This window comes from Pinus tabuliformis, chromosome 8, assembly GCF_031772625.1.
Source record: "Pinus tabuliformis cultivar Carrire ecotype Pingquan chromosome 8, CPIR1, whole genome shotgun sequence".
NCBI lineage: Eukaryota > Viridiplantae > Streptophyta > Pinopsida > Pinales > Pinaceae > Pinus > Pinus tabuliformis.
Window position 1 is genome coordinate 1321401221 of NC_142294.1, and position 72089 is coordinate 1321473309.

The window sequence follows — 72089 nt, forward strand, 5'->3', positions numbered from 1 at the left end:
AAATTTAGGAATTGGGGAGGTTCAAGCTATGCTAACCAAGGAATTCAGCTGGCCAAAATCAGAAGCGCAGTCAATAATTGGGTTCAAAGAAATCACAATTCCACCAGTCAAGACTCCTTTGGAGTTGGATCAAAGGCTGAAAGGTATGATCGGTGAAGCCAACATGAATAGGACAGAGGGACAACACCTCGCATGGTTTGTAGCATCCCTAGCTCCGCATTTGAGGAATGGGTTGTCAAAGCAAAGAATAACAACTCAAGCCGAAGCATTAGAGACAGCGATGAGTCTACATGAAACCCCGATACAAGATCCTAGCCTAGGATTTCAGTAGATCCACGCACAGTTAAAAAACATATGCCTTGAGATGCAGAGCCTGAAACGAGATAGAACAGTTCACCCGGAGGTGCGCGAAGAAGTATGGTGCATAAAGTGCAAAGGTCAGGGCCATGACAAGGACCATTGCCTGGTGTTTGCGAATTACCTCGCGGGAGGAGGATTGATGCCATTGAGGCCAGAGGCACTAGCAGGACCTAGCACAGTGCCTGCATTATGGTGTGCAATTTTTTAAATAGGGGGGAAGCATGCCAGAGACAACTGCCACTTATTGCAGAAGTACACGTAGAATTCCCAGCAGTTGTTCTGTAATTTCTGTAGGTCAGTAGGGCATGATGAGCGCACCTGCAGAAGTTATGAGCTGATGATGGATAGGACTCCTACTTACAGAGTTCAGGCCAAAATGCGGCCGCTTGACCAAAACACCGGAGTGGCGTGTACCGGATTCCAGGGGTGTGGACGAGGCCGAGGGGGAGGAGGATTTGGGAGAGGGCACAGACAACTCATATGCTACAATTGTGGGGGGCTAGGACATTATGCCTGCGATTGTATGAATCCAACGTGTCCGTCGTGCTGGTATTGTATGTTGTTTGATCATGAAATGGAGGATTGTCCCACACTAATAGCAATTTTGCGCGATAAAGGAACACTCCAACCTACCTTGACTCACAGCCTGCAAATGATGAGATCTGAGCCACACAAAGAGGATCCCATTGTGAACATTGTACTTCGAAGTGGAATTAAAATAGGGGATGACAAAGGAAAGCAGCTTGAAGAGAGCCCTTGGGTCCACAAGGCTCCAACAAAAGAACCATAATTTGATTTGGAGAGCACTAAGGAAACCTTCATGGAAGCTAGGGAGAGCTTCGTTGATGCCTCCACTTCAGGAAGCAAGGACAGACCGGACCCAGAAATGGACCCCTCGATGCTCACAATGTTCCTGGAAACATGCATGAAGCTATTGCGTGACAGTAAGGTTGTAAAAGGACTATAGGAACTCATCAATTGATGTGCTGGGACTGCGCCAGGTGAATCGTGCGTAGTCAGAAAGGTTGGAAAACATGCAATGAGGATAGGAAGAGAAATGATATTGACCATGCAAATCAGAGAATACGAGATGGATCAAGTGATTCTAGACTTGGAATCAGATGCGAACATTCAGCCAACACAGACATGGGAGCACAAGGGGAAGCCTACACTGCAATGGTCTCCTATCTAGTTGCGAATGGTGAACCAACAGAAAATCCTACATATGGGAAGATTGTAAGGAGTCACTTTAGATATCGAGGGAGCAAGTGTGCTAACAGATTTTGAAGTGATAGAGATTGTTGATGACAACAATCCCTACCCCGTGCTATTAGGGATAGATTGGGCCACTGACATGAATGGGGTAATAAATCTAAAGAAGTGCAAGATGATTTTTGAGAACAAGTCTCTATGCATAGTTGTACCATTGGACCCTGTAGAAGGATCGCGTTACACAGAGCCATTGCGCGACTATGAGAGTGATGACGATCTAGATTACATCTACAAGATAACCACATGAGAACAAGACTAGGTGAACCCAACCACGGATGGACGAATCTCATGGGAGCGCGGAAGTTCCTATACATCAGATTCGGATGAAGAAATAGAACAATGGCAGAACCGGTTACACGAGGTAACCACACTAAACTGTAACACGATCACAAGATCATTGCATTGTGTATCTATGGAAACAAGGGATCTATCTACGTATGATGGGTTAAGAAAGGTAGAGGATTTCTTAAACAAGTTTGAAAACATGGTGCCAGAACAACAGTGCTTCGAAGTGTTGAAATGGGTATTGCACGCTATGCCCGCAAGGTGGTGGGGTACTCACCAAGGAAGCTTTGGGGACTAGTGCATATATAGAAGCATGATGTGCACACAATTTTGGAAGCCCATAATGTGATTGATGAACAAATACCAAGGAGGGGATAGTCCATGCACGCATCTGTTCGCATGGATATGAGCATATGGCAATCAACCTGTGCGGAAGCACATGAACTGTGCCTTCATTGATTCGGTCCATGAGTAGGTGTTATAGGGGAAAAAGTATGCAAAGCTCCTCAAAGGAGAGCAACAGAGTGAACAGAAGATGGTTGCGTAGAATGGTAACCATACGGAGGCATTTAGTGAAGTATGCAAAGCTTTGAACAATGTTTGTCATGTGTAGTGCAGGAATTGGGACCCGCCATCACCTTTAGGGTGCGTAAGCACGCTCGACTAATAAGGATGCGTAAGCAGGCTCGACTGTTAAGGAGAGGACCTCACCATATGAATAGTGAGTGACACCAGCAGTCCTATGGGTGTATAGGGAGACATGCAAGAAACTGACAGGACGGATGCTGTCTAGGCTGAGTTATGGAATAAATGCTATACTCCCAATGGAGTACCCTAGGCCTAGTTCACACATAGTAGTGCTGAGGGATAGGAAGGGTCGTCGTGCCTTGGAAGGAGGAACCGTGCAGTTAGAAGTTGAGGAAGAGCGTGTGAAATCTAATGACGACAGTCAACAAAATGATCTTAGGGTTTAGGAACTTATGAAAGAAAGGGTGTAATTAAGGAAGAAAAGTGCTCTGATGGAAGCAGAAGTCAAGAATTTTGAGGACGAGATAAAGAAATATTTTCTCGATCAGAAGATCACGATGGTAAAACAGGGTGCGCGCAATCATGTTGACAAAATTGGGGACTATCGCCATGAGTTGATCACCGTGCTGCCTTGGATGGCACCGCATATTACTAAATAGATCAACCAGGATGGGGCACTGTAGATAAGAGAATACACGTCACAACCAGTAACGATACAAGATGGATGTTTTCTAGGGAAAGAATTGGAAGGCTAGTTGGAACATTACACGGGTGGTGCGGCCACCTCACTAACCGTGAGAGCTATAGTCTTAGCACTCCAGGGAGCTAAAAGGAGGATGGGACTATAAACTATTATGCCTGGGAGCTGCACGATGTTGGAGCTGCGCGCAGGGGTAAGGTGTCACAAGGTCCGCGACGGCGCAAGGGGGGTTGCGCTGACACGCGAGTTGGCTGAAAGGTGACCATTGAAGTCACTATTCATGATGTGATACTCAAATTGAGGCCAAATGGAGCGGGCTGTAGGAATTTAAGACGCGATTTATGGGCAAGATTTGCACAAATATTCCGCCAAGGGAGCATTAATGAACAAGATTTTGTGGGAACGGTCAAGTTCAAATTCAAAAGGCACTATAAATTACAAAGGGTTGCCCAGCAAACAACACTCGGTCATTTGTGAATTGAGCTATTAAGTTGAACCCTAGTTGTGTTGTATCAAGCATTGATTGAGCCCCTGAGTTCGCGAGTGATAAATTTCTAGACACATAAGATGGCAGCATCAAAGGAAGTTATGGAAATTGTGGAGATAACCGCCGAAGAGGCCGCACAGGCCCTGACTGTGGGAGATGCCTTGTAAGGCGTCGGGATTATGGTAGAAATCCTGAAATCACTGCACACGCCAAGACTAAAGAAGGACAAATAGTTGATGATTCTGGTGCGTGTGTCCCCACGAAACCCGCTGCGCACCAAGTTAACCATGGAAGAAAAAGGAAAAGCGGTTACTGTGGAAACTGACGAAGAGGAGGAAGACTTGGAGGACTTCATCATTGAGGAAGAAGAGGACGAGGGCATGGAGGTAGAAACTGAGCCTTCACACCCTCCAATAAAGCTGCCCGCCTATATCCCCCCATGGAAAGGGAAGGCGAAAGTACCTAAGGATCTTGACGCGAGCAAGAGTGCTCTCCAGATGTCGCTTCTCCCAGACGACATAATTTTCGAAGGCCTGCACCTAGGAAGGGTACCAAGCTTAAAGTTTGAAGATTGGGATCTCATTGACCACGAGAAACTCCCTCACCTAGAGACCACATAGTTCATGAAGCCAAAACAAAACACCCCGGCATGGATTATCGAATTGGAGTTGTGGAAGTGCTTACGCGGAGTGGTGAAGGCAGGGCTATCAAACCTGCTCTTGGTGCCACATTTTCATCGCACCCCCATAGCGATATTCATCATCAGGCAGCTCCTCTGCCTGGTGCATGATGGGTGTTTATGGTTGGAGGAGCCCACCCCCATCATGAAGCATTTGATTCACCGCATCAGCAGACTGCCATGCAATGGAGAGGACCCTGCGGACATCTCACAAGGGAAGAGCAGTGATCTGGTCATCGTGGAGACGATGAAAAAGAAGTATAAGCTAGAGAAAAAGAAAAGGGGCTACACCATATCTAGCATCAGCAACATGACCATTAAAGTGGTGACCCAGATATTGATGAGCAAGGTCATGTGCAAGCGTCAGAGAGACGAGGTACCTACACCGGTCGTCACACTGGCTGAACAATGCACGAAGGGGGCCGAGTTCAACTGGTTCGAGTTTTTGTGCCACAAATTTCTAGAGAATTGCCGTGAGGCCCAGGAGCAAGGAAAGACGGTCCACTATGCATGGCTTCTACTATGCATAGTACTAGTGGCAGGAGAATTTTCGGAGGACAGTCAGTTCCCCACCATTGACAGGGATCTGCCGGAGGCCACGAAGTACACTTTGCTATGGGCCACTAAGGATGCAAACCGGATCCACGACAACAAGATATTTTGGGTGTTCATGGAGATGAACCTCAGAATGGAGATCAACCGCAAGCCATGGTTGTCACCCAATGTATACAATAACCTCCAAAGTTTTGCAGAATTCAAAGCGGACTTCCACAAAGTCTATGTCAGAGCACGCAAGGATCCAGCCAAGAAATGGCATGAGTTACCATTCATAGCCATGGGCGATACAATCTTTGCCGTAATGGAAACATGGCCTCCAAAGTGGCGTGCCCCAGATCTCGCAGCAATGGAAAAGACGGCTACGCAACAAAAGAAAGATGAGGCCAAACTGCACATAGCGTAGTTGGAAAAAAAGAGGAAACAAGAAGTAGCGACAGCCAAAGTGCAAGAGGCATGGGACGCTGCGCAGGTAGCAACAACACAGAAATAGGCCGCAATAGCAACATCATAGAAGGTGACAAAGCAGGTGCGCGAGGGCCAGCAGTCGCCTTCACATGAGTAGGGAAAAGAGGAAAAAACATACGACGAAGAGGGCGGCACCGACCCGCAAACAACATGGACACTACTGAAGCGCTAGCACCTCAGCAAGTGGACAAGGCCGCGGAAGAAAATGAAAGCCTCCAAGTTGTCGATCGATTTGATCACTCTAACTGAGGGTGATTTGCATGACATCAGCAAAGCAGTATGCGATGTCACCACTGGGGCTATCCAGGGTCTCAAGGAGAAGAATCAGAATGTGTTGGGAGCCCTCCGAGCGCAGCTTCAGTAGTTGTAGGTGTGCGCTCCTCAGGTTAGTACCCTTTCAACCAGCCTCGCAGTAGGGACAGCTGCAACCGAGCAGATGTTGCACGCTCGGACAACCAACACAATAGTGCTGCCTGAAGGGTCACTGATGACAGCCAATGACACTGAGAGCCCTACGGTGTGTGCACAAAAGCGCATAGGGATCAATATGTCTGTGCTCCTATGAGAGATGTTATATGTTGTGCAGGATGGGATTACTACAGAACTGCGGGCTAAGGAGAACCGCGCGTTGAAAGTACTAAGTGAGCAGAAGATCAACATGGAACAATTGAGCTTGCAATGCGACGAGGTGGTGGCATAGAATTGATAGATGGAATAGGCACTAGAAGAAGCCTATCGGATGGTCCCCAAATTATCCATCCCAGCGGATGCACTAGCAGAGGCATGCATACACCGACTAGTAGCACGGGTGCGCCACGCGTGAGAGGAAATGACAAAGGTTCAGCTAGAGCTGAACCTTTAGATCGGAGAGCTGTGACTAAAGGCGGAACTGTCCACCCCTCTAGAAGTTAGAGAACAGTGTGCCAGTGCTATTACAATAGGGATGGAAGAGATTAGTAGCGCAGTAAGGGACTGCACTAGAATGTTGAAAGAATCCTTCAAGGTCCTCACCACTCTGCAGGAGATCCCCAACATCCAGCACTTAGAGATAGAGGCGTGAGAGCTCCAACAATAGTATGATAGCATCAAAGGGACCGCACAGACGGTGGCCGTTACTAAAAGGCTTGCACAAATGCAACAGGCCAAAGTGCTGAAAGAACAAGTGGATGCAGCATGATACAAAGAAGTAGTTTTGAAAGCACGTGTTCAACCTTGGATTGATGAGGCCTTCGTCATTACAGCGGCAATTGACAGCAAGCTCGCAAAAATGCAAGGGGCACAAACACAGATGCAAGAAAGCAATTCCCACTGCACGATCTCGTAGCAATGCGTACAGCAGATCCAGTAGGCAGTAGCTCAGTGCGTTGCCGACCTTGCAGTAGTTCGAGCAGAGTTGGATGGAATTCGCGCGAAGATCTCCGCGCTAACATAGTTACTCGAGGGCGAGTCATGATGTTTGTGTTGTGGGCCTGTTGGGCATGGAATCTCCTCGAGGCATGTTTTGGGGCTTAAAGCCCAAGTTTTGACCAGGTCTTTTGTAAAAGCTCCGCGAATTGCGGGCGTGGAGCACGGAGTCATAATAGAGTCATAGGGTTGTCCGCCCTAGTTTTTGTAATGTAATGTCAGCTCGATAGACCTACCCATGGTCTGCGGACCATGGGATTGTATAAATAGAGTGAGGCTCTAAGTAATAGAAAGGAAGAACTAGAGAAAAGGGATGAGTTGAAGAGATTGAGTTTCAGTCAAGTGTATCTGTTTTGGGTCGTAGAGTAGGAGAAGGCTCTATAGTTGAGTGCGCAGAGGCCTAGTAGTCTATAGCTGAGTACGTAGGGTAGGTTGAATCTGTAACTATTTAAAGAATCAATAAAGAGAAGTTTACCATATTTCTGTGTATCTTTTCCTGTGTTATATGTTATTGGGCATGAATTACAAGTTTACTATTTATTTACATGTGCAAACTTATATGAATGTGTTGAATCGATAAATATATTACAAGGAACCTATTTATGCGAAGGTAACTAATTTTTGTAAGAAGCTAAGTACGATCTCAAGTGTGAATTAGGGAATTAGTGCGAAGCATTCCTCCAGCAGTGCGGGGGTTCCACAACCCTGGTGAGGGTTGTGCGAGGGTAGTGTATTAGGGAGCGAAGGACTGGGAAGTGCGTGAAGCAACCTACGCGTAGGAACGAACAATAGGATAGATTGAAACCCTCAGACATCTCAAGGGTGCGGAAACGTAGTTCCAACACCCTCCCATACTACTTTGGGTGAGACCTCAGTCCGCGCTCCGCAGACTGTTGCCGCAAAGGGCCAGTAGTATAGGGATTTTATTGGCCAATTAACGTTGAACCTAGGTTAGGCCCCAACAAGCCAACAAATCCCCACGGGGGTAATAAGGTAGGTCTGGAAGGTAGTTGAAGCCTCTATGCCCTGAGATGATTTATTGTTCGAGTTTGTGTTAGGTTGCATAGGTAGTTGGGTTCGCATAGGCGGTGTAGGAGCAGGAGTTTGGAAAGGAGGTAACTGTAGCTGTTGTTGCATTGGTAATCCAAGTAAAGTTATATTCTGGGAATTTCCTCTCTAATTCTGGTTCGAAGGGTATGGTTGAGATTGAGGATATTGGATAGAGGGAGATGGACACCATTGGTTCCAGGGTGAAGGAAACTGTGTTGAAGAAGGAGTAGGATATTTCCATGGATATTGCTGAGTATTATATGCATTGTTCCATGAATTGAAAGAGGAAAAAAATTGACACATACCTGGAGGTTGTGGTTGACATGGCCTCCTTGGTGTGATGAAATAAGAGGATTGCACCTCCTCGCTTGAGTCTCTAAGTACTGCCTTTAGTCTAGGAAGCTCTGGAAATTAACCTATCGAATGTTCCATCTCACAAATATTACACAAGCTGATGTTGTTCAATTCGCATTCCCTCAAAGGATGCTTCTTTCGGCAATTCAGACAAAACACAACCAAAGGTGTATGAGCTTCTGCTTGTGTCATCCTGATCTACGTTGTCATTATCTGGGTAGAAAGAGTACTAAGGATATCGGTCTTGAAATTTTTAATTCCCGATCTCTTCTTTGGTTACTCCTCCTCCAACACATTTTTGTATTCGGGAAGAGGCATCTCAATTTGTGCTCTTCCCCTTAGATGATCCTCTAGAGCATCTTAGACAGAGCTTTACAATTTCAGCGAATGGTTCTGTTGTAGCATCTACAACCACCCTCCAAAATTTTGTCTTAGCTTCGTTTTGGAGCCTCCCTACCAACTTTTCAGAGTAGCTTTCCTTACTTTGTCAAGTTCGCAAGCTTCAATGTTTTGCTTGCATAAAGACAGCTTGTTGATCACAGCTTGATGCATTCCCATCACAAGCTGTTCAACCAGACTTGGTCAAGATGCAAGCTAAGCAGCTCCCCCAAGAAATTGCACAATTATGGAGGGAAACCAACCTTCTCTTGAGAAATTGCGCAATCCTGTCTTGCAGCCTACTTAGATCCAAAATTGTGCAATTCTATTAGTCAACCCTTATAGAGAAAATGTTCAATTTTCCCCAGCAAGGTTGCTCAGCCCATAATTTGCGCAAATCTAGGCAGCACTCAGCTGCTCTGCCCAAAAATTGCTCAAATCTCTTGGGCAGACAACCCAGCTGCTAGCCAGAAATGAGCATTTTCTCCCAGTAGTCGAACAACCTCTTACATGTGTAGCTGAGTTGACCAGTTCCCTCTGAGACCGAGAAAAACTGAGTTTCATGCATGGGCTTCTTTTCCCAAGGTAGAATGCAAGGGAATCCCTTGTTTCAGGGATCTACTTTTAGCAGTTGGAGGTTACATGCAAAGATCAGTTCAGAATCCTCCGACCAAGTGTCGATTTCCCTAGATTTGTGGCATGCATGTCACAACCTCGATGTTATCAAAACTCATCAACCAGACACTGCAGAGCTCATTCCTCACATCAACCCTACAACTCTGACATCCCACATCACATCCAGAAGCTGTCAACACATTCAGCTTAGTTGCTTTGGGGTAAGCTTGCTTTCCATGACTTATGTTGCAGTTCTGGCACTTTTTGTATTTCGCTTCATATGAACATTGTCTGATTGATTTCAGTGAGTGCTTGCTGTTGTTTTGATACATACTATCTTGTACTAGCATTGTTTCAGTTTTTGTTGCTATCTCACTGTTGTAGCATGCATGAACTGTTTTTCACGAACAATCACCAATTCGGCGGCTCGCTTCATCCACATGCATGTTGATCTATTTACTGAATCTTTCATTCAATGTTTTCATGCATGACCAATCACTTCTGTTTTCACTTAGTTTCTCCATGCATTCACTTCCATATTTACTTTTAGTTGCCCGTCAGCAAGTTTGACCAACCTTGGCTTGGACTCTGCCTCACCAAGAGCCTCACCAAGACAGCATTGTGCAATCCTAAGAGGGAAGGCTCTGCCTTCCTCTCTATAAATGTCCATCTCTTCCTAGCAGTTGTTCCCCGGGCCTACTTTGCGCAATCTTAAGGGATAGTGACTGCTAACCCAGAAAATTGCACAATGCAGTCACTGAGCCTACAGTCATTGCCAGTTAAAATTGCGCATTGCGCAATTCCAGTAGTCAGCAGCCAGACTGGACTATGCATTGCATAGTTCTAGCAGTAAGTCATTCTCTCAGTAGCTCAGACTGTGCCTTGCACAGTCTTAGCATTCAATCTCCTGACCTCTCAGAAGAAATTGTGCAACCTTCATGATCAGTCACATAGGTAAGTTGCAAGTCAGTTCTCAAGTTCATTTTGGTTTTCGACTGAGAGATTGCTTGCCATAAGTGTTCCCATGTCTCCAGGTATTGCAGGTGTTCATCTTCCTCTCAGCAGTGTAGGTACAATGGTTTCCAAGAGAGCCGAGTCAAAGACACTGTTCAGAGCACAACTGGAGATGCAGTCAATCAAATGTCTATGAGCTTACCTACTCACGAAGATATCAAGTTGTTTGTAGACAATCACATCAAGATATCACAGCGAGAAACATCATGACTAACAAATAAAGGCAATATATAGAACACAACGAATGAAAATAATACAACGAACACATCAAATGCAGCAAACGCAACGAATGCGGCGAATGGAAGAGGAAGGTTGTTGACAAAACAAAGGCGGAAGAAAGTTGCAAGATCGAGCAGATCCACTAAGGATGAAAGAAACTTTGGAGACTCAGGATATGAGGTGACGATGCAACATGAATATCATGCGGAGAAAGAGAATGGAACAAAGAAGGATTTTCATGTGCTGAAGTAGCAACTCAAGGAATAACATGAAGCTGCATAGATAGACAAATGAGTTGCAACAAGAACAGGAACAACAGTGGGTGCAGCATGCACTCACGGATGAAACTCCACCCATACAATTCTTATATCTATCCTAGCAGCTGGCACATAGCAGACATGGTGAGTAGTGTTGTTGATCGCATGCAAGGGATTCAACAACATGCATGTCATTGTGTGCACACACGCGATCCAACCCATTCATATCACTCACCAAGGCCAAGACAAGAAGCAAGTCCAACTAGATCTGAACATGTACATTAGCAAGTTGATGCGCATGACCACCAACACACACTTGAAGATTAGCACAAACACTATGCATCAGTTTGTTGTCGGTTTAGCCACACCCAATTAGACTATGTGCATGTTAGAAGATGAGTTGGATGAAGGAGTGAACCAATGCACCGATTGCAACGAAGGCAAGAGTTCACTTCAGCAAGATGTCACCATGGGGTTCATGCACACCATCATAGATGACCGAGCTTGGCATTAGATCACAACCTTCAACATCACAAGCATGTCAAAGAGTTGGTCTCACCTCAACGGACTGAGTGTGAGTGATGTCTTGCATGGCTTGCTCAAGCCATTTCGTCTCACATGAGCACATGTGCATTGTAATGTAACATCATGTCAAGTGGAAGTTCAAGTGTCAATAGTTGGATGTAACAGTCACAAAGTAGATGAAGAGTCATGAGCGTAGATGAACTGTCACAAAGGGGAATGTCAACTTTCACCCCACCCTTTGCTATAAATAGAACTTCATAACTCATTATAGAGGATTTTGGTCAACCAAGCTTTTGATAAGACTATCTTGGAGAGAGCTTGGACAATATTGTAACGTGCCTTGGCTTCTCCACTACATGAAGCTAGTACATCTCTTTGGAGGAGCAAGCGGATGTGGTTGTAACGTTCCACTGTTGGGGCTAGTTGGTTTACATGGATGTATTGTATCACAAGAACTTACACTTCTTTATATAATAAGAGGCAACACATTTTCATGCATATGTTGTTATTATAGTTGGACTATTTTGGTTGTTGTAGCAATGTATGTTGTTTAACTTACATAGTTGTGTATGAACCGTTTTGTATGCAATTATATGAATCTTGTTGCAGATGTGTTTTTGGTTTAACCATCACTTTGGATTTCTGGCTAACTTTCTTTCTAGCTTGCGATGCAACATCGCTCGTGTGCTCCCTTCCCATCCGAGTACTATTACAGGTTGCCAAGGGGTGCACTCATCTCAACCCACCTGTGTTAGAACCTCTCATGTAGCTTCCTTGGCTCACTGTAGTGGTCACACCCTTGCTACTGACAGAGTTATCCTACTTTCCTCTATGTGAAATCGCGGTCAATGCATTACCATACAAACCACTGCTGGGACTCCTACATCAAACAATCTGAGGTCTAATTGGGTATTATTACTGGGAGATCCCCTTGACATGTTGGCAGATCCAACAACTTCAACATTTCTAGTGCTAGAAGGAGGGTCAGATGACAAGGTGTGTCCTCTCATCCAGTTTTGAACCTTTTCATGCCTTTCATGGATTCTTACACTCTTCTCCCTCCACTATGTTTTTCGAATTGTGAAGATGTCTCTGTCATGGGGGATTTTTTTCGATCTCTTGTCCACTTACACATATGATGGTGCAGGCAAAGTGGCCTGGCCTGAGTACTTACATGACTTTCTTTCCATGCTTCCTGAGGAAGATGGGTGTTCTAATGAACATACCAGCTTGCTGCTTGCACACACGCACTTTGCAAATCTCCATGTCGATGGCTGGTCATCCTACCGACAGACAACATGCACTCATTTGAGCACTTCTGTGATCTCAGTGAAGACACTTTCTATCATTTTGATCTAGACAATCTTGACCAAAAACTATTACAGAAATAGAAGGCTCCACATGGATCGGTTATAGATTTCTGGCAACACTTTCGTGACTTGCAATTTCAAGCTTAGAGGAGCCAAATGAAATTTTCCTATCTTTGGGATGGTTTGAGTATTGCCTTAAGAAATTTGCCCGTCCTAAGAAGAAGCTTGAGATCAAGCCTCACTCAACATTCTTCACTGATGGAGTTGTGAAATCTCATGTGGATGTGGTCACTATCTTGACTAATTGTTCACCTTCCTATGATTCAATAGCTCCACCACTGTTGAGTGATGTTGAGGATCATGCTCACACACTTGTTCAATTTTCACACCCTCCCAACATCACATCGCTCAATTTTCATGCAGATTTGGTTGTGAGTTCTTCAAGTTCTCATATGCATTCCATTCTACGTCCTCCGTCTTTACACTTGGGTGTTCCTCCAGATGATATTGTCTTGTGTTCTTCCATTCTGAACTCTTCACTTGTTCTGAATGAGAAACAAGCCACTGATGGAGTTGGTGTTGCACAAACAACATGCATTGTTATTCATGAAGAGTATGAGTGGGAGATTGAGCATCAACACTCAGTGAAGGAGGACTTCCTTCCATCCAAGCCCCCTATGTTCTTTCCTAACATCTTTTATGGAAGCACAGAGGATGAGTTTGTTCACTTTTCATCTACCCCTTTGTTTGATTTACCTGATCATGAGGATGCCGACGAAATCTTTGATTTTTCTGATCATGGCTGTTGTGATCCATTTGTTTCCATATTTGATCACAATAATGACTCTATCATAGTTGATATTTTGAAGCCACTAGTATATGATGATCTATCCGATGATGAAGTTGAAACACCCAAGACTGTCAAGGCACTTCAGCCCGAGCTGATGGTTATGTCATGTCCTCGCTCTCTTGGGGTTAGTCTCACTTCCGATCATGAAACTATTCAATCACCCAAGGCTCCTGATCACTTATCTATATGCATTGAAGATCCATCTCACACAAATATCATACTTCCTCCACTCAAACTGCACGACCCCATCGCTTGTACATTGGATGAACCTTACATTGCAAGCACTCGTTTGCGACACAAGTTATCTTTGTTTCTTTTGTTTGATTTCATGTTAGAGTCAAGAGTGTGCTTATGCTCCAAAGTTGCATGCAGTGTCACAAAACACCACGATAAGTCCACAGACTGCTCGTCATGCACTTGCATCCACGAATGTCCTGTGGGCACTGTAAAAAATGAAGTGTGGTTGTTTTCATTCTTATATATTTCTTGCTTGCTGGTTCGCACAACTGGGTTGCTCGCGGACCAAGCCTTCACTAACATGGGTCAACCAACTCATCGGTGGCTATATTGGAAATATTACTTCACGTGATCAGACCCATGCATCGTTAGTGTAGGAGTAGGAGTAGTGTTTTCTTTCAGTCAGTTTGCTTGCACAATTGTTTTCTTACTCACTTTGGTTTTTTGCTTGTCTACTTGGTTTTTTTCTTACTTTCTTTTCTTTCACTTTTACTTTTGCTCTTTCTTTTCTTTGTTGTTTGTTAGTTCACTTGTTTTGTATAGTTCGTTTGTTTTGTTCGTAGGTTAGTTTCACATGAAACCATGTATGACTCTTGAAATGAGTTGGGTGAAGTACAAGAGGGCTTGTACAACTATCACTACTTGGTTATCTGCCATCTTGCCTCTGTATGTAGAAATTGTTTCTTTTAGTTCATGATACATCGAAGGAAAACATGTATTGTTCGAAGTAAACCTTGAAGCAAAAACAACACTTGCATGCTAATTAGTGTCACCTTCTCTAGTCAGCTGTTTTTGGGTTAACCCTTGTCAGCTCAGTCAAGCAGAGTAAGGTGAGGGGGGAGACCTTAACAAGCATGTCAAAGATATAATAAAATGCTTCTCTACTGGAACAACCTCTTCTGCTCTCAATAAGTCAGTATCCCTCTTCCGCCTCTAAAACGAATAAGTGCTATGCACTATTGAAAAAAAATGAAAAATGAAAAATGAATAAGGCAAAAGAAGAGAAAGGCTTCTCGTGGAGGGAGGTGATGCAAGTAACTTCGCTGGGGTAATGAGTAGGCTCACTGGGAGAAAAAGCCATGCTTGTGCTCCTAGGTGACTCCATTGGGATAATGTCTAGGCCTGCTAGTAGTGGTGCAACACTGGAGATGAATCCAAGACTCTGACAACTATACTTCTTGTGCACCAATATACCCCTCAACCCTAATAAAAAAAACTGTGTTGACGTCGCTTGGGATGCGTGAAAATTGACCAAGAGCTTGGAAGATGCTACATCTTACAATCAAGCTAGTGTGAAACCAAGATGAGTTGAGAACTGAACAATACTTCCGGAGGTGTTAGACTTGTTTCTCACGGACAAGGTCCATTCAGAGAGCTAGAGTTCTACCGGTGTGTCGCCAAGTGTTGTAGCTGCTACAACCACCCTCCAAAATTTTTCCTTAGCTTCGTCTTGGAGCCTCCCTACCAACTTTTCATAGCAACTTGCCTTTTTTCGTCAAGTTCACAAGCTTTAGTGTTTTCCTTGCACAAAGGAATCCTTTCGAGCATAGCTCGATGCATTCCCCTCATAGGTTATTCACCTGGACTTGATCCAGTTGCAGGCTGAGCAGCCCCCACAAGAAATTGTGCAATTCTGGAGGGAAACCAACCTTCCCTCCATAAATTTCACAATCCTGTCTGGTAGTGTTGTGGGGAAAAGTATCCGATGCGGATGACCCTATCCCTACTCTAAAGGTGACAGTCTTTAGCAACAACTGAAAGTAAAGCTTTGATTTTTTCCTTTATGAAAGTACAGAGAGAGGTAAGAAATGATCAACCAACCTGGTATCCTTCGCTTAGTCGATCTTGATCCTCTCTCTTTGTCTCCTGTTCCCAGCTCCTTGCTCTCTTTGCCGGTCCAGCTACACACAAGATCCTGCACAAAACAAGAGAGGAAACTACAAGATACATGTACTCATAACTGATGCATGGATTAGAGTGAATCAAATATACATGTAAATACAATACATCAATGCAATACAAGTATATAGGAGAACATGCAAAACTTTATTGATAGAAGTAACAGGGTTCTAAGAAGGTTACAACCAATGATGGCTCCAATCCAGTAGCACCTCCCCAGCAGCAAGAACTCTCCTCTTCACCTCTAGTAAAACAATCACCCAATAGCTCTAACTATAATCCAACAGCACCTCCTTGCTTTACACAAAATTCCAGCCTCCCTTAGACCTCATAGAAGAGCTCTATATATAGGAGAGAAGAAGAAAGGATGAGTCAGCTTGAGACTGACATGAAGCTGTCTTGTGTCCTCTCCCTCTTCAGTTAATCTTCAGTTCTTGAGTCCACTTGGAGATCCTTGCTTACACATGGTGATCAAGTACCTATCTCATGAACCAAGTGTCAGTTTGGAAGCTTCCTGGGCAGTTGACACCTTGCAGAATGACTGTGCCACTTGGCCAATCTCGCCCAGCGCAGGTAGCCTTCATTAGATTTGACTTCCAGCGCAGGTACAAAGAGGAGCAGTTGACATTCAGCGCAGTTGCTCAGTTAGGCAGCTGACATGATCCAAAATAAGCCTGTTTTGAAGTGTTTTCAGGTGGAGAACTGTTTGGAAGTGCTGTTGTTTGATGACCTTGTTCTTTTAGGGGTAAGAACAACATGTTTAGGGACTGAGGATCCCTGTAATTATTGACATTCCATGCTCCATGATGCGAGGTACAAAAATGTCTATAACAGTTGCCCCCTAAAGTATGAGGCTGTTTATCGGGTGAAATGCTTTATCTAGAGGATCCGAAGTTCGTTCCAGTGCTGAGGAGAGTGCCCTGTAATACAATACAATACAATACATTATTTTTCATTCATCATTATTCTCATGATCTAGCTGAGGCGGGCATTCCCATGCTCAGCTTTTTATAAATACATTTTGGTACATATGACAGACGATCGTCTGAAGATAGACTGATAATTTTCTGCTGAAATTATCATCCTTTGAGTAGGATGATCATCTGTGCAATGATGTACATGGCAAATGCTTTTATATTTCCTGAATATATATCGCAGCCCGGATGGATGAAACTAGATCCGGGGTCTTCAAACTCGTTCGATCTTCACTCTAAGTACAAGTCGATCCATGTGAGAATTGCGCTGAAGTCGAACATGGAAAGACATCGCTTGATTACCGGTCAATAATGTAAACCGTTAACAAGCGCGAGAGGAATCACCAATAATGACGATGACCCTCAAGGTACTGCAGTACAATTCACGTGGCGTGAATAAAGGACTTGGCATCGAACGCTACGCAAAATCTTCTGGTCGAAGGTCATTGATGTATACCTGTCACCGGAAGTGAGAAACTTGCCATTGAGGCATGCAAGCTTCAAAGTACTGATGGGGGTTGTTCCTAGATCAACTTCTTGGATAATGAGTTGAAGTCGACAAGAAGCGATCCGTCAAAGGAGGGCCTTAATGAATCCCACATCAATGACACGGAACGGAGCTAATGACTTTAGTGGAGGTGAAAACAAACTGTGACATATGATTCAGGGTGGCGATCATGAATGGATGAAGGATAATGTATGGCAGTGGATGGGACACGGTTGACACTTTCAGAATGACCCCTCTTGAACATATAACGACACTGATGCGATGGATCGGTAGCATTACCCCAAACGCGGATGGTGTGGCGAGGACCATGGTGATGAGACCAGTGAATGAAACAACCCAACCCGATGTGATATGGAGGAAAAGTGTCATGTTCAAGAGTGACTTGCTACCACTAAACTTTGAATGTTCTCCCAATTTTTCCCCAGTCATTTCTGACCAGTACCTCTTTATTTTTGTCAAGCTTGAGGAGGATAACATATGCTTGTTCTATAACCTGCCCTTCGGGCAAGCCCATCGCTATGATTTAACGAGCCTAGTGATAGGGAAACTCGTTCTCGTCTAAAGACAAGTTTGTCGCTATTTAATCATTTTAACGAGTCTAACAACAAGGAAAACTCGGTCCTTTTCATTTTTAGAGAGTCTGAAAACGTACAGAAAGTCAACTCCATAATTCCTTTTTCGTCATCTAATCCCTTAAGTCCGAAAAAGTATAAAACAATACATAAGGGATGGCTATTCGGTACTTTTACGAGCCGAACAAGACAAGCGCTCGATCTTTTTGTGCAATAATCCCTCAGGTCCAAAAAGATTAAAATCTAGAGGAGGGATAGCTTTCGGTCGTTTAACGAGCTAGAAGGCCAAAAACTCGGCAAACTTTTCATATTTCACGAGTCAGTGAAAAGAGCTCAAAGAAGACTCGTCTTTCGAGGAACGAGTGATAAACATGGATAGCAACTGATTCCAGGTACAAATTGGAATTTTCCAATCACGGTAGTGTCACAAGGATGGCTAGGTGAAATCACTCTTCGCTGTTGTTCCTCAAAATAGGTAAACACACATATGGGGGTGGACGATCGGCCAAATGAAATGGAGGTGATGGATGAAAACACGATCAAGGTTCTTATGGCTGATGAATTTACGATCTCAAAAGGTTATTTACCGGTTCATTTTTTCCATGAGCTTGAACTCTGAGGGAAACTTTTGCTCACACTTTTCTATTTTTTAACGAGCATAAATTCAGTCCTAAAACTGCTCGGATTTGCGTTTATTTTTTAACGAGCATGAACTATATGCTAAAACTGCTCGATATACCAGTCATATGAAGAACGCCTCTTGTAAGGACCAATTTTTATAGAGCTTATGCCTTACCACAGCTGTGCTCATTTTTAGCAAATTTTAGTTTTGCCCCACAGGCTTTCTTTCATGCAAGTTTGGATACGGCTAATCTTAAAACCAGATAAATAACCGCCCCTAGCTTGCACTCCAGAAAGTTTGCATGCCCCCAGGTATAGGATAGAATTTCGAGGCTGCCCCTCCTCTCCCCTACTTCTTCTTTTCTTTGGGTGTTCACATTTATTTGTCATCTTGCTAATCTAATGCTAACGATACTTGTCTTCTCGTTATTTTAAGGGGTCTTACGCAGTACTCAGGCTTCCCGTCGGCCCACTTTTAACAAACAGCTATTTATGACAATAGAAGAACACTATTCAAAGATAAAACATTGGTATTATTGAGGGAGGCTTGCCTCTTTCTTATTATCCGAAGAGTGGTTCTATTCGCTGCCGCAAATCAATCTCTTTCTTCGGCGGTGTCTATCATTGGGTTGTCCTAAGATGGTTACCCTCTGTCACAACAATACGGTCTCCTTCTTAGTAGACTGCCCCTGCTTATCCTTCAAAACATATGTTTCGATGGGCGAGGCTTGAATTTAAAGATGGTGACTACTTGTTGTAATAAGGGAATTCCTACTTGGGCATTGCCCACTTTTTTAGACAAAGGTGAATGATTCCCAAACACATAACTTTAACAAAAGATCATTATTCCAGAACAACCCCACTTCCTACGGACGGGGTACGGACTAGTCATGTTCTTCTGCGGAAATTCTGTCTTATACCCGGAGTTTCTTCTGCCCGAAGCAGACCAGGGTGCATGCCCCCTGGGTCCTAGTCTTTCTTTCCGAATCACTCGCGCTCATCGGGAAGGAGGACCGGGGGCGGAGGCGAATCTTGAGTGAACATACCATTTAGGATTGGTATTTGACTATTTGCGATGCGAGATCCCGGAAATGAAAGTTGGTCTACGAGCTTGACCACCTTTCCTTCATGTGGAAAACACATTACTCTAAAGAGTGAGGAGACTATCGCTCCCATGCAATAAATATAGTCGCGTCCAAGGAGTAGGTTATAATCCAAGGGTCCTTGAACTACCAACACGTTCATCCTGACGGTCTTCCCTTTCAATGTAACAGGTACATCGGGGAGGATCCCTAATGGTCGACTGGTTCCTTTATCAAAACCTGAGAGATTTCTCAACTCAGGTAAAAGCGCCGGGGAACCCAGTGCTTTCCAAGCAACAGAGGAAAGGATACTCACAGACGCCCCTTCATCAATGATAGTACCAGCCATAATCATTCTATAGATCTGGACAATGATTCTGAATGGTATACTGGCTGGTAACCGGGGTCTGCCTAGTTGATTCCAATCAAAGGATACAACCAGGTTGCTTGGCGGTGGGACCGAATATACGGCCGGATACGACTCTGATGACGTTCCTTCCTACGATAAAGGAATGGACGCATTGCCCTGATGCTCATCGGAGTCGGTGCTGATGAAAAGAACTTGGATGGTGTCATCCTTGTTCTCATCAGTGAGGGTGTCGCATGAAGACGACTCTTCGGCGACGGTGTCATTTGAAGATGGGTCTTCAATGACGGGGTCATTGGACGATGGAACCTCTGAAGGAAGAACCGGGCCAACTGCCGTATCGACCTTTAGACTTTCATCTAGTCTAGATTCAGTAGGTTCATTCTCAATGACCGACACTTCAGCTGACCACTTGAGTGGTTCAACCGGATTTTCAACTATCGAGGGATTAGGCGCGAGTTTGTGATATCCAGGTGGAAGTCGCACCGGTGACACCGGGCGATCTTCCAAAGCTCTCTTTGCCTCATCTAAGAATGGACATTTGTGAATGGCATGATGACCTTCACACAATAGACAGGGTGATCTTGGTCCCCTTCTTCGTCCTTCACTCTCGCTAGTTGACGGAATGCAATCAACTTGACAACCAGAGGTTGATGCTACCGGATTGTGCAACCTTGGGGACCAGTCCCTTAGTATCCGGGGAATACAAGGACAATCACGATGGAAATGGATCCCTTTGCAAATGACACATGGCGATTTAGGCCCGGTCGGTGCTGTGTGTGGGTTTTTGTCAGCTTTCTTCTTCTTGCCCCCAGTCGCCTTCGCCAGAGGCTCCTTCTGCTTCTTTTCTTTCTTCTTCTTTTCCTTCTTCTCCTTGGGAGGCTGACTTTTGCCGGCTCTACCTTGCGAAGATGAAGGATCAGAGGAAGTATCATAAGAAGTGGAAGGCTGGTGGGTAGTTCTAGATTGTTCTGACTGTTGATTCGACTGCTCAGGATTAGTGGCGATCTGGACTACATTAGTTGAAAAGAGCCATACAGGGAGACCAATTGTCAATCCTGGAAGAGACAATGTAGCCATATGAGGCGCACCAACATCTCCCCAAGAGGAGAAGGGATTTGGACTTCCGCCAAGGTTACTTCCTTGGTTGGTGGGCTCCAAACTTTTCAACTGAAAGATCAACGTGGGAATAACAGGTGATTATGTTCCGCTTTAAAATAGATTTTATTAACGACGCTTTTAGACACAAACTTGCTTTTTCATGTTTTAAGAGTCGAGAAAAAGCTAAAGATGACTCTAGTCGCCTTCGATGTATTAACGAGCCCGAAGTGACAAATGCTCGGTTGGACTTTTTCAGTTATAGAGTTTGAAAAAGGCCAAAAGAAACTGCTCTGGAGATCTAGGCAGAGGGTGTGCCAAACCTTTCGCGAAACCACAGAATACGTTTTATGGTACGGGTGGTCGATCTTCGTGAATGCTGTGTTCACTGCATCGCGATCAGTAGGGCGGCCGACACGGTTTCCTAAGGATAAAGGATAAAAACCTATAGGGGTCTCCCAATATACGCGACGGTACGCGGGAGCTCAAGTCCGTGTTAGTGCCACCGACTCTCAGGAGGAATCACCCACCTTCGTAGAGATCGACAGTCACTATGTTTAACGACGCCGGAACACGTCTCTACCTAGACCTCTAGATGTTTGCGTTAAATTCCAAAGCGTTGTTATGTAAATTGAGTTTATTTTAATGTTGATCTTTCTTAACAGTTTGCCTTTCAGGTTCGCCACGAGATGTATATATACAACTTCCTATATGCAATCTAAGAATGAGAAGCAAATCTTTTCAATCTTTCAACTTTGAAAACCTTAATCTACTTGAGGGAAAAGAAGGACACAACTTTTTCCACAGATCAAAGAACACACACTAAAATGCACATCTTCTTAAATCGTCAAGCATACAGTCAAATGCAAAATGCACAATGCATGTATTTCTTTTCGTTATCCTTAATGTTGATGCTAGACAAAAAGGAAACTGTTGTATAATTTTGAATCTAATTTCAAGTAGAAATAAACAAGCTTGTCCACAATCAAAAAGACACCTTATGATAGACTTGTTTAAAAACACAGGAAATGTCTAGATTCAAACCATGAAATGAAAAGCAAACAAACTCAAACAGCCATGAACAGTAATGAAACTAGCTCTTAAGATCTCAAAGACACTTTTACAGTTCAGGATCTAAGAGGTCACAGCTATACTGGTTCGCTTTTCACAATGGGAAACTGTAACTGAAATAAGAAATACTGAAAGAACATTCACAGTTTCATCACACAACTGAGGCGGAATAATGTCAAGGAGAAGTGGCTTACAGCAAGTACAATAACCAGCAAGCAATCAGCCAAAAACAAGTGCAAACAGGGCCAAGACACAATAGGAAGACTGAGCAAGACAAGGGCTAACTGGACCAGCGCAGGTTCTAGTCTGCCAATTTCACTCTCAGCATAGTTCCCGAAGGGAGCACCTGCGTTGTAATGCAGACTGCCTGTGTACAGCCTGCACTGACTCACGAGAGTTTCGTCTACAAAGAATTCCGGGTCATAAAAAGCTCAAAAATGCACTGTTTTTGATGAAATAAAAAGCTATAGGTCAAGTACAGGCTAAGGGATGATCAAGAGGATGAAGATCTATCACAAAGAGTAAAGAGTCTTTTGTAGATAGGCTCTTCAAATCTTGAATTTGCTCAGCAAATGAGCAAGAGTAGCAGTCCCTCTACTTCGCTTTTGATATAGTCAAAAGCTTTTCGATTTGGTACTCTTTTCTTCAAGAAATGAATAGCAAAATACTACAAACACCAACAAGATACTAGGCTCCCCAGCGGAGTCACCAGTTTGTTGTGGGGAAAAGTATCCGATGCGGATGACCCTATCCCTACTCTAAAGGTGACAGTCTTTAGCAACAACTGAAAGTAAAGCTTTGATGTTTTCCTTTATGAAAGTACAGAGAGAGGTAAGAAATGATCAACCAACCTGGTATCCTTCGCTTAGTCGATCTTGATCCTCTCTCTTTGTCTCCTGTTCCCAGCTCCTTGCTCTCTTTGCCGGTCCAGCTACACACAAGATCCTGCAAAAAACAAGAGAGGAAACTACAATATACATGTACTCATAACTGATGCATGGATTAGAGTGAATCAAATATACATGTAAATACAATACATCAATGCAATACAAGTATATAGGAGAACATGCAAAACTTTATTGATAGAAGTAACAGGGTTCTGAGAAGGTTACAACCAATGATGGCTCCAATCCAGCAGCACCTCCCCAGCAGCAAGAACTCTCCTCTTCACCTCTAGTAAAACAATCACCCAATAGCTCTAACTATAATCCAACAGCACCTCCTTGCTTTACACAAAATTCCAGCCTCCCTTAGACCTCATAGAAGAGCTCTATATATAGGAGAGAAGAAGAAAGGATGAGTCAGCTTGAGACTGACATGAAGATGCCTTGTGTCCTCTCCCTCTTCAGTTAATCTTCAGTTCTTGAGTCCACTTGGAGATCCTTGCTTACACATGGTGATCAAGTACCTATCTCATGAACCAAGTGTCAGTTTGGAAGCTTCCTGGGCAGTTGACACCTTGCAGAATGACTGTGCCACTTGGCCAATCTCGCCCAGCGCAGGTAGCCTTCATTAGATTTGACTTCCAGCACAGGTACAAAGAGGAGCAGTTGACATTCAGCGCAGTTGCTCAGTTAGGCAGCTGACATGATCCAAAATAAGCCTGTTTTGAAGTGTTTTCAGGTGGAGAACTGTTTGGAAGTGCTGTTGTTTGATGACCTTGTTCTTTTAGGGGTAAGAACAACATGTTTAGGGACTGAAGATCCCTGTAATTATTGACATTCGATGCTCCATGATGCGAGGCACAAAAATGTCTATAACAGGTAGTCTGTTGGGCTCCAGAATTCCAGAATTCTGCCAGTCAACCCTCACAGAGAATATTGCGCAATTTTACCTAGCAAGGTTGCTCAGCCCGAAATTTGTGGAAATGTGGGCAACAGTTAGCTGCTCTACCCATAAATTATTCAAATCTCCTAGGCAACCAGCCTAGCTCCTAGCTAGAAATGTGCATTTTCTCCCAGCAGTCGAACAACCTCTTGCATATGCAGATGAGTTGATTAGTTCCCTCCGGGACCGAGCAAAACTGACTTGCATGCATGGGCTGCTTCTTCCTAGGAAACATGCAAAGGCATCCCTTGTTTTAGGGATATATTTTTAGCAATTGGAGGTTACATGAAAGGATCAGTTCAGAAACCTCCCACCAAGTGTCTCTTTCCCTAGATTTGTGGCATGTGTGTCACAACCTTGATGTTATCAAAACACATCAATCGGACACTGCAGAGCTCATTCCTCACATCAACCTTGTAGCTCTGACATCCCACATCACATCTAGGAGTTGTCGGCACATTCAACTCAGTTGTTTTGGGGTAAGCCCACTTTCCATGACTTATGTTGCATTTCTGCTGTTTTTTGTATTTCACTTCATACGAACGTTGTCTTCTTGATTTCAGTGAGCGCTTGTTGTCATTTTCATACATACTATCTTGTACTAGCACTGTTTCACGTTTCGATGCTATCTCACTACTGTCGCATGCATGAATTGTCTTACATGAACAGTCACCGATTCAGTGACTTGCTTCACCCACATGCATGTTGATCTGTTTACTGAATCTTTCATTCAATGTTTGCATGCACAATCAGTCACTTCTATTTTCAATTAGTGTCGCCATGCATTAACTTCCATATTTACTTTCAGTTGCTCATCGGCGAGTCTGGCCAACCTTGGCCTGGACTCTACCTCACCAAGAGCGTCACCATGACAACATTGCGTAATCTTGAGAGGGAAAGCTCTGCCTTCCTCTCCATAAATGCACATTTTTTCCCAACATTTGTTCCCCAGGCTTGCTTTGCACAATCCTGAGGGACAGTGACTGTTGACCCAGAAAATTGCGTAATGCAATCATTGAGCTTGTAGTGATTGGCACCTGAAATTGCACATTGCATAATTATAGCAGTCAATAGCCATACTGGACTGTGCATTGCACAGTTCCAATAGTCATTCATTCACCCATCAGCCCATACTCTGCCTTGCACAGTCTTGGCAGTTAGTCTCTCGACCTCCCAGGTGAAATTGCATAATCTTCATGATCATTCACACTGGTATGTTGCAAGTCAGTTCTCAAGTTCATTTTGGTTTTCGACTGACCGATTGCTTTCCACGAGTGTTTCCATGCCAGGTATTGTAGGTGTTCATCTACCTCTCAGCAGTGCAGGTACAATGGTTTCCAAGAGAGTAGAGTCCAAGACACCATTCAAAGCACACCTCGAGATGTAGCCGATCAAATGTCTATGATCTTTCCTACTCACGAAGATATCAATTTGTTCATAGAAAATAACATCAAGATATCATAGTGAGAAGCATCATAAACAATAGTTGAAGGAAACATACCGAACACAACGAATGCAGCGAATACAACGAACGCAACAAATGCAGTGAATGCAACAAATTCAATAGGAAGGTTGTTGACAACACAGAGGTGGAACAAAGTTGCAAGATCATGAAGATCCACTGAGGATGAAAGAAACTTTGGAGACTCAGGCTATGAGGTGACGACGCGACATGAAGATCGCGTAGAGATAGAGAATGGAACAAAGAAGGAGTTGCATGTGTTGAAGCAGTAACTCAAGGAAGAACATGAAGTTGCACATACAAACAATGAGTTGCAGTAGGAACAGGAATAGCAGTGGGTGCAACATGCGCTCATGGATGAAACTACACCCATATAAGTTTTATATCTATCCGAGAAGCTAGCACAAAGCATACATGGTGAGTAGTGTTGTTGATCGCATTTAAGGGATTCAGCAGCATGCATGTTATTGTGTGCACACGTGCGATCTAACCCATTCAACACACTCACCAAGGTGAAGACAAGAAGCAAGTCCAACTGGAGCTAAACATATACTTCAACAAGTTTATGTGCATGACCACCAGCACACACTTGAAGATTAGCATGGACACTATGCATCAGTTTTTTGTCGGTTCAGCCACACCCAATAAGACTATGCGCATGTTAGAGGATGAGTTGGATGAAGGAGCTGAACCAATGCTCCGGTTGCAACGGATGCAAGATTTTGCTTCAGCAAGATGTCACCATGGGGTGCATTCACACCATCATGGATGACCAAGCTTGGCATTAGATCACCACCTTCAACATCACAAGCATGTCAAAGCGTTGGTCTCACCTCAACGAACCGAGTGTGAGTGATGTCTTGCATGGCTTTCTCAAGCCATTTCGTCTCACATGAGCACATGTGCATTGTAATGTAGCATCATGTCAAGTGGAAGTTCAAGTGTCAATAGTTGGATGTAATAGTCATAGGGTAGATGAAGAGTCATGAGGGTAGATGAGCTATCACAAAGGTGAATGTCAAGGGTCACCCCACCCTTTGCTATAAATAGAACCTCATAACTTATTGTAAAGGCTTTTGGTCTGCCAAACTTTTGATAAGACTATCTTGGGGAGAGCTTGGACAATATTGTAATGCGCCTTCGCTTCTCCACTGCATGGAGCTAGTACATCTCTTTGGCAGGGTAGGCGGATGTGGTTGTAATGTTCCATTGTTGGGGCTAGCAGGTTTAAATGAATGTATTGTATGACAGGAACTTACACTTCTTTATATAATAAGAGCCAACACATTTTCATGCATATGTTGTTATTGTAGTTAGACTGTTTTGGTTGCTGTAGCAATGTATGTTGTTTAACTTACGTTGTTTTGTATTAAATTATATGAATCTTATTGTAGATGTGCTCTTGGTTTAACCATCACTTTAGATTGTGTGCTGACTTGCTTTCCAACTTATGATACATCTTCGCTTGTGTGTTCCCTTCCCATCCGAGTACTATTATAGGTTTCCAAGGGGCACACTGATCTCAACCCACCTGTGTTAGAACCTCTCATGCACCTTCCTTGACTCACTGCAATGATCACACCCTTGCTACTGACAAAGTTATCTTACTTGCCTCAGTGTGAAATCGTGGTCAAGACATTACCAATTGACCCACTGTTGGGACTCCTACACCAAATGGTTTGAGATCTAATTGGGACTTCTTACCAGGGAGATCCCTTGACATGTTGGTGGGTCCAGCATCGTCAACAGGTTATTGTGATATATCCCCCTTCCCTAGTAGGTTCAAGGTGTTAAGGCAGTTGTCCCTCATTCCTCTGATAAATATGGTCTTCAAGATTTCATGGTCTAAATCGTTGTGTTTAGACCTATGCAAATTATAGTGGAACCTCTTTACATAGTCGTCTAGGCTCTTATCCTCCTTCTTTGTCATTCGGAATACTTCCTCCCTTAATTCCTTGGTTCTACAATAGTCTTGGTACTTTGATAAGAACATCTCCTTCATATCATTCCATGTTCGAATAGAAGTGGAGCTTAGTCCCATGAACCATCTCAAGGCTTACCCTTTTAGAATAGTAGGAAATAATTTCAGTTTATGAGCATCTGAGATATAGTCATAACTCTTGCATAAGACATCAAATTCAAATAAAAAATATGTCTAGATCTTCCACAGTCATCCCTTGGAAGGATGGTAAGGATGACAAAGGAATATTTTTCATGGGAGCTTCACCTCTAATTTCTCCGATTGGGAACTCAAAGGTGGTAATAGTAGCTGTTACACAGTAATTTATCACTGCCTTCCTGTCAGTCACCCTGCTGTGTCCAAGAAGTCACAATCACTAAGTGTTTGATCCCTGAACTGGCTAAAAACCCATTTTTCCAAAGTTTTGTGCATCAGCGCGTCTGTTCCTAAAATAACCGCGATGACCAGCGCCCCACAGTCTATTTCGTGCGCTGCCATCGCGGAAGAACATCACTTTTCCGCGATGACGCACAGCGCGGCTTTCGCGTGTCCTTCCGCGCTGATATGACTTGTTCAGTTATTGTCATGTGCTGACAGCGCGGCAGTCTCCATATAATCCGCGCTGATCCAGTTTGGGCGAATTTGTTCAAACAACCAGCCTTCCAGATCTCTCCAGGCTTGGTTGTTAGCTTTGTGAATATCGACTCCCTTCTATGGCATGTCTGTTCGACCCTTTGCAACTACTCCCCTTGAAGATAAGCTCATCCTTCCACCTTTTTAGGAGACTCCTTCTCCTATATAAACTTCCACCATTACCATGAGCAGCTGGTTAGAAAATAGCTAGACTTAGCTTGGATTGTACAGAGCTTGTAGTGCTCAGATTGCTGCTATAGGTGTGGTGTGTTAGGAGTGGAAGTGATTGATTTCTTGGGGAAGTTTGTTTGTGACATTTGTGTGAGAGAGAGAGAGTAGTTTGTCTTGGGAGAACCATCCTCAAAGGTGAATGCTTGAGATACATGCTGACTGATCCCTCCTGAGAAGTTTATCGACGTCAGAACATTTGGTTGTACTCTTCTCTATTCTGATTAATAATAGATGACTGCTATTATTGTTCCATTCTCGTTTGTTTATGCAATGGATAAATGTGAATTATGTCTTTTCTGACTGACATATAGTTACTTTTACTAGATTTCACGCTTGCGTTTGCTTTCTCTTCGTGTGTGCAGGTGTCCGTTCGCGGGGATCGCGGAGGACTGTGACCAGCTGAAGCGAAGGAGCAAGGGAAACATCTCCTCGACAAACGACAGCGCAGGAATCCAAGTAGGTGCTCTTTACTTCTTGTTTAATTGTAACTAGGAACATGCGTGGCAGCATTGTGTGATTGTTGCTAGACCCCTGTTGGGCTAGTAGGGATCGCCTCTATCCGTAGAGGGGATTTACCTTCTCAACAATTTGGCGACTCCGCTGGGGATCAGCCTTTTTGTCTCTTGAGTCCATCTTTGTGTTTGAATTTGATTGCTCTCTTTTTGAAATTGGGGATTAATTATCAGTCTTTTGCGTTTCCTGGGTTGATCTGGGAGATGCCCCTGTTTGATTGAAAGATTGGTTGTTTTGATTTGGGAGTTTTGATTTGCCTGTCACTATTTTTGAGCTCCATCGCGGATTTAATTTTAACAGTCACGCTGAAAATCGGATCAGCGCGGAAACGACGTGTATATCCGCGATGTCAGCGCAGCTTTCTAGCTTAATTCCGCGCTGACTGTGTTTTTCTAGCTTAATTCCGCGCTGACTCTGCTTTTCTGAGATCATCTCGGTTTTTGGGGCAAAAGTCGCGCTGACAGCTCGGGTGGTCTGTGTAAAAGTTGCGCTGACCCTTGATCATCTCGGGTGCTCAGTGTAAAACTTGCGCTGATTCCTAAAAGTTGTTTTTATAACTTTATCTCCTGAATTCATCAATCTTTCTTATCCCCTGTTGTTTCTTGTCCCTCATTAGCTTGTTTTGATTGCTTTTGGTTAAGGGACGCTCTCTCTTTGATTTCATTCGAGTGAGTCTTGTGACCATGTGACCTAGCCCTTTAGAAGTTTCATCGAGAAACCATTTGCTTGGGTTACTTGTCTATTCAAGGTTCATCCACAGCCCTCTTATTGATTTGCTTGAGGCTTTTCCACTGCTTATTGCTGGTTGATTTTTAGTGTCGATTATTGAACCACCTTTTTATGTTGATTCGATTTCTTCACTGCCAAGCATAGATTACGATTGTTTGGATCGATCAGTTCACATTCGCTTCCTCCTTGTTACAATCCTTGCTTGTCTTGACGAGCTTAGATTACATAGCTCGTGCAGACCTTTGTTTTCCTTTGATTTGGAAGCTTTGGTTGAATGTTTAGGGAACTTTGTGTGCTTTCATTAAGTAGTTTACTTGGTGTTCCGGTTCCTCCAAATTATTTTAGATGCTTTGTGTCACTGAAAGAAAATCAAACTAGTGGCTTTGCTTTTAAAAAATCGAAAAGGAAAAGAATGTTTCATTGATTTGCATTTTCAAAAGAAAAGTTTCCTTTCCTCGCTTAAGGTTGCATTAAGTTGCTTGTTTGCTTGTACTTGTTTTGTTTGATAGAAAATTTCTTGCCCTTTCGTAGCTAGAATTCATCGAACAAAATGGTATTCTTTGGCATGTAGTTTGCATCTAGGTAATTGTGAGAGAACATACGATAGAGCTTGAAATCGAAACTTAATCTCAAGATCAACTATAAAATGAACCGAATGAATCTAAAAACGCATTGGAACTAAACGCAAATATCTAGAGGTCTAGGTTAGAGACGTGTTCCGGCGTCTTTAAACATAGTCACTGTTGTTTCACATTAGGTTGGGTGATTCCTCCTTCTGTGACTCGATAGTGGTCTAACACGGACTGCACTCCCACGTACCGTCGCGTATATAGGGAGACCCCACTAGGCTTTTATCCTTTATCCATAGGAAGCCGAGTCTGCCGCCTTACGATTCGAAATGCAGTGAACACAGCATTCACGAAGATTGACCACCCGTACCCTAAAAAGTATTCTGTGGTTTTGCGAAAAGTTTGGCACACCCTTTACCTAGAGTTCCAGAGCAGTCGCTTTTGATCCTTTTCGGACTCCCTAAACGAAAAGGTGCCTGTGAGCGTCTTGTCACTTCGTGCTCATTAAACATTCGAAGGAGACTAGAGTCATCTTTTCGTCCTTTTCTCGACTCTTGAAACATGAAAAGGTCAAGTTTGGTTCCAGTGTCTTAACAATTTATTCGGCCTCGATAACATTTCCTGGTTAGATCTTATGTGCGCTAGCCTGAGTAGGTTTCGTGTTCGTCTGCTATGGCAACTTTTCCGGGATTCACTAACCCAGGTTCCCCCTCTGATGGGAATCCAGGACAATTCCCTCCTCTTGGGAATGTTGGTGCTCCGTACATGGCGACGTTGTCCCTACCAGGGTTAACTGTCGGGTTGCCTGTGTGGTTGTTTTCAACCTCTTTGCTCCCTACCGTATCGGCTGTTAGTCCATCAGTCCCTCCACCTGAACAACATCATGTTGATCCTAAGGTGGATCTCTCCCCTTCGACGCCTACTTCTACGTCATCCTCTTGTACTTCGCCTGGTGAAATTCTCGATGGGAGTAACCAGGTGGCTAAGAAGAAGAAGAGGAAGACCAAGAAGAAGAAGTCCCCTAAGGGAGAGCCTACACACACAGTCCCCCTCTCAAGTCCAGCTATCCACTCCAGTGCACCTGAAGTCGGGTCACCTTCTGCTCCTCCGCGGAAGGTCAAGTTTCCTTGTCGATTGTGCAAGGAGGACCATCTCCTTCGTGATTGCCCTGGCATTCCCAGGGTATTAGAAGTTTGGTCTCACGATCCGGCCCGCCCTCCATCGTCCACTGATGATCATGGCGATGCTACCTCATCAGCTGGGAATGGTAAGGAGAAAGGGAAGTTTCGAATCCCCTGTCGACTTTGTGAAGGCAAACATCCCCTTCACCTTTGTCCACTCATGGATAAAGCCTCTGCTGTGTTGGAAAGTCTTGCTGCTCCTCCGAATCCATTTCCCGCCGGTTATCAACGTCTTTCTACAGCTGTAGATCGCGCCCCTGTTGACAAAGAGATCGCTTCAGATTCCCCTTTTGTCCAGGCCCCTCTTCCCGAACCTGGCTGTTCCCAGTCTGTTCCAGACCCGTCGTTGGTCGGAAAGGGTGTTGATTCGAGTTCACCTCCTCTCAAGCACTCTGTTTCGGAAGAGGAAAATTCTCATGTTCTTCTCGTCTCCTCAGATTCTCCTGCGCTTGATAAAGGTTCTCCTGAAACCTCTCCGGAGAATTTAGATTCGGTTCTTTCCGAGCAGGGGGGCAACCATATGGTTCCCCCACCAAGTAGTTCGGTCATCTCCTTTGATTGGAGTCGTTTGACTGCCCCTCCCCTTCCGTCCCATGTGCCTTTCTGGGTCACCGCCTATGCCTCCCATATGGCGCTGCCTGGCACTGTGTTGGATGAAGGTGCATCGGTTAGTCTTATGCCCGTTACTACTTGGCGAGCTTTGGGTTCCCCATCGCTTGTACCTGTCGCACCGCATCTCACCGCGTTTGACGGAGGAACGAGTCAGCCATTAGGGATCCTTCCAAAGTTTCCTATTACTTTGGGGGGCAAGACTGTCTATATAGACATCTCAGTTACCCAAGGTTCTTTAGACTTCAGTCTTCTCCTTGGTCGTGATTATGTGTATGCCATGGGAGCCCTTGTTTCTTCGCTTTTCCGTGTGGTTTGTTTTCCACACGATGGAAGAATCATGACGTTCGATCAATTATCGTTCGTTCGTCCACCAGCCCCTCCGGCGCACTCGTCCTTCCCTCCTGGCTTTCATCCACAAGTTGCATCTGCCTCGCCGCAAATCAACTACGTGGCCACCTACCCCGTGCCCGTACCTAGTGATGACACCATCGTGCATAGTGTCTTGGGGGCATTAGGTCCTGATTTCCAAGATGTCGGCCTTCCCTCCGGAGCCACTTTCTTGGGGGCCTCCACTTCCCGTTCATTATGATGAAGTCTAGTCGGAGCATAGTTCACTTTCCTATGTCAAGCTCCCTAAAAAATGAAATTAGGTCTGGTTGGAGCATAGTTCCTTTCCGGTGTCAAGCTCCTTAAAAAATGAAACCAGGTCTGTTGGAGCATAGTTCCTTTCCGGTGTCAAGCTCCTTAAAAAATGAAACTCGGTTTGGCCGAGGATAGTTTTGATCTTGTGGCGACCTCGTTAAAAAATGCAACAAGGGTTATGAGGATAGTTCTTTTACTGTGTCAACCTCATTAAAAAAAAAATGAAACAACTCCCTTTTCAGATCGAGTCTTTGATTAAGATCTCGTAACATCCCAGTCGAGTCTTTCCAAGATCTCGAAAGTGAACCTTCATTCCATCCACTTTGTCGAATGCAATGAAGCTTGGGGGGCATGTACCTCGATTTGCGTCATTATGCTGGGGGCATGCGAACTTATAACAAGCATAGTTTTTTCGTTTCAAGCTTGTGTAAACATGAAACCGAATCCAAGCAGAGTTCTCCATGGTCCAAGCTTGTGTAAAAATGAACCCATACCCGATTTACATCTCGTGATTGCCATTTTTATCCGCTGACTTCTGCTAGATGAACCTTGGTTGTTTCATTCCATCACCACCATCTCTTTGGCCGATCATATGCTTTCACTTGGTTGTTTATCCTTTCCTGAGGAACCGCAGCGATGAGTGGTTTTATTAGCCAGCCTCTTGACCATTACATGTTTCGAGCAGTTCCACCATTGCCGGAACCAGTTGCTATCCTTTGTACCACTCGTTCCTCTAGGACGAGTCACCTTTAAGCTCTTTTCTGACTCGTAAAATGTGAAAAGATTGCCGAGTATTTTTCCCTTTTTGACTCGTTAAAGAGAATAAAAATGGAGGTCTGCTTTCAGCTCTTTTCTGACCGTTTAAAGATGAAAAGATTGCCGAGTCCCCCTCTCGACTCGTTAACGGAATGAGAGGTGGTCACTTTTAAAGCTCTTTTTTCGACCGTTTAAACTAAAAAGATTGCCGGGTGTTTGTCGTTTCGCACTCGTTATTGGCTCCAAAACGACGTACTTCCGACTGCTTTTTTACTTTTTCGGGTCGAAGTTACTATTTACGAAAAGTACTCCTCGATCGAAATGGTCGGGCGGTTCTTTCGGGCATTGTTTTATACTTTTTCGGGCTCGAGAGACACAACTTTACGAAAAAGGACCCCCCCTGGAGTCTCCTTTTCCGCTGTCTTTTCAGACTCTCTAAATAAGAAAAGACGCCGAGTTTTTCCTTTGTCAGGCTCGTTAAACACTTGATGACATCGGACACCGTCGAAATGACACTCTTCAAGCATATGCTATCCCCGTCAAGCTTGTCACCCAAAAATAATCGGGGTACCTGCCAGAAATGGTGGGGAAAATGGAACTGTAATAATCGTCGTGTCGGCAGTATGTCGCTCTTGAACATGGCACTAGTCTGCATTCGTGTCTGGGTGGGGATATCTCATCTCGTTTCACATTAGCCTCCGTGGGTTTGGGTTACCCTATTTTGACCTCTCATCTGCTCATTGCCCTGTCACCATGACCTCTGCTCATTTGATGTCAAATACTGCCAAATCCACCGTCGTGCCGCCAATATGTTCAAGAGAAGTTGACCTCTGCATTAGTACAACCTTCCCTTATATCTCACACAAATCATTTTTCCTCTGTCTCGTGTCGATGATGTGGGAATCATCATGGCCCACCTTCGATCAAGGCCACTTCTCGTCGACTTCAACTCATTATCCGAGAAAGTGACTTAGGGACTCCTTCCAGGTGCCTCGGAGCCTGCATGCCTCAATGGCAGGTTCTTCGTGTTCGACGCAAGGTTTACATCATTGACCTGCGATCGAATGATTCCGTGGGTGTTCGACACCAGCTCATTGATTCACACGCTACGGATTGTACCTATAGTACCTTGAGGGCCATTGTCATTATTGGTGGTACCTCTCGCGTCTGTTAACGGTTCTCATCATTGGCCGGTAATCAGGCGATGTTCATACATGTTCGACTCCAACCCCTGTATTCACATGTGTGGACTTGTACTCTGTTCGGGTCGAGATGGAGCGCAAGACCCTGGATCCTTGCTCACTGTGGTCCAGGTTGCGATTTTGTGGATAATCATTACATGACTCATTGATGGATGGCTGCGCCCATACCTGAGTCTTCATGGATGGCTGCGACCATACCTTATCATTATTATGGTCTCTTTAGCTGGGTGGCTGCGTCCATACCATAGACCAGTCTTGCATGTCTTTTGGATGGCTGCGCCCATGCCTAGACTGCGTGTACATGATTGTCAGAGATTTTTCGGTACTTCCTGGTGGTGTTCCAGTTCGGCGTGTGTTGTAAAGCATTTCACCCCTCCCACTCTCTCGGTCTTCATGCTTTAGGGGGCATCTGTTACACAGTAATTTATCACTGCCTTCCTGTCAGTCACCCTGCTGTGTCCAAGAAGTCACAATCACTAAGTGTTTGATCCCTGAACTGGCTAAAAACCCATTTTTCCAAAGTTTTGTGCATCAGCGCGTCTGTTCCTAAAATAACCGCGATGACCAGCGCCCCACAGTCTATTTCGTGCGCTGCCATCGCGGAAGAACATCACTTTTCCGCGATGACGCACAGCGCGGCTTTCGCGTGTCCTTCCGCGCTGATATGACTTGTTCAGTTATTGTCATGTGCTGACAGCGCGGCAGTCTCCATATAATCCGCGCTGATCCAGTTTGGGCGAATTTGTTCAAACAACCAGCCTTCCAGATCTCTCCAGGCTTGGTTGTTAGCTTTGTGAATATCGACTCCCTTCTATGGCATGTCTGTTCGACCCTTTGCAACTACTCCCCTTGAAGATAAGCTCATCCTTCCACCTTTTTAGGAGACTCCTTCTCCTATATAAACTTCCACCATTACCATGAGCAGCTGGTTAGAAAATAGCTAGACTTAGCTTGGATTGTACAGAGCTTGTAGTGCTCAGATTGCTACTATAGGTGTGGTGTGTTAGGAGTGGAAGTGATTGATTGCTTTGGGAAGTTTGTTTGTGACATTTGTGTGAGAGAGAGAGAGTAGTTTGTCTTGGGAGAACCATCCTCAAAGGTGAATGCTTGAGATACATGCTGACTGATCCCTCCTGAGAAGTTTACCGACGTCAGGACATTTGGTTGTATTCTTCTCTATTCTGATTAATAATAGATGACTGCTATTATTGTTCCATTCTCATTTGTTTATGCAATGGATAAATGTGAATTATGTCTTTTCTGACTGGCATATAGTTACTTTTACTAGATTTCACGCTTGCGTTTGCTTTCTCTTCGTGTGTGCAGGTGTCCGTTCGCGGGGATCGCGGAGGACTGTGACCAGCTGAAGCGAAGGAGCAAGGGAAACATCTCCTCGACAAACGACAGCGCAGGAATCCAAGTAGGTGTTCTTTACTTCTTGTTTAATTGTAACTAGGAACATGCGTGGCAGCATTGTGTGATTGTTGCTAGACCCCTATTGGGCTAGTAGGGATCGCCTCTACCCGTAGAGGGGATTTACCTTCTCAACAGTAGCATTTGTCTTAGCATTGTTGTCATTGTTGTCCCCCATGATTAATCCTTCTAACCCTTTCTATAACAGATGTTCTTCAAACTATTCTTATGATGGTCTTGCAGGTGTGATTGATGGCTCAGGTATCCTCAGGGTTGGTTGTTTCACTGCACTACCTAAATCTGGATATTGATAAACCAATATGTTCTCTCCCATCTCAGGTGTTTGATGTTCCCCCTTAGTCTCCCCTTGTCCCTCGCTCCTCAAGTTCTGGCTACTAGCTTCCCCCTCATGCTCCTAGATTTGATTCTTGATCTCGGGAGTGTGGGTGCTATATTTAGAATGATATGGCCCCGAGATAGAGGAATCATAGGTTTTTTCCTTTGTTATGGGAGTGATAGCTTTTTGTGGCCTTGTTTTCCTTGCATCCCTTTGGGAGCTTGATTGTTCTTTCTCTGCCTTAGATATTAGTTCTTGGATAAATGTTTTCCTTCCCAAATCTACACTCTTCCTTTCCATTTTACGACCCTTTTTTCCTATGACTAATTAGTGTGGGGGTAGTTTGGGTATCTCTATAGTTCCTACGGTCGCACACATGGACCCCTATGTGTATTAATTCACACCCTAAGTGTCTCAGTCTTCGACAGTGGTGAGCCCGCCCAGGTATGTTAGAGCGATGCGCAGGTTCTTACCTCTCGTCTTACTGCCCAACGACTGAAGAGCTAAAGACACGCTAAAAAAATCACCAAAATTCCATGCCCTAAGTGCCCTAGTGATATTAATGGTGAGCCCACCTAGATATGTTATAGTGATGCGTAGGTTCTTACCTCTCATCTTGCCACCCAACAATTGTGGACTATGAGCACTCTATCATCAAACAAACAACTTGGCTGACTGTATCGTCAATTGCAATCCCCAGCAATGGAGCCATAATGTAGTGTTGTTTTAATCAATCCTATTTGACCGAGACTGCAACATTTGATTTTCAACCCAAGGTAGGTCTTGTTGTTTCAATGGAGTTTGCACTATTTGTGCCGATACACTACAGCCAAGAATGAAAAATAGAAAGAACAGTAAAAGATGTCGCTGAATCAAATTGTTGAAATCAAATCATTCATGTAGAAATAAAGATACTCCACATAATTGAAATCGCACTTCGTAACTATTAAAGTAAGGGCACACCACACAGTAACTAATATCTACTCTAGCTGGTTACTACCATTATGTTTGATTACTCAGTGTAACAACATAACATAAATTCAAACAACAGCGAATGCAATTCACAATTTGTACAACAACAATAGGAAACCATATGAAAAATAAACAAACTAAGAATGTACACTACCTCTACCACTGCAGTCCCTGCCAAAGAGGAGGGCCATTACTCCTTAGCAGGGGCACGATAGTAACATGAAATTAATTAATGAATTAGCTGAAGAGCAGTAACAACATCATCATAGTAATTTAATATTAAAGATAATTCAGAGTTATAGAAGTAAAGTAACAATACCCTTCTATATGTCGTCCTTGTACATAGGAAATCAAGTTTCTTTTATATTTATTACATGCCCGAAATTAGAAATAGATTAGTAATGAGAATCTCATGATTCTCATGTTGATAAAAAATAAAAGTAGTTACAACCTATTTCTAAATACATGTTTACATTAGTTAGGATTGCAACCACTTGGGTTTGTTTCTTCCAAAATAAAAAAACTCCTAGTGTCGATAGTTATTATGTGTAATAGTACCCACACTTGCCAGCTCTGGTGCAATAACATCCTGCGAGTGAATAGTAGTTCAGGATGTAACTACAATCACTGGTGAAAACACCCTTGGTGTAACAATGGTCATTTGTATCAGTGCGTAGTGTAACAGCATCCTGTAACAACATTCAATGTGTAACAACAACTTGTAACATCATACCAGGTGTAATACGGAAATTCTCTACCCTGCTCTGTAATTGATCAACGCCGCCTATTTACTCCATAGTCTTGTTCCCACGAGCAACTCCTGAAAAGGAGAAGAGCTTCCAAAATACCCCAATTAGCCACAAAAAGGAATAAAGTATCGTATTATTTAGCAAAATACGAAAAAATAACATGACAATGGAATAGGTTATAAAAGTGAGAAAAAGGGTGGTTAATCATGTAAAGTTCATAGGCTTGGAGGATAATAGGATCAAAATTGGGGAAATTTGGTGAAAAAAATAGGTAAAAATTCACGCCCAACAAGGATCTAGTTGCATATCAGATGTACCAGACTACTTAAGAGCAGCCCATGATGCTTGTAACATGAAAACACTCAAAGAGTTAGGCTATGAGATGAGAGGGGGAGAACCTAGGAAAGCACCCAACAATGAGGAATATTTGTAGAATCTGGGTGAAACACCAGCGAGAGGAGTTGATGAGATAATGGAATCAAGGGAGGTCACCAATGCTGGATCGTAGTAAGTCAATTGATCGATGGTGACAATCTTCCGTTCATGGGGGAAGCACATCTTGTAGAAAATCACAGATGCGAATTTTACATGGCATATGTGTAACTACGACCTAGGAGAATGTTGTAATCTAAAGGGGCATCAATAACCTCAATGTCTACATGGACAGTCTTACCTGCAAGAGTCACAAACAATTGCGATACATGCCAAGAGGCTAGGAGGAGTGACCGTCCCAAGCACACAATGTGATGGTGGATGGGGGCAACTTAGGTGACTTAAGTTATTTCCAAACCGCAGTGAACATCACATAGGTGGATGCACCTTCATCGATAATGCATCGGGAGATGATATCATTACGGACTCGACGTGGTATCTGGAAAGCAACAGATGAAGGTAATGGGGGATGTTCCGATGTATCAATTAGGAAGATAATGAAATGATCATCATAAGGATCTACTGTGCCCAAAGTAGTTAGTAGAGCTTTCTTTTGAGATGGGTATAACTGGAGAACCTTCAGCATCGACATGGTGGTAGGTGATTGCACCAAGTCATATGCTATACTCTATGTATGGGCAGCTCAATTAGAAGCCACATTTTGGCGTAACGGGACCTTGGGGATCTTAACAATTTCCTCAACTTTACATTGAGGGATTTGTAGCATACCATTTGGTGGCGTAAGAGGCTTAGTAGATGCTCTGGTTTTGGAATCAGTCGCAGAAGAATTCGATGCCTTGTCATATTGATGCGATCAAGTTTGAAGATTTATATCAGACGGGTTAACCTCATCAGAATTCATCATAAGGATCTGGTAGTCACCAGGACCAGAAGTTTGGGGGGGATGGGTTGCTTTACCTTGTTGAGGTTGATCAGTAATAAATCCTAGCTGAGGGAAAGGATTTGTAAGCACTACCGGTTGAGATAGCACAAAATTCTGAGGTGATTATTGACCTCTAGAAGCTACTTAAGCTTCCCACATTTGGCATATCTGGGGTAAAAGAGGACATTCAATTGTATAATGGCCATGTACACCACAACATGCACAAGGCTTGTTCATATGAATAGCCTTGTTCTACTTCGGTTGGTTGCCCTATTGCTGGTTGTCAGTGTTAGGCTAGTTCCCCTAGGGTTCACTACGTTGATTACCTTGATTACCCTAGTTATCCTTGTAACCCTTCCCCTTATTCATTTTCTTCAAATTTTTGGGATTGGTCGCACTCTATTGCGTAAACACTTGACCCTGACGGGGCGGTAGTTGTTGGGGATGAAGATCCATGGGAGGCTTCGCGCTAATGCTTGAGGGGTTGGAGGCTCAGTTATGCATAAGGAGGAGAAACAGTGTGGTAGACAGGTGGAGAATTGGCTAGCCCTCTAAACATGTTTCTAGTAGGAGGGGCATAATTGTTGGAGGAACTGGTGCCCCCTTGTAGATAGCCATAACTTTGTTGAGTATATGGTGAAGGGTGTGAAAGGCTTCGAATGATACCGTCAGTGGCATGAGATTCCCTTGGTGCATTGGCACCTCTAGGACGGGGGAGGTATGCAATGATGGCATAGACATAACTAGATTGCACATAAATCAGGTCATAACTTAGAGCGGTTTGGAGATATTCTTCCTCTATCTGAGGAAAATGGGACGCGAAATATTTTCCAATGGGAGATAAAAGGCTCCTAAGAAACCAATCTAGATAGACACAGTCTTTGAAGGGTGAAGAATGACATGTGATCCTCCTTCTACGCCATTCCAAAACATGATCGAAAAGACGAATGGCAGAGGACTGATGAAATGAGGTGAAGAGCTCTGTACCAGTGCCGTATCGGAGAGGTAACTGAAAATATGAGAGGAACACTTTAGCAAGCGTGGTGAAAATGGAATGAGATGCGGTGGGCTAGTCTACATACAATTTTTCAGTGTCTCTAGTGAGCATACGTTGGAATAGCCAAAGATGAATGCATTCATCGGTAATAGAGTTGGATTAACTCCAAATGTGGAAGGAGCAGATGTGATTGGTAGGGTCCTCTCCAGAATTACCCTCAAACATTGGGATGTCTGAGGGAATCTTAGTCGGCATAGTAGGCCAACCAACATCGTGGTGTATACGGTCATTTATCAAATGCATAAAATCTAGGAGACTTAACCCATCCATAAAAGGGAGCATGGGGGCTGCTGAAACGATTCTTAAGACTATTCCACTAGATGTGACCACCAGGGTAGGACAGGAGCCAACACTAGATTGGGTTCTTGCACTAGTTATGGGTCAAGACATGGTGACAATATGTGGTGAAGGACTCTCGGAATCATATGAGGAATTAGATGAACCAGGAGAAGAGTCGGTATGGGGACTAAGGGGACTATGAAATCAAACCCTGCAGAGAGGAGTAATATGCCCAAGCAGAAATTGGGGACAAAGGCCTAAGAGTCTCTGTGACAAACGCCTTGGTCGTGCAATCGCAATAAGACATAAGTGGTAGAGAAATGGGGAAGGGAGATAAACAATATGCCTTTGTCTCTATGTGGCGAGATAAATTTATTATGTCAAGTCTTGGCTTGGCGGTGTAAAACAAGAATCGTTTGCTTAAGGTGTGCTTGTGTGTGCAAGTGTGTTTATTAATTAAGCCAGATCGTGTTTGAAAAAAGAAAAAAGGATTGCTAAAAATGAACTGAAATTTAAAAAAAAATGAACAACAAACCAATTAACTAAACCCCACCCAAATTGGATTTGCAAACACTGTGCTAGTTGGTGGCAAAATGCACCAAAAACACACTAAAAAGGTCAAGAGATCTAAGTGCTGATGTGACTAAGATCAAATGACACTAGGTTGCTGGAAATCAATGCAGCAACAACAAAACACCAAAGGAAGATTGCTGCAAAAAGATAGGGAGATGGCTGAAAAACCTAGGGAAACCGATGCGACCCTAAGGAAAATGACCAAATAAGGTTTAAAATGAAACTTTGGATGGAAACGACCTATCTTTGAAGATTTGAAATAGAAAGGTACAAATCTGGAAAATATGGTTGAAAGTGTTGCAGAAACTCAGACTTCTTACTTAGCTAAACTCCTCCTATAAAGGAGGAAGTGTACTAGAAGCCTTGAGGGGTTAAATTCCACTTCAATAAGTAAATCATAGTAGATCAAGGCCTAAGCAGGATGAAATAGAGGTCAAACAACCCAGCAGACAACTCTCGGAAAAATTGAGAAATAGATCTCACAAAAACCCAGAAACCCTAAAATCAAAGGTACTAACCTTTTTTCAGGGGGAGCACAATTTTTGGGAGGAAAGGTGCGCTCTAAACCTCTAGATCACACTTTTTTGGGCAAAAAAGTGAAATTTCTGCTCTTTGATTCCCAGTCGTCAAGTCTCGGAAAACTTTGTCGTCTCTGTCACAGCTAGTTCCTGTGACCTGCAAAAAAGACCAGAAAACTTCCAGAAGTTAGAATTTGATAGATCTAGCATTAAAAAGCTAGTAATCAACATTAAGAGACTGAAAAAAAAAAAAAAAAACCCTAAGCTGAAAACTGAAGGTCACCCAAATTTCTGGATCCGAAGTAAAAAATTAGTGGAGTCAGCGATTTTGCTATAGTGTTTTCTCCTCAAATATGTGCAGAAAGGAAAAACTTAATATTGTGGATGACAAACAATCTCAACATATAAATGGTTCCTAAACATTGTATATCTATAGCAATTGATACAAAAAAAAACCTACCAAAGTCCTGGTCTATGCCACAATGATAGTCAAACAACAAAATGAAACAATAATAACTCCAATAATCCAATGGAACCAGATATACAAAGAATAGTTTTTATTGTAACACATGTGAAGGGAAAAACAAATGTTACCAACCCCCCTCTATGGGATGGGTTCTTGGCTATGCTCAAACATCTTCAGCTTCTGTAGAGTCTCTCTCCTCTATAATGTGTAAACCCAACAAATAAAATGTTTGAGCTCAATGGGAACTCAAATGGAAGAAAAATGGTGTGCGGCAGTGATAATAAATAGAGTTATAGTAGTAAGTACAATAATGAAAATAATCGAAAGTGAATAATGAATGGAAAGCCCTTCTATTTATAACAAAATATTGAGTTATCTTCGAATAAAGAGCAATAAAAAAATATTATTAACCCCATTCTTGGAATAACCACTTGGAATATTTTATTATATTTGGTTAGGAGGGAAAATGTATTTAAACTTTTATTTAGAAATAACAAATAAATAAGTGATTTATTTTTCATCACAATAAATTGGTTAAGGAATAATAAACAAATAATGATTTATTTAATTATTCCCAAGTGATTTAGTCAAACTTGACAAGGAATAATAATTAATTCACGATCAATTAATTATTCTTAGAGAAAACTAAGATAATTAATCATTTATCTGTTGATTTTTCATAACTGAGTCAAATATGACAAGGAATATTACTTAAACAATGATTTAATTAATTATTCCTAGAATATAATTAAATAAATAGTGATTCATTTAATTATTCTTCATGAGTTTAATTATAAATTATTTTAACAAATGTGGTTTATTAAGTGATTTCTCATAGTGAAAGCAATTTTACTGTGGTAAAATTGGCCTTACATGGTGTACTTTGACGCATCTAGTAAATTAGGCTAGATGATCAATTTTTTGGTGATAACAATGTTGGCCCCATTATATATATATATATATGCAGGCCACATATTATAAACATATATGTTAGCCACCTAATTTGCTCTCTTTTGACCATTTTTCTCTTCCTAAATTATAACCATTTACAAATGTTTTACCTCTCTTATACACCCTCATCTTGCACTAGTCCAACAATGATGGCATATTTCGCATGAACTTTATATTTCATATTTTTAACTTAACTTAGCATTAATTAATTATTTATTACATGATTTCTTGCTTATAATCACTCTTGTAACTTATCAATATCTCCATTGTTTGTTTGGTAGTCAAGTGCTTACTCTGACAGCTAATCCTAGTGCAGGATCGGATCTTGCACTGTTGCCAACACAATGAATCTTTGCAGCAGATCTGGACCTCCTTGATCACCGCCTCATTTTTCACCACCTTAGCCACGACAACAACATAGATCTGAAGGTAGCCGAGCTTCAGCCACGATAGCCGGATAGATCTAAAGGCAGTCGAGCTGTAGCCACGACAACAAGGCAATCCAAAGGTAGTTAAGATCAAACTTATGAAGAATGAACAACTGGATGTTGGTTACAGCCAGTTTTGTTGAACTGACTAATTCTGAAGGCCGAGAAGCTAAATTCTGCATATCGATTATGTAATTGGTTAAACGATCCTTTTGGCCTTCAGCCAAGGATCTATATAATGAGGAATGTAAATAAGACGAGATAGTTTCTGATAGAGTTTGTATAGAATAGAGATATAACCAGGGAGGCAGTAACAGGCTTGTATTTTTGTTATCACCCAAATCTGGGCTAGACTATGTATTCACGCATGTATTTGCCTCTATTAATTAATAAGAAAGGGAGCTCTGCCTTATGTTGCATAAATCGTATTTCTGTGTTTAAGAGCTAATGAATAAATAAAGTGCTGAGCAGCATTTCTATTTGAAAGGGAAACACGCTGGTTGGCTAGGGCCCAACCAACCCATCACGTTTACCCTATTTACTATTCTTGTAATTTATGTTTATACTACCAAGTGTGATTTAATTTACAGCACATGTATTCATATTTGAGTGAAAGCGGATCTGCAGTGTGAAGTAGTTAGATTTCTTTTCGTGCATCTGATTTCGGATTGGTTTCTTCACTTGGTCTAAGTAGGAAAAATACACCTGCACCAGTGCACGTTGGTGTGCTATTCATTTTCTGCAGTTTTATTTGATTTGGTTTTCCTCGCCTGGTCCAAGCAGGAGAAATAAACCTGCACCAGTGCAGGTTGGTGTGCTATTCAATTTCTGAAATTTTGTTTGATTTGGTTTTCTCCGCCTGGTCCAAGTAGGAGAAATAAACCTACACCAGTGCATGTTGGTGTGCTATTAATTTCATGCAGTTCTGTTTGATTTGGTTTTCCCCGCTTGGTTCAAGCAGGAGAAATGAACCTGCACGAGTGCATGTTGGTGTGATGTACCAAGTCTTTAGTTTACTTCCAGCGGTTTTCTTGCTTTCATTAATACTTCATAACAAGATAAATTATATGGATTGTTTCTTTATTTCTACAGTATGTTAAAATCAGAAACATTCATTTTTATGTGTGCAATTTGATTTCACAACACTTGCAGTAACTAAGCACTTATTTCAAGAATTAAATGCTAAGTGTAAGAAGCTTTGATCTGGTGCAAGAACTAGTTTCTTGCCATGGGATCTGAGTGCTCTAAACTTGAGAAAGTTCAAGCCCTTGCACAAAGAAAAAAAATTTAGTGCATACACCATTTATACCCTCTGCATAAATCTCTGTTCCTGCACTAGTGCAAGCAGACTACACTAATGCAAGATAGATTAGTGCAAGAAGGAAATCTCTACATAAGTAGGTTTGAAGGGCCCATTTGTTGAGACTGCTCAAGTGTCTCTGCTAAAGAAAACACACACTCAGTAGTTAATCCAAAGTTAGCTAGAGTGATCACCCCTTTATTTCTAAATCTCTTTTGCAAATGCATTCTTCCTTGTTCTACTCTTAGATTATTTTGATGGTTCAAGTTGCCTTTTTCTCTCTTTAGTTTGATTCTGCAATATTTCCTTTAAAGAAAGTATGGATTGACATTGGAAATAGTTATACAATCTATGGCATTGACTGTGCTTTGTCTCTAAGTTTATGAATCCCCCGGGTTGACAATTTAAGTGTTGAGGAGTTTTCTTAAGTGTAATTCCTACACCCAACATTTTGGTGTCGTTGCCGGGGAGGTGATTTGATTTGGTAAGAATTTTCTGATTATACAAGAGAGGTAATTTTTCCTTCATTTTTGCAATAATTTTTTGGAAAAGCTTCTTTGAAGGAATTTTACTGGTGTTGATTGATTTCTGACAGCATTTCTATTAGAAATTGTTTTGTTATTTTTCTTTATTTTTTGAAATGAATGCCTAGAAAAGGTAGGGGTTCAAAGCCCACTAAGGGCTGAAAGAATTCTGAAGACAATTCTCATATTGGGTCTCCTTCTGTGAGCAGGAAGCCCAATCCAATTCAAACCCATCACACAGGAATAGTCCACCTGGATTCTGGTGACAATAGCTCAGGTGTGGTTCAGTCTGTTGGGAGAAAAAGGAAAACAATGGCAGACCATGAAGATCATGGGGAAAGGACTGATGAAAACCAACTAAGTGGGGAACAATTCACTTTTGTGTTTCCAATTGTGGACCCCGATACTATGGCACAGATGAAGAACATTCCACCATCAGCTCTCCCTCATTTCCATGGTAAAGTTCATGAAGATCCTGACTCTTTTCTATTCGAATTTGATATTTTGTGTAGAAGTTATGATTATTCAACTAATGCTCAGAAGCTAATATTATTTCCTGTTACTCTCAAAGGCTCAACTTTACGCTAGTTTATGGGGTTAGGAGGAAACATTATAGCCTCTTGGGATCAGATGAAGGGAGTGTTTTTATCTAAATATCAAGAATATTGCAAAACTTGGGACATGCAGGATGAGATTTTTACAATCATATAGGATGATGATGAAACTCTTGAAGACTATCTAGAAAGATTTCTATATATTTAACAAAGGTCGAAACTTAAGCTTGATTCCAGTACTATTAGAACCTTGTTCTTAAGAGGACTTATTGATAATGCTAGAAATAATTTAAATTTGTTAGGGCAAGGTGATATTTCTCAGCAAACTTTCGAACAAATTTGTGAATATGCAGGAAATTTTCAAGAAATCAATATAGGTCTGGTAGAGGAACTCGAAATAGAAATAGAAAAACCGAATCTATTGATGCTATGATTATTGGACTAGAAAATGAAATGGATAACATGAAAATTGATATAATGAATATTGTTACCAAAGAGTTGGACTCTTTAAAGTTTTAGCAAAAACTCATGAAGGAACAAGAGTCATTAAGTATTTTTTATCCTAAATGTAGAGACAAGCATCCTCCTAAAGAAAGTCCTCTTAATTTGAAAGAAACTAGTAAGTGTGCTATTTGGGCAGAAGACCATATCACAGAAAAATTCCCCTCTATAGCAAGACTTAAAGTTGTATTTACAGGGGGACAACTTGAAGCTGAATACTTGCATGCTATGGGAGCAAAAAGAAATTGGCCTCAGGTAGGTGCAGGTATTGCTCCTAAATTTTCTCCACACTATTTTGGTTATAATTCACATGCATATTATTATCCTAACACTAATCAGCAGTGGCAGTATGGAAACCAATATTAGCATGGGAAACCTTCTTAACCATGGCAACAAGGTTGGAGAGGGCCAACTCATTCTACATATTCCTACCAGCCACCCATGCAGTCATATCCATCTACACATGCACCTTATCCAATGCCTCAACCTCTGAGTCAGTCTACTCGACCGTTTCCTTTACCTCCACCTTTTCAACCTCCTCAATTGCCTTCTCAACCTATGCCCAATCCTAACAATAATAAAACAGTGCAAATAATCTATGTAACAAACCCACCTTTATTTGAGTACCAGTCTATTCCACTTGGGGTTCATGATATTCAATTAATATCGGGAAGGACTGTAACATTAGAAAATCAGAAGTAACCTAGAGTGATTGTTGAAGAGAAAGAGGAAGAGGAAACTCTTAATCATTCTCTGAAAGTTGTCACTAAGCAGCCCTTACCCGCTGAATCCTTTCCATCTTCTTCTAACCAACCTCCCTTCCCAGAGAAGCTAGTAATTGAAAGAAGTGAGCCTATTTCTGAGACTAGCTTGGCATCAGAGCTTCGAAATCTTTTCATTAAGATACCTTTGCTCCAAGCCATCAAAGAGATCCCTATTTGTACCAAGATCATTAAGGAACTATGTCTCAAGAAACCCAAGAGGAAGAGATTAGAACCCCAAACCATTCAATTTGTTGGTAGGGTAGCAGAGTTGATGACGGGATGTGTGTCTACGGAAAAATATACTCATCCCAAAAACCTTGTTGCCTCAGTTTAGACTAGTAATGTCCTTGTCTCTAATGTTCTTATAGACCTGGGGGCAACCATTAATGTCATGACTAAGCAAACCATGGATCAACTTCAGTTATCTCATCTTCGCCCTACTCCCACTATGCTTGAATTAGCAGATAGATCTAAAATTAAGCCAGAAGGAGTATTGGACGATGTGATCATCTCATTAGATTCTTGGGAATATCCTGCTGATTTCATTGTGCTTCAGCCAAAGAACCCAGTAGGAGGACATCCCTTGATCTTGGGTCGACCATGGCTTGCTACAGCCAATGCATATATTGGATGTCGCTCCGGTGATATGTATATTTCACATGGAGATTCTAGGAAGAAAGTTACCTTATACCCCCTTGCTAGATCCATTCAAGACCTTCGAGATACTTTATGGTTGGATCAAAGCAGTGATGAGGAGACTCGGCCCATTTCCCTTATAGATCATTATGTTGGGTCTTCACAAGAAGATGAGATTCAAGATTTCCTGAATAATCTAGACACTATGCCTAATTTTGAGCTATTGAGCCAGATTTTCAGCCTAGATTTTCAAGATAATCATGATTCTCATCCTTTTGTACCACTGCATTCGGCCACCCCCTTGAGTACTCCTGAGCCTGATACTACTCTTGTTGAGATCAGCCCTGGTAAATCCTTGTATATTAGTTCAGATTTGGACTCATCTCAGTGAGAGCAGCTTGTGAATTTGTTGCAAAACCATCTTAGTGCCTTTGCATGGGGTTATGAAGATATGAAGGGCATCCCCCCTGAAACTTGTACACATCATATCTATATTCAAGAAGGAGCCTGACCTGTTTGACAACCCTAAAGGTGAATGAATCCATCTCTAAGAGATATTGTGAAGGAAGAAGTACAGAAACTCTTAGATGCTGGTTTTATCTATCTTATTTCCGACAGTCAGTCAGTCTCTCCATTAGTGCTAGTACCTAAGAAAGATGGAAGATGGCATATTTGTATTGATTATCGAGAATTAAACAAAGCCACTCTCAAAGATTACTTCCCTCTCCCTTTCATTGACCAGGTGATTGATAGCCTTGCAGGAAAGAAATATTTTTCCGTTTTGGATGGCTTTAGTGGTTATAACCAGATACAGATTACACCCGAAGATCAGGATAATACTACTTTTACATGTCCATGGGGTACATTTGCTTATAGAGTGCTCCCCTTTGGTTTATGTAATGCCCCGACTACCTTTCAAAGGGCAGTCCTAGCCATTTTTGCTGATCTAGAATTTGTAGAAATTTATATGGGTGACTTTTCTGTGTTTGGTGATTCTTTTCAGGAAGCTATTAAAAATCTAGAGAAAGTACTTCTTCGTTGTTAGGAAGCCCATCTCACCTTGAGTGACAATAAATGTAGATTAATGTGCAAAGCGAGAGTGGTACTTGGCCATTTGATTTCTGGTAAAGGTATCCAGGTTGATCCAGCAAAGATCGAAATCATTCTGCATCTTCCTGCACCCAAAACTCAAAGGGAAGTAAGAGGTTTTTTAGGACATGCTGGTTACTATAGGAGATTCATTGAAATTTTTTCTAAGACAGCTGCTCCTATTTTTCGACTTTTAGCTAAGGATAGTGAATTTTCTTGGACCACAGCTTGCCAACAGTCTTTTGAAACATTGAAGGAAAAGTTAGTACATGCACCAATTTTAAGAGGTCCTAACTGGTCTCTACCTTTTCATATTTCCTCTGATGCTTCAGATTTGGCTATTGGCACAGCTTTAGGAAAAGAGGAAAATAAACAATCCTATGCTATTTATTATATTAGTAAGAATTTGTCTTCCGCTGAATTAAATTATACAGTTACAGAGAAAGAATTTTTAGCTGTAATTTTTGCAATTAATAAGTTCAGGCACTATATTATAGGATATGAAGTATTTGTACATACTGATCATTCCGCGATTAAATATTTGATGAATAAACCATTAACTAGTGGTAGAGTGACTAGGTGGTTACTATTGTTGTAGGAATTTAATATTACTATTGTTGATAGACTAGGAAAATCTAATGTTGTAGCAGAATTTCTTTATAGATTAGATAATCCTGGTGAAGCAACTCCTGTTACTGATGATTTTCCAGATGAACATCTTTTTGCTATGTCAACAGATTCCCTGTGGTTTGCTGACATTGCTAATTACTTGGTTATTGGGAAAACACGACCCCACTTGTCCACTCGTGAAAAGCAGAGTATTGTTCAGAAAAGTGTTGCATATTCCTGGATTCAAGAGATCTCTTTTACACTGGTCCATATTTGATTATCCGTAGGTGTGTAAGAGAAGATGAAGTGTTTAACATATTGAAATCTGCTCATGATGAACCTTGTGGAGGCCACTTCGCTGATAAGTGGACTGCATATAAAGTATTGCGTGCTGGTTACTTTTGGCGTTCCTTGTTTAAGGATGCAAAACAGTATGTCAGGCATTGTGATAGCTGTCAGCGAATGGGCCAGCCTATTCAAACCAATGAAATTCCTCTATGCCCCCAAGTTATGATTGAGCCATTTGAGAAATGGGTTAATGATTTTATGGGGCCAATAAATCCAACATCATTAAGTAAAAAGCAAATCTTGGTTTGTACAGATTTTGTTACGAAATGGGTAGAAGGTAAAGCTGTTTCTTTTGCTACAGAAAAAGTTGTTGTTGATTTTCTTTTTACTGAAATCTTTACTAGATTTGGTGTGCCTAGAGAAATTTTTTCTGACAATGGTATGAAATTTAGTTATAATCTGGTACAGGGTGTGATGGAGCAATATAAGATCTGGCACAGGAAATCCACGCCGTATCACCCGCAAGCAAATGGCCAGGTGGAATCCATGAAAAAAGTGATCGAGTCCATTCTGACAAAGACAGTAAATATGCATTGGAAGGACTGGGCTGAACGATTACCAGAGGCTTTGTGGGCATACAGAACCACTTGGAGAAATAGCACGGGACATACACCATATGAGCTGGTATATGGCAAACAGGTTCTATTACCAATTGAATTCCAGATCAAAACTTTCAGAACTGCAATTCAGTTGGGACTAGATCTCTCTGAATCACAACAATAGTGTCTTCTCCCATTAAATGAGTTAGATGAATTTCGTAGGGATGTTTTTCAGCAAAACATACTAATTCAGCAGCAACGTAAAAGGTGGCAGGACAAGTCTATTCAGAAAAAGCAATTCCAACTAGGTGATTGGGATCTCCTTTATGATTCTAGATTTAAAATCTTTAAAGGGAAATTCCATACACGTTGGATGGGACCTTATGAAGTGATCCGAGTATTTGAAAATGGAGCAGTAGAAGTTAAAACTATTGATGGACAAAATTCAGTATTCTTGGTAAATGGACACAGGTTAAAGAAATATTTTCAGCCACCTACCAGGAAAGATTTCACACAACAAGTCCAAAAACAATTTGGGACAGTAGTGGTGAATGGTAATACGAACCTTTTGAAAACATGAATTCTTTTTATTCTTAAAAAAAAAAATTAAAAAAATAGGAAAAAAGTAAAGAAAAAATATTTTCCTATAATTATGAAAATCAGTTCACTGACATCATTGCAGAAGGATCAACCTGAAAACCAGCTTGCTGGCAGGAAAATAATTTTTTTTTAATAAAAATAAAATGTTGCTTGATCTTTAGATCTGCTAGCAACCACCAAGTAAAAGAAGGTTTAGCAGAACCAAACTTTATACAATTGGGGTAATTAGCATGGATATTTTTACTCAAGTAACGCTTAATTTTTGCTGCAGTTATTTTTTCTTGCACCAGTGCAGGTAGACCTTCCAGAAAATTTTCTGCCTTTCTTCATATTCCACTTTCGTAATATTCCCTCACTTTTCTTCTTCAATCCCAGAATGATTAACCTTCCCACATTCTTCTAAATTTACCCTGTCCGCTTCGAAGAAATCCCACTTTACCCTTGAAATTTTTTCCCTATCCCACTTCTATTTATTCCCTCTGTTGGTACTATTCCTGGAATCCCTGTAATAGAATTCATTCCGATTCTGAAAATGTCCCTTTTCCCATTTCTTTATTCCCTCATGAATTTATTGCAGGATCTCGCACCAAAGAGCAAAAGGATATGCTCTGAAGCATCAAGAAAGGGCAAAGCAAATTTCCAGTATAAGTTGAGGAAGTCATGTGAAAATCCAGCCTATATTATTTAAATTCTCTGTTTTTAGATATTATGCTTGCACTAGTGCAAGCATGTTGTCCTATATGATAAAGTAAGCAAAAATGTACCAGCAAAATAATATAATTTAAGCAGTGCAAGCAGATCAGCGCAAGCATGCACCTCGTCAGCAACATAGTACAAGTTATTATTTTCATAGCATACGACATAGGAAAGTGGTCATCATGAAAATTTATATGAGGTCCTTTCACTTAACCGACGAAGTACTTATGCTATCATACTAACTAGGAGAAAATTATTTAAAGTACAAGAGTTTTTTAGTTAGAAATCATGATATTTTTTAATGAATTCTAAGTTATTTGTTGAATTATGAAGGAATGTGGAAATGTTTTAACTGTTGCTTGGACATAATTACCCCTCTCCGCCATAATCCTAAATGTCCTTCACTCATAATTATTACCTCACCTAGCCGTTAAACCGCTGCTGCAAGTACCAATCTAGCCTAACCTCAAATATGTCGTGCATCTATGGTGAATGAACCAGTGATACAATGGAAAGGATGGTGCATAGTTAGATTTCTATTTATAGGGATTGATTTCCCTGGTATTGCATGTAAAATTTCAGAACTTGACTGTTCATAGCCATTAAGCAGCGATGCCGCCTGTTTGGAATGAACCCCTGTCTCTCAGCAAAATAGAATAGACTGCCGAGTATCACAATAGTCTTGCACTATTGCGAGACTCGGGTTTTCTACATTTCCTATAGAAGTTTGACGGGCATGATAAAGAAGTGGCTTTACAGTTTGCAAGGAGTTTCAGAAATGGCCGAGTGAAAATTGTGCCTCTTAAATTTAAAGTCATTGAGGAATTCATAGCAGTAGCAACGGGCTTGGAGAACACTGGCGAATAGTGGTTTAAAAATCAAAAGCTAGAAAGAAATCATTAGCAGCGTTTCGTCATTGATAAGAAGATAGAGGTAGACTAGAAGGTAGGAGTTCTGTGCAGTGCCCTGCTGGGACAGTGGAAAGACCTCCTTTTCATCTTACAAAAGTTTGTGACTTGCGAGGGAAGATACACCCACACCTTGGTATACCATTTTAGAATGCTGCAACATTTTGACGCAGGCCGACACGTCTAGTGGAGGATGAATTTCCCCTATTTTCTACTCAAAAGCTTGGAGCAAATGGCTAAAAGCATACAAGATGGAGGGTCAGACCATGCCAACAAAAGGTTATATCATCACGGCCTGATAAAAATCTTGGTCCTAAAACAACTGGAAGTGAAAGGAATGACATGGGAGGTACTGTTAAAACAGCTGCACAAAGAGACAGAAGGAGAAGAACTAGACAATGAAGACCTAGAAGAATAAGAACCAGAGGGAGAAGAATCTGAAGAAGAAGAGGCGGAATCCGAGGAAGAAAAGGCAGAACCCAAAAAAGAAGAGGCAGAACCCATAGAAGAAGAAGCAGAAGAAGAAGAAGAAGCAGGAGGAGAAGAATCTGCAGAAGATGAACTAGAGGAGGAAGAACTGGAAGAAGAAGAACTAAGGATAATTTTAGGGGCGAATATTCGCCCTTTGGCGAAATTAAGGGGTTTTAAATTTTTAGTGGGTGAATATTTTGTATCATAGTACATTTTTACAAATCACCTCAAATAGCCCACCTTATTTTAAGGGAGAGGGTAAAAAAGGTAAATTTAGCCCTTGAAATTAGGACTTACAACCTTCCATTCACCCATTTTCAAGAATAGGTTTTATTTAAGTGAATCCTATGGGCCAAATACCATATTTATAAAAGAGGTATAGTAAATTAATAAAAATATAAATAAATGAGAGGTATGGTAAATAAATAAAACATTTTTTATATTTACTCAATAAGTCACCTTATATACATGTAAGGGTGTAAACAAATAAAAATATAAGTAAAGTGGAGGTATGGTAAATAAATAAAACGTCTTTTTATACTTACTCAAAAGGTATGGTAAATAAATAAAAATATAAATAAACTAGACGTATCGTAAATAAATAAAACCTCTTTTTATATTTAGTCCATAACCCTCGTTCTATTTATGAAGGCTCGAGAAAGAGGTTTTATTTAACTGAATCCTATGGGCCAAATACCATATTTGTAAAAGAGGTATGGTAAATTAATAAAAATATAAATAAACGAGAGGTATGGTAAACAAATAAAACATTTTTTTATATTTACTCCATAAGTCACCTTATATTTATGAACACTCAAAAAATGGGTTATATTTAGGTGAAACCAATGGCCAAAATGCTATGGGACAAATACCATGGACTAGATTGTTATTAATATCATGCAAAAAACCATTATTAACCCTAATATTAGAATTAATAAAAATAAAAATGGCACATGGTATTGACCCATGGTATTCACCAAAATGGCACATGGTATTGACCCATGGTATTCACCTGGAATGTAGCCTATTTGAATGGGGGAATTAAACCAGCATGTAGCCTATGCTAAGATTCACTAGGACTTTACAAAGTTTTATTATTTAGTGAAAGACTCGCCAAGATCTTACAAGATTTTATAATTGAGTAAAATATTCGCCATGCGTGGTGAGAGATTCGCCAAAAAATTATATATACATATTATATTATTGATAAAATCGCCTTCCATTTTTCCTATATACCATGGAGATTCGCCCATTTATTATATTTATAAATTTAGGGGGGGTTCTTAAAATTTTCCCTGATCTGAAGAACCAGAGGAGGACGAGCCAGAAGAAGAGGGACCAGAGGGAGAAGAGTTTCCTGATGTAACCATGGCGGATATGGAGGTCCCTGAGGAAAACACAGCCCCTGCCAAAACAGAAAAAGAAAAAGATTCAGTAACTCCTGCTGCTCGGGTAGTTGAATTAGAGCTTCAAGTGAAAAACTTAGAGCAACTTGTAGCTAAAGCGCAGGAGGATAAAGAACAGAGTATAGGAGAATTGATGGTAGAAATCCAAAAGAAGAAAAGGGAAGTTAAAGTCTGGAAGTATCGAGATGCGAAATGTTTCAGGCGACTTAAAAAGATGACAAAGAAGTTAAAGAACATCAGGAAGAAGAAGTATGAAACATTGCATGCCGATGATAGTATGCCAGAGCAGGATTGAGCTGGAATGCTCAAAGTTTTGAAGTTTTTTGTAGAGGTAAAGAGTTGTGTGAGGACACACAACAATTTAGGGATGGGAGGATGTTAGCCCCCTAATTTTCTCTCTTTTGACCATTTTTCCCTTCCTAAATTATAACCATTTACCGCTGTTTTATGTCTCTTATACACCCTCATCTTGCACTAGTCCAAGAACGATGTCATATTTCGCATGAACTTTATATTTCATACTTTTAACTTAACTTAGCATTAATTAATTATTTCTTGCTTATAATCACTCTTGTAACTTATCGATATCTCCAATGTTTGTTTGGTAGTCAAGTGCTTACCATGACCGCTAATCCTAGTGCAAGATCAAATCTTGCACCGGTGCCAGCACAACGAATCTTTGCAACAGATCTAGACCTCCTTGATCACTGCCTCATTTTGCGCCACCTTAGCCACGACAGCAACATAGACCTGAAGGCAGCCGAGCTTCAACCATGACAACAGGATAAATCTAAAGGCAGCCAAGCTCTAGCCATGATAGCAAAGCAATCCAAAGGCAGTCAAGATCGAACTTATGAAGAACAAATAGCTGGAGATTGGTTACGGCCAATTTTGTTGAACTGACTAATTCTGAAGGCCGAGAAGCTAAATTCTGCATATCGGTTATGTAATTGGTTAAATGATCCTTTTGGCCTTCGGCCAAGGATCTATATAACGAGGAATGTAAATAGGACGAGATATTTTTTGATAGAGTTTGTATAGAATAGACATATAACCAGGGAGGTGGTAGGTGGCTTGTATTTTTGTTATCGCCCAAATCTAGGCTGGACTATGTATTCACGCATGTATTTGCCTCTATGAATTAATAAGAAAGGGAGCTTCGCCTTATGTTGCATAAATCGTATTTCTGTGTTTAAAAGATGATGAATAGATAAAGTGCTGAGCAACATTTCTATTTGAAAGGGAAACGCACTAGTTGGCTAGGGCCTAGCCAACCCAACATGTTTACCCTATTTCTTGTTCTTGTAATTTATGTTTATACTGCCCAGTGTCATTTAATTTACAACACATATATTCATGTTTGAGTGAAAGTGGATCCGCAACGTGAAGTAGTTAGATTTCCTTTTCCTGCATCTGATTTCAGATTAGTTTCCCTACCTGGTCCAAGCAGGAGAAATACACCTGCACCAATGCACGTTGGTTTGCTATTCATTTTCTGCAGTTTTGTTTGATTTGGTTTTCTCCGCCTGGCCCAAGCAAGAGAAATAAACCTGCACCAGTGCACGTTGGTGTGCTATTCATTTTCTGCAATTTTGTTTGATTTGGTTTTCTCTGCCTGGTCCAAGCAGGAGAAATAAACCTGCACCAATGCATGTTGGTGTGCTATTCATTTCCTGCAGTTCTGTTTGATTTGGTTTTCCTCGCCTGGTCCAAGCCGGAGAAATGAACCTGTGCCAGTGCATGTTGTTGTGATGCAGCAAGTCTTTAGTTTACTTCCAATAGTTTTATTGCTTTCATTAATACTTCATGACAAGATAAATTATATGGATTGTTTCTTTATTTCTGCAATATGTTAAAATCAGAAACATTCATTTTTATGTGTGCAATTTGATTTCACAACACTTGCAGTAACTAAGCACTTATTTCAAGAATTAAATGCTAAGTGTAAGAAGCTCTGATCTGGTGCAAGAACTAGTTTCTTACCACAGGATCTAAGTGCTTTGAACTTGAGAAATTTCAAACCCTTTCACAAAGAAAAATGCTTTTAGTACAGACAACATTTATACCCTCTGCATAAATTTATGTTCCTACACTAGTGCAAGCAGACTGCACTAGTGGAAGATAGATTAGTGCAAGAAGGAAATCTCTACATAAGCAAGTTTGAAGGGCCCGTCTATTGAGACTACTCAAGTGTCTCTGCTAAAGAAAACACACACTCAGTAGTTAATCCATAGTTAGCTAGAGTGATTTCCGCTTTATTTCTAAATCTCTTTTGCAAATGCATTCTTCCTTGTTCCAGTCTTAGATTATTTTGATGGTTCAAGCTGCCTTTCTCTCTCTTTAGTTTGATTATGCAATCTTTCCTTTAAATAAAGTATGGATTGACATTGGAAATATTCATACCATCTCTGGCATTTCTTGTGCTTCGTCTCTAAGTTTACGAATCCCTCGAGTTGACAATTTAAGTGTTGAGAAGTTTGCTTAAGTGTAATTCCTACACCCAACAATATAAGCACATAAGTCTGCAATATACATCCAACCCACCATCCTCATAATAAGTACATATGTCTACATTATAAATGGGTGGGGGTATTACATTCCTCCCCCCCTTATTTTATGCAATATCCTCAATGGATCTTATTCTCATAAGCTCGATATATTGTGGAAATTCCATGCCTTCATGTATTGCTTCATCCTAGGGCATCTTCTACTTCCTAGTGCCATTTACACATTGGCGGGATATGAATATCCTTGCACCATGTTGATAAGCATACCGTCTCCACATTCTCAACCTCATTACACATATAAGACATCAAACTCATAACATTAATGCAATATGTAGACAATTCTCACATACATAAATACATATGCAAACATATATATGGAAATATTTTTCTCTTCTCATCAAGGGTAATCAACAATCAAATATATACAATCATAACTAAATATGAATTATGAAGAATGAAATTTCATATAACGTGAAAATCCAAAGTCAAAGATAGCTTTTAGATTCCCTAATCACAAGCATGGGCCCTACAGATAGCTTTATGCAAACAACTGTCTATCCTTTGATGCTAGGTGTTTCATTTCCAAATTCCCTCTCTCTTGTTGGTTCATGTCCTATACGATTTCCATTTCACCATTCTCATGTTGTAGCTCACTCTTTAAAACTTATATCATGTTTTCTAGTATGTTTCCATCTCTCGCTTCTCTTAGTGTCTCAATATCTATTTTAAAACATTATATATCCAATTTTCCTTTATCTACCTATATTCCAGTATTTTCCTTTTGCTCGTGCACTTGAATGGAAGAATGCATGTTTTGTTCCTCATGCAATTTAGTAAGTTTGAAAATTTTCCTATCATTATGCTTTTGTATTTTGTTAGCTCTTAGAAATCCCTCTTCATTGCTACAAACCTTCATCTTTTCATCTTCTATATTTCCAAAATCATATTGAGCTTCTCTTTTCTCTACTTCTTAGTGTTTATGCTCAAGTTCCAACATTTTTCTCTCCAAATCCTTACTAAACTCCCTATTTTCTTTAGTGCGATGATTAACTAGAGCTCAAACGTTTGGTTGAACTTTATTCAATTCTATTGCCAAAGTTGTACCAAATATATCATCTTTCGTTACAACTTGTCAAATACTTGCTAGTTTCACCATTTACACACATATTTTTTCATAAATAGTAGCTTGTTTCTCTTTTCATCACACCTGTAATGATTTATCATATCCTACACACAAATCCAGATAGAATATCTATTGTAGATATGCTACAACATGTATACAAGCTTGTCAAATGACTTGTTATAAACATATTATAACCCATTATGTCCTTGTAATCCACCTGCAAAAAATTTGTGAAAACCTAACATTAACGTGCCATCAACCTGTGAAAAACTTATGGTAATCGGTATGCAATCACTTGTGATAAACCAGTCACAAACACGTCATAGAACCTATTGTATACCCTTTTACTCCATTTTACCAATTCCTCGGTTGTATCCTGTAATGGTTGCGTTGACTACCAGTGACAAAATATGCTATTACCTTTACTTAATATGTAGGGAATTCTGATATCAACCTGTGATCATCCTATGTGTAATGCTCCGTCACAGATTGTAAATATACTTGTTATCTACTTGTGACAAGCATGTCGTAAACCTGTAATAAATCTTGTAACCACCCAATCCACTTCATACACTTTGTTATAATTTGTAATATACCCATCGCCTACCTATGACAACCAGTTATTAAAACTATAATATATTCGATATAACCTATCACAACCCATTGCAACTTGGTCACCCATGGGTGACAAACCCAACTATGGTAACCTACCATATAACTATTATGAATGTTTTGTAATCTTTTGATTATAACCCTGTCAATTCTATGAGATTCTATGATATCTTATGGTACCTGTGACATCCATATGGTATCTGCGATCACATCCAATTATAATATATTATATGCCTATCATATTAATAGTTTTTAATTCATTAACATATTATCATTTATTCCTAGTTGTACCATCGATATTTTTGCAATCAAACGTGTATATAATCTTGCATAAAGTTATGGTATTCCACCCCTTGTAGCCTTGGTATTTGCTAACCTTGCATAGTATTGTTATTTAGTATCCTAATCATGTACCAGTTTAGTAGCCAATATGCTATTTTTTATCATGTAAACTATGTCAGTGACCACTTTATTTATTTACTTGATCCTTATATTTCAGTTTAGATGACCCAAAAACATCCTCAATGTTACAGTTATCAAATCAAATCCTGATTTTCTGATATTTGATTACAAATCAATCATGCCCATAAAGCCAATAGTCCATTCACAACATTTTATTCCTAAGAGTTACAATTCTTAACTCATGTAATCATAGCCCAAAAAAAGGAATAAGATATGTACAAGGAATCAACACTTATTAGATTAGCCTTTATATCATATATTGTGTAAATAATACAACATATTATTGTCAAGTAGCAGGAAATCACCAAGGGAAATTCATGCTTCACACATGTATATGATAAAATGTTGTATAGTTTATCAGAGAGAGAAGGTTTAGAAAAATTTCCCTTCTCCTTTTTCTTATAGGTCACATAATTCAGTCAACACCATTGTCCCATTCTATAGTTTTCTCATGATGAATATTCCTTTACCAACCACCTGTATCTTATATTTTTATTGTCATCATTGTTGTGCATGCATTAATTTCCAAGGTATCTTGGATACCTATTCATGTATGACTTTACCATACAACTGATGTCATTGTCACCTAGGCTTATATAACACTTTCATTTATTATCACAATATTAATAAATAAATTTCATCATGAAACTTTGCTTTATTTTAGTCGTTTCCAATTCTACACTATCCATTGTGCCCAAGTCAAACCCATGCTTCACTAGTCATGGTCTTGTAAAAAATCATCCTATTCTTGTGGTAATCATGTAACCTTCAAGAAGTATTTTCTTCAATGTTTCTAGCCATATTCACATTCTTAGCTTACCAACATATTCTTTCCATCAATATCTTTCCCTTGGATACTACCTTACTAAATTTTGATATCTGGGCTAATAATTATTGTAGACTTTTACTTGTAGATTCAACAGCTTATGTGATATGCTAAAACATAAGACATGAATCTACTCTACTCATCAGCGGAAACAAAAATTTATCGATGAAAACACTAAGTAGAATAGGAAGAATTTCAATGGCACATAACACAATATTTTTCTGGGGAAAGAAACTGCTCAAAACCCCAAATATCTATATTGCATTAGCTAGAAGATATGAGAAGAAAATATGATGCTTGTTCAACTCAAACAATTTCTACACAAGTACGATCTATCTCTCATCTTCAAAAATGAGCTCAAGCCAACACTTAGCCAATTCTGCTGCCTGTCAAGCCCCTAGTTCCTTGCACAATTATTGAGATAATTAGCCCATATTTAATTGGAAAGTCTCTCTCCATAACTACTTAATCCAGCCATATGCCCTCAACTAATTGCATGCACCATATGTACAACTCAGAAAATTATACAACTGACAGTACGTTGTCCCTAAACTCTAATATCAACTACATCTTCCTTAGAACTAACATGCATGAGTTATTTATGAGTGAATCTTCAGTTAATTGGTGGAGCAGTGAAGTTTCAATGGTGCTTGTCCCCACTACCAGACCTCCTACAAGTTCCTCCAACTGTTTGAACTAGCTTAACTAACTTTAACTCGGCTAGACTGAGTTACTTAATTACAACTCAAAAGAACTTGACTTGGACCCCTAAGATTTAGGAATCACTCTACATAACTCTAGTTTGACTTTCAACTCGAATTTACTAAGCCAACTAAGTCAAATTAACTTAGTTAGCTGTTACAAGTTAATATGAGAATAGAATTTCAATTTAATTCCAAATTTAATTCAAGGACAAATTGAAGCCACCGATTAACCCACAAAACCCATAATGTAACCCCAAATTCCATATTTGATTTAAAACCCTTTAACCAGTGCAAAAACCCCAGTTTGGTTTTCAACCTAAGCCACAGAAGTTGCCAATTAAGCCACATAAGATACCAATTGAAGCCACAGAAAAACCATACATCCACCAAAGGCACAAAAGCCATCGAATAACACACATAACCCACATTATAATCCCATATTCTATATTTTCTTTAAAACCCTTTAACCAGTGAAATAACCCTAATTGTTTTTTCAACCGAAGCCATGGAGGCCACCAATTAAGCCACAAAATCCACCAATTGAAGCCATAGATAAACAATACATCCACAAAAGGCACAAAAGCCACTACATAACCCACAGAACCCACATTATAACCCCAAATTCCATATTTTCTTTAAAACTCCTTAACAACTTCAAAAAACCCATTTTTTTTTTAGCCTAAGCCACACAAGCCACCAATTGAAGCCATAGAAAAACCTTACATCCATAGAAAACACAAAAGTCACCAAATAACCCATAGAACCCACAATATAACCTCAAATTCCATATTTTATTTAAAATCCTTTACCCAGTACAAAAACCCCAATTGTTTTTCAACATAATCCATAAAAGCCACCGATTAAGCCATAGAAACCACCAATTGAAGCCATAGAAAAACCCTACATCCACAGAAGGCACAAAATCCAACGAATAAACCACAAAATCCACATTATAACCCGAAATTCAATATTTTCTTTAAAACCCTTTAACTAGTGAAAAGACCTCAATTTTATTTCAACCTAAGCCATAGAAGCCACCAATTGAACCCACAAAGAAACCTTACATTCGTAGAAGGGAAAAAAAGCCAGATAATAACCAACAGAAAAATAGTACATTCAAAGAAGGCACAAAATCCAGAGAACAACCAATAGAGGACAGATGGTGTGAATACTAAGAAAATTGATGTGTCGACAAACACAATTGCAGGTATGGCTGGTAGGACAAATAATCCTACCACGAAATGATGATGCCAAGCTCTAAACGCCTGCTACAACGAGCCGAATATCGTGTCCAATGTCGAGTTAAATAAGGTTGAGTAAGCGAGAGAAATCGAAGAAAGATCCCTCCAATTCTGAATCACAGTCAATGTCATACAACTCTGCAGCGACGCGATTCCACCTAAGAGCCAAAACCCTTTACTGCGCCCACACCCCACCTCTGCAGCCAAACAAAACACCACAGCAGCCGAACAACACAATGAAATGGCTGAACAAGATGCCATAACAAGAGATAAATAGAGTTTCACCTCACCATCAATGAACACCTCACACACACAACTATTGACGAAGCAGAATTCACACATTTCGGGCTTGAAAAGAAATGAATAGGGAGTGAAACAATGTCGAGTAGTCAAGGCAAGAGGAACCCTAAATGGCGCCAAAACATGAAGGTGGGTTCCACACCGTGAAGGGGACATGTGGATGCATATTAATTTCTATGCTAGCCAACATTATACACATATCATTTTGGAATGACCTTCAAATGTTCATTTAGCTCAATAAATCCCCTTAATTATGCCCATGCCAACCCATTGAATTCTTGGAGTAATAAATTACATTTCCTCTCACCCTAATTTGAAATGTGCCTCATTAGTTACTAGTTTTTCTAGAGCTACCACTTTTCCTTTTAAATCCACTACCTCTCAATATATTACTTAGGTAGCCATGATTACTCTAAATTGGGAACTTCACTCACCTCTCATGGTTCAACACAACCCTCTTATACTAGGAATACCTATAAGAGTGGATCAAACTTATGTGTCTCACGTGACTCTCATGATTCCATGAGATCATCCCTTTCCTAAAGCTATAACCAAATACGTTTTCACTCAAGAGGCATTTTTAAGAACCCATTATGTGTTTGCATATATAAATATTTCCAACCCTCTATTTCATTCCATTAGTTATATTCTCGACCTCACTCCTCTAACCACATTTTTTTTTCTTCTCTTTATTAAAACACTTCCCATTCATTTGTTCCTTTTAAAAAGATGTGCTTTTCATCTAATCTTAGAATAATGTATGATCATATTCTATGGTTTTGGAATATAATTTTCAGTCTTGTTTTTTATTCTCTCACCCTTAACAAAAGATCCCATATAAACAATTATGCACATCAAATATAATAATATATCTATTATATATAGATCATATCTTCCCAACCTAACTCAATGTTGGATATTCTATATCTTTATGGACTATGTGTTACATCCTCTTCCCTATAATCATATAGCCCTTCCTAAACAAACTAATTTAAAAATATCATTATCTTCTCATATCCCTTTGACTACTCTACCTTGAAATATACCACATTGTATCTAAATTTTTAAAGTTCTTAGAGCTCCAATACAAGGATGAATTGTCCATGTATATCCATTTTTCCATACTTATCCTAACAAGATGTCCAATGACATTATCCTTACACTCTTACATTATACTTTAAGGAATTAAACCCTTAATGTTTTTACAATTTAGTGAAAATTCTTATGATGCAACTTCAACAACTTATGGATGTCTTTGCCTAATTGTTTGACATCATGAAACCTTGTGACATTCTTAAGAAGGAATTTATTTACCATTAAAGTAGGAAATGATGAAATTTTACTCAACTAGCATAGATACGTCTTAATCCAAAAGCTCCTAACCCCGAACTATCATGTGTGGAGAGGGACCAAATATCACATGGTGTAGACTTTGTCAAGCTTCTTACCTCTATAAAAATGTTTGTACATTGAGATTAGATCCCTCTTGATTCTTAATATGGGCCTAGGTTGAGTATGAGATTTAATTTTTTATTTTTTAATCTACCTTGAAAATAATTCATATTTTTAATGATTATTAAAATTTATTTTAGGCTCCCAGATTTGGGTGTGAAACAATTGGAGGCCCTCTTGGGTTTGATTGATATGACAAAGCCTTTATTGGTTTGGGATGGTGGGTGGTATCCCCCATACCCTCACATGCTTATTCACTATGATAACATGAAGCATTGCAGATCATGGAAGATCGACGATGTGAAGGTTCATAACCCTCGGCACCTACAGGTGGTGAGAGTAGAGGTGGAGTTAAGACCATATGTCCGGTGTATAAACTCAGGTCCTCAAATTCTTAGGAAGCCTAAGTTTGATATTTACAGGTTCACGGCACCAGGAACGCGAGAGGTATACCCACCTGCTTCCTATCTCTATTCGAGGTTGGCATATAAAGTTTGGTATGTTATAATGCTATCTTTGTAACATGGGTTGGGGGACACTACTAGTGATAAGCCTCATTTCCAGAGGGGAAAGGAAACACTAGTTAAATTAACAGTTTCTGTGACTGGCAATATTGGCCTTCTCGACTATGTAATGTTGATTTCTATCTTTTTTGGCAATATCATTTCTCGCATGGTCATGTTTACTAGTTTATAGTGTTTTCTCATGATGTTTCCTTTGCATGTTGATAATTGGGTTCCCCGTTTTAAGCTTGAATTATCTGGGAAATCCCTATGGAGAGTAAGGGTTTTGGTAAATTATCAGGTCCAAGTCTACAGACGCAGGGATCATGGGTGCATGGGGGACACCATTTTTATTCTGGTGGCACCTCCCACTCTTGGAGAGTCACTGTTTATGTATGCTTGCTAGCTCGGGTTGTGGAATTCTATGTTGAAGAAAGAGTAACTAGGTTCAATCTTCATAAATGTAATTTTGATTTTTGTACTTTTAAAATAAAATAAACATTATTTTTTTAAATTATAAAAATGAGTTTCTTGCTCATTGCATAGGTCTAGCACATGTCAAAGTGCTATAGGAAATTCAAAGAGTCAAAATAAATGTTGAAGACCCTTAAGGGCATGTTACACTTGGTATATTTATGTATTAGAATCCAAGAAATACCTCCAAGGAAAGTCACAAGCCTTCTACAAATTTCAGCCTCACAGAAGGGACTAATTGGCATCTCCAAAGTCAAGTCAACCTAAAGTCATCAAGTCATCTCAAAAGTAGCGACATACCACTATATATAGGGTCACTCATCCTCACCAAAAGGAAACAAGTCACCTCTAAAATTAGCAAGGAAGAAGGAAGAGAAAAGGGTATGGAAAAGGACAAAGAAGGTGTCTCTCTTGCAGCGAACAAGGAGGGATAGAAGACTGAGTTCACAAGGCATATTTATGGTCTAGTTACAATCACATGTGCAAAGAAAGGGAGGCTCATTTTGCTTTCATAACTGATCTCCTAGTATATTCATATAAAGAGGCTTGGTTGGGCTAGAAAACAATGCTAATTAGGCCTCTTACTCAAGCAAAGAAGAGGGATACTCAAGTGAAGGTAAGAGAGCATACAAATCTGCAATTATTGAAGGCATCCTCCACACATGCAAAGGAAAATGAATACATACTACTATTGTTCCAATTATGAAATCACAATGAAGAAAAGAGACCTTGGTTGGGTTAGTAACAAGGTCTTCTCCTTGATTAAGGAAGGCTCCATATCAGATGAAGGAAGAAAAGAATAATGTCCCTTCTAGGGCACGCAAAGTAGCGTTTCTACAATAAATCTATCACTTGTCAGAAGAAGGACAAAAAAGGAGGAAAAAATGTTGCAAGAGGAAGTGATATCAGATCAAAAGGAAAGGCTTCACTTGTGCTTGCAGGATCTTCTTGTCAAGGGTCTAGGGTTTGGAATTTGTCAATTGAAGCTTCAATAAGAGAAATTTGTTGAAGGGTTTTCCTCTCTAGGAGAGAGAGGTTTTTCCCTAGCAGAGAGCCAACATCTTGTGTTCTTGTCTCTTTTATTTTGGTAATTGTTTGATGAAGGAGGTAAACACACATTGATAATAATAAGAGAAAATTTTGGTAATAAGAAAAGTTAAAAGTACATCACAAAATGTTATCATTGGTAGAAGAATCTCATTATATCTCATATTCTCTAGATTCTTCAACATGGTATCAGAGCTAAGGTGACGCATCAATGAAGGGAATCTCAAGAACAGATAGAGGGGTGAAGTATCAAGATCAAGAAAAGAAAGGAATACAAATATTGAAGCATCATATCTTCAAGCAAGTGTTCTAGATCCATCAAATACAAGAAGAATTACTGTCTCCTCTCCTAGATCCATCAAGAAGGACTACCATCCTAGGAACAAAGAAAGAAGAAAGACGTCAATCTAAAGGCATCCACAAGAAGGCTCATTCAAGAAGAGTATCCATCCTAAAAAATAAAATCACTCTACATCAATCTTAATCATTAAAGGCCTTTACACATTGGGAAGTCTTCAACACCAAGCAATCTCTCAGAAGACACCTTGAAGAAATCATTTTGAAGATCTCTAAGATCCAAGAAGACAAATCATCAAATCCTCTAGAAAGAAGCAAGAGATCTTCATCACCAACATTATAAATTAAGTATTTTTATGTCCTCTTATGAAATATCAAAGTCTTTCTGCAAGGAAATCAACAAATTGGATGGGACTACTAATTTTCTTGCACGGAAAAAGAGGACTAATCTATTTCTAAAGGAGAATGAACTTCTGCACTACATCAAAGGGAGTGTCATTTTTCCTACTAAGGAACAAACTCAAGCCCTAGAAAATTACAATAAGGATGAAATAAGGGTTCAAAGGATTTTGATAGAATACATCAAGGACCCTCTCATTCCTTATGTTTCCAAACTTGAAACATCTAAAGAAATCCATGATAAGATGGTGGAGCTATTCTATGTTAGTACAACTGAAGAAGTGATGTCATTGAGTAATGAATTGTATAAGATGAATATGTCTAAGGAATAAGGAATAACTCCCTACTTCATGAAAATCTATTAGATGAGATATAAACTACAATAGTTAAGAGAAGTTATGTCTGATAAAGAAATGACTACTCTGGTACTCAATGCACTACCTGAGCAATGGGGCAACTTCACATCAAGTATATATGCCAAGAAGGAAGCTACCCCACTAAATGAAATTTGGTCTCTATGCAAAATTGAGAAGACTAGACTGAAAGCCAAAGATGATGTGGGATCAAAGGAGAAAGAATTTGCTGCTATGGCCAAGAGAAGAGGAAAATTTGGCAAGTTTGGTCCACAAAGAAAGGGTAAAAGAGATATGTCTAAAATCCAATGCTCTGGTTGTCAAGAGTATGGACACTATAAGAGGGACTATCCCAAATTTAAGAAGGACAACAATAAGAGGAAACGAGAAGAAGGCCACATTACCCAAGAAGTGAAAGAAGATGAGAAGAATCAGAATAAGGAGGACCCTCCAGATCTCTTCTATGACTGAGATCAACTTCTTCACATAAGTCTTCTTTAAAGTTTTGGGTATTATAGGAACATGTAGTAGTAGGATAGAATGCATTGTTTATGAGAATGGCATCTTCCAGAATATAGGAGCATTATGTAGAGATAGATTAGATAAATAAATTTATGTAGGAAGGGTGTAGCCACTGAATGACCTCGGCAATTCATAAAGGAATGATCACGATCAAGAAGAATCATCTTAGAAAGCCACTACCATCAACAGGAAGGAACATTTGTAGGATGAGGACTACAAGGATGATATTCAAAAAAGGCAGATGTCTTGATGGGAATTCCACCTATGGGAATTCAAGAAATGATAATATGTAGGCAAGGAAATATGTGGCAAAGAAAAAGGACATTGAGGAAATCTCAATCAAGGAAGTTGTCAAACAAAGTTGAGATGATCAAAGAAAGAGTTAATACGAGGTATGTATGCATCTATGTTTTCAGTTAAATCCATTTCATCATTTATATTGATGAGCGTGGGGAATTTCTCTGGTAACATGATCAAGAATAGGGTAGATCTCTTTCATTGAATAATATACATGAAGGCATGGTTCACACACTGATAAATTTGAACATGAGGAATGTCCTCATATGAAGTATGAGGTGATTGAAAAGAGAACCTATAAAGAAGCATATGGGAAAAGATATCAGGGATAAAAGGACACCATGAACACTAGGAATCAACATCTGACAAATTTGTTGAAAGAATCTCCCGGAAGAAGGCATTAGAATTATGACAAAGGAAGAAAAGATAAAATGACCCTTGACACCTGGAAAATCCTTGGATATATGAACATGTAGGATGTTGATGATTCAAGCCAACTAGATTTCATGATATAAAACCATCTTGTAAGGTACTATTTGATTTAATTTTATTCTTTGATTTCTTGAATAATATCTAGATGAGTTCATGTAGTGCTACTGGAATAAGGATTGTAAGTGAAAGTAAAACTAGCATTCACGTGGTGGATGGAAATTCCTGAAAGAAACATGATGAGGAATAAGTAGCCATATTACGAAGGTTCCAGATATGTATCAAGAATGCCACTTTCCATGGAGGAAGGAATGACATGACGAACTAAGAAGGACAGTGATTGATGGTTGATGCCCTACAAACAAGAAACTCAACTGAATTTCACGAAATCAATGAAAGAAAGTGATTAAGCATTTGGATGTCCCACAAGAATAAATTTTTTGATGTACAAGAGAGTCCCTAGTTAGAGGGTGCTCTCACAAATCCATGATTAAGAGGTAGCTTGGAAAATTTCCTGGTCAAAAGGAGCTTGGGAACATTCCTTCATAGGAATGGGAATATCTTCGCTAGTTGAGAGGGAGAGATAGACACAACATTCTTGTCTTCACTTTGGAATAAATAATAGAGGATTGGTTAATCATCTAGCATCTAATACTCTTTCATGATGTATAGGGGATCCAAGGAAAGAGTAGGAAAGAGGATGGATATTCTTTGAGGTCTGGGAAACCATAATAAGAATAGTCCTAGAAGTTCATACTCAGTGAACACCCAGGTGGATATGTACCTTGAGAGACAATGATGAAGGTTTCTATAATCATTGGTCTCTCCAACATTGTGGTTTTTATATTGAGAGATAGAGATGTCAGTCAAGGCCTTGATGTGTAAACAATGTTGCTTATTATGATGCTATAATAGATGGATTGAAAATCTAATTTCTATTATGTGAATTATTTAGATTGAAAATGGCCAAACACCTTGTAATGATTTATGAATACCTCCCTAGTTAAGATGGAGCATTGAAGAAAGTGTAACTAGGTTTGGTCTTCATAAATGTAATTTTGATCCCTGTACTTGTAAAATAAAAGAAATATTGTTCGTAAATTATAAAAAATAGTTTCTTGCTCATTGCATAGATCTAGCACATGCCAAAGTGCTATACGAAAGTCAAAGAGTCAAAATAAATGTTGAATACCCTTAAGGGCATGTTACACAATGTATATATATGTATTAGATTCCAAGAAAGATCTCTAAGCAAAGTCACAAGCCTCCTACACATGTAGGCCTCATAAAAGGGACTAATTTGCATCTCCAAAGTCAAGTCGATTGAAAAGGTGGGATAGACCACTATATATAGGGTCACTTGTCCTCACCAAAAGTCAGCAAGTCACCTCTCAAATTATCAAGGAATAAGGAAGAGAAAAGGGTACAGAAAAGGATGAATAAGGTGTCTCTCTCTTGTATCGAAGAATAAGGGATAGAAGACCGAGTTCACAAGACATATTTCTGGCCTAGTTATAGTCACACGTGTGAAGACAGGGAAGCTCATTCTACTATCATATCTGACATCCTAGTATAGTCATATGAAGAGGCTTGGTTGGGCCAGCAGAGAGTGCCAATTAGGCCTCTTACTGAAGCAAAGAAGAGGGATACTCAAGTGAAGTTAAGAGAACATACAAAGCTGCAATTCTTGAAGGCATCCTCCACATGTGTGAAGGAAAAGGAAGACATACTACTGTTGTTCCAAATATGAAATCACAATGAAGAAAAGAGAGCTTGGATGGGTTAGTAACAAGGTCTATCCTTGATTAAGGAAGGCTCCATCTCAAGTGAAGGAAGAAAATAAGAATGTCCCTTGTAGGGCATGCAAACTAGGGTTGTTGTAGTAAAGTTATTAGTTGTTGGAAGAAGGATAAAGAAGGAGGAAAAAGTGCTACAAGAGGAAGTGATATCGGATCTAATGGAAAGGCTTGACTTGTGCTTGGAGGATCTTCTTGTCAAGAGTCTAGGATTTGGCATTTGTCAATTGAAGCTTCAATAAGAGAAATTTGCATAAGGGTTTTCCTCTATAGGAGCGAGATGTTTTTCCCTGGCAAAGAGCCAAAATCTTGTGTTCTTGTCACTTTTATTTTGGTAATTGTTTGATGAAGTAAGAAAACACACATTGATAATAATAAGAGAATATTGTGGTGATAAGAAAAGTAAAAAGCACTTCACAAATTTTTATAATTGGTAGAAGAATCTCATTCTATCTCAAATGCCCTAGATTTTTCAACATTCTGAAGGGACGTAGTGTCCTCTAACGTTTCATTTGTTTTTGTAATCATACATTAAGTTAGTTATTTTCTTTCATGTGGATCTCTCTACACATCATATTCCAAGTCTGCCTATGATGTATCTACTTTTGACATCTATACAGTGGGTTGGTTTACGAGCACGGGAAGGTGGGAGAAGGGTGAAGAAAGGGGGCCTGACCTTGGTAGATATGGTGAAGTCTTAGCCTTGTGGTGGAGCCTCACGCTGAGGAAGAAGGGGCCACATACACCAGGAAGGAAAAGGTAAAGAATTTGGTTCATCTTCTAGTCAGAATACAAGGTAGAGGACTACACAATAGAGGATTACGCGACAAAGGACAGTGTGACAGAGGATTAGAAAATGAACTTTGATATTCTTCAGGCCATAGTTCAGGCATACTATGAAGGCACCATAACACATGTGAAACAATTGATTGTGACATGGGAGGCAAAGTTGAATTTGAAAGCCGAGATTGAAATTCCAGCCGAAGATTGGGGTGAGCCTATCACAGCCCTTGGATACACTTGTTTTCGTCTAACCCTATTTGGACAGTCCATCGATATCTACTGGTTAATGAAATACATAGTGGCCAAAGCAATGGTTGCGACCACCAACATAACAGTGCAAAGTGAACCCGAGCCAGGTCTCTGAGACATTAAAAAATAGCTCCAACTTATTCAACTTTAGTTGCAGAATCAGAACGCTCGCCTAGGCCGCATTGAGAGGAATATCCCATGTATGTCACAATCTAAATTGTCAATATCAAGTGCTAAAGATAATGCTCTGGTGGAATCATCAGATGATTAGTTGATCGAAGTTATGCCTGTTAAGTTTGGCTTAATGTTGGTTGTCTATGTTGGGTAGCATTTATATTTTCAATGTTATGCTTACTAGTTGGTTTCGCTTGGTTAAATAGACCCAAACTATTTATGTTTTGGATGGATTATAATACGATTCAGTGGCCAATAGACCTAGTTTTCCACTAGGTGGGTTGAGGTCACTGAATGACTTATATGTTTGTAACATGCATGTTCATAGATATATGAATGAATGGTACTGCTAAGCTTACCAAAATAAAATAAAAGAATTATGAAACAAGTACAGAATTCAAATTACAGACATGAAACATCCACTTATGTTGTAGAAACCAGGTCTAAATGTAGTTATGTTTGTACGTGATGTCTACACATGGAGTGGTTTTTCAAGCCTTCATGTCATCCCATGGGGTAGATTATCAAAATCAATCACCACATTTTTGTTTATATTTGTAAAATTACTTCCCATTAATTTGTTCCTTTCTGAGGGATGCAATTTCAATATGACGCTAGAATAATTTAAGATTAAATTGATAGGTTTCAAAATATCAATTCTAATATTTAGCCTCTGTTCAGTCACCCTTATCAATACTATATAGCTCACATGCACATTAAATATCCTAATCCAACCCTTATACATGGAATACATCTTCTCAACCTAACATTAATGGACTAATGCATGTTAACTATGTTATTCCAACCCTTATTAATGGAAACATGTTCTCAAGCAAAGTCCAACACTCGATCTTATTTCCTTCTTTATGGACTAGGTGTTACATCCTTTTACATTTAATTGTGAATCTTAATACCATATAATTCTTCCAGTCTCCTATATCCTTAGGAATCATTTGCCATTAAGCCTTCCTTTCCTATATTCATCTCTAAATTTTACAAATCTTGTAGAAAAGACTTAATTACCCCATGCAGTTGGCATTCAAGGTATTGGATCCAAAAAATTAGACTAAACCCCTTATATGATTCTACCATTTAGTACAATGTCATATCACCTAGTTTAAGGAAGTTATGTATGTCTCCTTCTAACACTTTTACGTCATGAATCCTTGTGATATTGGCAAGAAAGTCCAATAATTTTACTAGATTACCATTGAAGTAAGAAAGGATGAAATTTTATTGGATTTTATATAGGTGGTGCTAAAAAATTTCATTCATTTAGGATTTTTACTTAATTATTATTAGTGCCTCAAATTGCATACATACTCTTTAAGACCCCAAGTCCTTTTGAAATAGACACTAAACTTATCAAATAACACAAGGTTGTAAAAAAAAAAGATTCCGTATTAGCGAAGCATGGAAACTCAAGGTTGAAATGGGTGTAGAATATAACAAAAACCATACCTCTTAAGTAAATTTAAAT